Source organism: Ascaphus truei, chromosome 1, assembly GCF_040206685.1.
Source record: "Ascaphus truei isolate aAscTru1 chromosome 1, aAscTru1.hap1, whole genome shotgun sequence".
NCBI classification, from domain to species: domain Eukaryota; kingdom Metazoa; phylum Chordata; class Amphibia; order Anura; family Ascaphidae; genus Ascaphus; species Ascaphus truei.
In genome coordinates, this window is record NC_134483.1 from 193079152 (window position 1) to 193151240 (window position 72089).

The 72089-nt window shown below is 42.5% G+C and overlaps 1 protein-coding gene across 1 annotated transcript; it reads left to right on the forward strand.

The window, feature by feature from the left end:
• Positions 1-19744: 19744 nt before the first annotated feature.
• Positions 19745-28908, forward strand: NXNL2 (nucleoredoxin like 2). The gene is made up of 3 exons (XM_075599800.1): positions 19745-19866; positions 20139-20700; positions 24245-28908. The coding sequence occupies exons 2-3, from the start codon at positions 20402-20404 to the stop codon at positions 24414-24416; spliced, it is 471 nt and encodes a 156-aa protein (XP_075455915.1). The 5' UTR covers positions 19745-19866; positions 20139-20401; the 3' UTR covers positions 24417-28908.
• The last annotated feature ends 43181 nt before the right edge of the window (positions 28909-72089 follow it).

Sequence of the window (72089 nt, forward strand, 5' to 3'; positions counted from 1 at the left end):
CATGGTCACAGCTTTAAGCACAGCCAGGGTTAAGATGCATAGCCAGTAAACCCACCCACAGACAGCTGTTTCGACCTTAATGGGTCTCATCAGTGTGGGGTTGGTTACACTGGCTATGCAATCTGGTGTTGAGATTCTCTAAGATTTTGAGCGCCAAGACAGCAGTGGCAAATTTGAAATCACCAAAAGATGCTCTTAGAGAAATAGACACCAGCCGGCTTCAAAAATTTCAAGGCGAGAAATTTTCTTAGTCCCACTTTTTGGGGCAAAGTTCTCAGAATAGAACATAGCGGTCGCGGCTGGGATTGCTAGCCAAAAAGAGTACCAGGTGCTATCTCCCGGTCAAGGGATTTTGGTGTCTCCAGAGCAGATACAGTGGTTGCATCAGGAACTTTGATGATTTGAGTTCAAGGACAGTTCAGGCTAAGTCCCGGTCAACTACAAACTTTGTTTTATGGACTGTAGAAGCTAGGAAAGTCTAGATTTCCCCCAGATCCCCAGTAAGTGTGTCTCTCTCTTGTATTTTGTAATCCAATGTGTGTACGTCTGTTTCAATGGAATAAATGACAATTTGTTTTACTATTTGGTTTTGCTCCATGATATGATCCCGATATAAAGGTGTAAATGCCTGGTCTCCCATGACAGGCTTATTTACTGGTGGCAAAGGTGGGATCTTTGAGCCCTATGGGTAACATAAAGAGAAACTCGTAGATTGCGAGCTCTCAAAACCAGTGGTAACGTACACACGTTTTACAAAGCAAAGAAAGCACAGTTTCTTAGTTGTCACTTAGTTTAGTGCCACCGGGCAAACATGGACAGATGGTCAGGTCGGTACCGGTCATGGGACTTAACCAGACGTGTTGCCTGCTGTGAGAGCTATGGCTTACCTACTGACGGTCGGTCAAAGACATTGCTTAAGGAGGACATCGAGAATTATGAAGCCAGTGTTGCTTCACCGGAGGGGGATATACCCTCAGCTACAGTTGCTGTGGTCACTAGTCCACCCAGGGTGCAGGAGGTCATTCCATCCCCGGTGCAAGTGGAAGGACATGGGAGGGAGCGGGCCTCAACATGGACATTGTTGGGGGTCCAGTTATAGAGAGTCCAGCCATTGTAGCCCCAGTGGCTAATGGTCTCTCTAAGCCCGGAATTGCTGCACTTCTTGCTTCATGGGGAGAGAGGGCTACCCTTGCTGAAAGGATTCAGCAGCTTGTAACTGCACAAGGTTAACTAGCCCCACGCTCCCATTCTGATAATGGGGAGCAGTCCGCCCCCACCCCCACCCCCCCGAGTGGACCACCATAGCTGTAGCAAATTTATTGATGGCATGGATAAAATTGATGGGTACCTGAAGATTTTTGAAACACAATGTCACCGTGACTGGATTTTGCGTTTAACCCCGTTATTGTCTGGAGCTGCCCAGGAGACCCTCCAGGCTGTCCCCGCAACGAATGGCAATAACTACAGACATGTTAAAGCCCTGTTGCTCACACTATATGCCCTCACCCCAGAAGCTTACCAAGGCATGTTTAGGATGGAGGAGAGACGCCACCGGGAATCCTACATGCGGTTTGCGTCCCGCATGGCATTGCATGGGACAAAGTGGGTTGAGGGATGTGGTGCCACAAAGTGCCACTCTTTACTGGACTTGGTTTTTCAAGAACAGTTTTTGCAGCAGTGTCCACCGGATGTGAGAGAGTGGGTTTTTGACCGCAAGCCAAAGACGTATGTGGATGCTGCTAACATGGCTGATGAGTTTGTCACCAGTCAGGCACTGATGCGCAAGAAAGGGGCTACCCCAGAAATGGCCACTCTGGCCAAGGGAGCCAAAAGCACACCTCAGTGGAAAGGCATAACTGCAGAAGATGGAAGTGCATCCAAAGCTGCAGAATTTAAATACGAGTGGAGGTGCTACCAGTGCAACAAGGCTGGTCACATAAAGCCAGACTGTCAGACTATCACAAGTCCGGTACCCCTTCACAGAGGCAACATTCTCCAGCTGCAAAGCCAGTCGCCAGCATGTGAGGGGCACCCACAGAGGAGCGGAGTGTAACCATCCAACCAGCCCAGCGAAGGACTTTGAAGGAAGTTTCTACACCTGCACTCAGTGGAATGGCAGCAGAGACGGGAGGACATCAGATTGCGCCAGTCGGGTTGCAATCCAGCGATGTCAGGCAAAAACATTTGCGCACAGTGACCATCGGAGATCGCCAAGCAGCCGGCTTGCTCGACTCCGGTGCCACTGTACTCTGGTCCGACCTGATATGGTCTGACCAGAGGATCTGCTTCCGGGCACCGGGATGCAGGTGACCATGCCAGACGGAGGACAGCGGCCTATCCTTGTTGCATGGGTATTCCTTGTGCAACCAGGATTCCGTGTGCGGGACGTGGCATGAGGGAGGTGGGAGTATTGCTTGGGTTAGATACTGAGGTACTCCTCGGTAATGACCTGGGGCATGTTAAATGTGTTTTCACGGCAGAATTAGCTCCTGTTGCAGCGATTACTAGGAGCCAGAGCAAAGGAATTGCCCTGAGGATTTTGCCATCTCCCTGCATTTGGGACCAACAGTTCCAGGGGTCGCTCAGGAGACCAGCCAGGTATGCCAGACAGAGTCGCGACAAGGTTCTTACTTGCCTTCCCCTTTACCTGTCCTGTTCCCCCCAACTTAGAGGCTAAGAGTGGGTGACCAGAATTAGGGATACAGTTTAGGGAAGCGGTGAGGTCTGGTCCTGGCTTGGAGGGCATGAGACTCCGGACGTCCAAGTCTGCCTCAGACAGTGGGTCAGATCGGTTCTTATGGCACTGCAGGCTATTATATAGAGAGCAGGGTTATACAGTTACAGATAGTGTTTGGACAGGTAGAAGACTGAGGGAGTATAGGCAGCAACTGTTACAGGTAGCCCACTCCATACCCCTAGCGGGGCATCAGGGAGTCACTCGGACGAGAGCCCGGCTGTTGCAGCGTTACTACTGGCCGGGGGCAAGGGGGCAGTGGCAGAGTTCTGCCGCTCCTGTGATGCCTGCCAGCGAGTAGGTAAGGTGTGAAGGCACCCCTAAACCCACTACTGGTAATCAGGGAACCCATCCAGAGGGTAGCTATGGACATAGTGGGACACCTCATGATCCCCAGTTGGTCTGGTAAGTATTACATACTCACACTGGTGGACTTTGCCACCAGGTACCCTGTGGCTGTAGCACTAGCCACCATCGACGCTAGAGCAGTAGCAAAAGCATTGGTAGTTATTTCCACTGGAATAGGTTTCCCTAGTGAGATTCTAACTGATCAAGGGTCACAATTCATGTCAGAATTGTTACAGTGTCTCTGGGATGCATGCGGGGTGAAGCACCAGTGCACAACCCCTTACCACCCCCAGACAAACGGTTTATGTGAGAGGCTCAATGGTACCCTGAAGAAGATGCTTCGAGCTTTTACAGAAGCTGAACCAGGAGATTCAGGAGATTCACCTACAGCACTTGCTGTTTGCATACTGAGAGGTACCTCAAGAGTCTATCGGGTTCTCTCCCTTCGAGCTGCTATATGGTCGCAGGGTACTGGGACCCCTTGACCTATTCCATGAGGGATGGGAAGGGGAGACTACCAACACTGCTTCTGTGCTTCAGTATGTGGTAGATCTCAGGGACTGGTTAGAAATGCTTATGGGGTTGGCACAGGGTAATCTCAGGGAGGCTCAGACCAAGCAGAAGACTTGGTATGACCAGAATGCCCATAGCAGATCATTCATCCCAGGACAGCAAGTACTTGTTCTGAAGCCCACTCGGCAGAACAAATTAATGGCTGCCTGGTCTGGACCGTACACAGTTATCAGGAGGATGAATGAGTGCAACTATGTTGTGCAGTTAAATGGAGAGACAGGAAGAAATAGGAGAAATAGAAAAAGGGGTATTTCAAAAAGAGTGTGGCATCAGTGCTGGCTATTTGTTGCCCACTGATGGGGGACCGAGTGAGCAATGCTCTGCCTGACCTCCTAGGGGAATTTAGGCAGAGGGGCATAGTAGAGAAGGTTGCGATAGGGTCTCAGCTGAGTGCACAGCAGAGAGTGCAGGCAAAGGATATGCTAGGGCAGCATAGGATCTGTTCACGGACAAGCCGGGCAGAACACATATCACAGATGATCCAGTGCTTACTGGTTACATAGTTACATAGTTACATAGTTACATAGTAGATGAGGTTGAAAAAAAACTTCCGTCCATCAAGTTCAACCTATGCTAAATGTCGACAACAGATACTTTATCCTATATCTATACTTATTGATCCAGAGGAAGGCAAACAAAAAACCCCATTAAGGGGAAAAATTAATTCCTTCCTGACTCCAAGAATTGGCAATCGGATTAATCCCTGGATCAACATCCTTCCCATGTATACTTATTTGGTATATCCCTGTATACCTTTCCCATCTAAAAAGATGTCCAACCTTTTTTTGAACAAATCTATTGTATCTGCCATCACAGTCTCCAAGAGTAATGAATTCCACATTTTAACTGCCTTTACTGTAAAGAACCCTTTCCTTTGTTGCTGGTGAAATTTCCTTTCCTGCAACCTAAAGGGATGGCCCAGAGTCCTTTGTACTGCCCGTGGGATGAATAGTTCTTTTGAAAGCTCCTTGTATTGTCCCTGAATATATTTGTATATAGTTATCATATCCCCTCTTAGACGCCTCTTTTCTAATGTAAATAAATCTAATTTAGCTAGCCTCTTCTCATAAGTTAGAATGTCCATCCCATTTATTAATTTGGTGGCTCTTCTCTGCACTCTCTCTAGTTCCATAATGTCTTTTCTTAGGATTGGTGCCCAAAATTGTACTCCATATTCAAGGTGTGGTCTTACTAATGCTTTGTAAAGGGGCATAATTATGTTTACTTCCCTTCCATCCATTGCCCGTTTGATGCAAGATAAGATCTTGTTTGCCTTTGCAGCTACTGCATGACATTGGGCACTATTGCTAAGCCTGCTGTCTATAAGCACTCCTAAATCCTTCTCCATCAAGGATTCCCCAATATATCTCCATTTAATTTGTAAGTCGCCTTTTTATTCTTGTATCCCAAATGCATAACCTTATATTTATCTGTATTAAACCTCATCTGCCATTTAACTGCCCACGTTTCCAGTCTCTCCAAGTCCTTCTGAAGAGAAATTACATCCTGCTCTGATTCTATTACCTTACACAATTTAGTATCATCAGCAAAGATGGAGACTTTGCTCTCGATCTCAACCTCAAGGTTATTAATAAACAAGTTCAAAAGCAGGGGTCCCAGTACTGATCCCTGAGGTACTCCACTCACGACTTTAGCCCAACCTGAAAAAGTTCCATTTATGACAACCCTCTGTTGTCTGTCCTTTAACCAGTTTTCAATCCAGGTGCATATATTATTACTGAGTCCAACTTTCTTTATTTTGTACACCAACCTCTTGTGTGAAACCGTATCAAAAGCCTTTGCAAAATCTAAGTAGACCACATCAACGGCATTACCCTGGTCTAGATTCCTTCTTACCTCCTCAAAGAAACAAATAAGGTTAGTTTGGCAAGATCTATCCTTCATAAATCCATGCTGACTATTACTAATAATTTTGTTTTCCATTAGGTATTCCTGAATATTATCCCGTATTAAACCTTCAAGTAGTTTCCCTACTATTGAAGTCAGGCTTACTGGTCTGTAATTTCCCGGTTGTGATCTAGCTCCCTTTTTAAATATAGGCACCACATCTGCTTTACGCCAATCTTGTGGTACTGAGTCTGTGGAAATGGAGTCCTTAAATATTAAATATAATGGTTTTGCAATTACTTGAGAACTCTTGGATGTATGCCATCGGGGCCAGGTGCCTTATTAACTTTAATTTTTTCAAGTCGCTTATGAACTTCTTCCTCAGTTAACCAATTGTTCATTAATACAGGCATACCCCGGGTTAAGGATACTCACTTTAAGTACACTCGCGAGTAAGTACATATCGCCCAATAGGCAAACGGCAGCTCGCGCATGCGCCTGTCAGCACGTCCTGAACAGCAATACCAGCTCCCTACCTGTACCGAAGCTGTGTGCAAGCATGGAGACTATAGAGCCTGTTAGAAATGCGTTATTTACATCAGTTATGCACGTATATTATGATTGCAGTACAGTACATGCATCAATAAGTGGGAAAAAGGTAGTGCTTCACTTTAAGTACATTTTCGCTTTACATACATGCTCTGGTCCCATTGCGTACGTTAATGCGGGGTATGCCTGTATGGAGGTTGTGGCTTCCTCCTGCGTCCCTACTATTGAACTTGATTCTTCCCTGGTAAACACAGAGGCAAAGAATTTGTTTAATACCTCAGCTTTTTCTTTATCTCCAATAATCTGCCTACCCATCTCACACTGAAAGGGTCCTATATTTTCTTTTCTAATTTTTTGTTATTAAGGTACTTAAAGAATTTTTTAGGGTTGACCTTACTTTCTATTGCAATCCTTTTTTCATTATCCATTTTTGCTAATTTGATTGCCCTTTTGCAATTTTTGTTACATTCCTTAAAAATTCTGATACAATGTCTCTGTCCTTTCTGACTTAAATAATCTAAACGCCTTCCTCTTCTTGTCTATTTCCTCCCCTACCTATTTATTTAGCCACATTGGTTTTCACTTATTTCTTTTATACTTATTACCCAAGGGTATACACTGATAAGTGTGCTTTTCTAACAATGTTTTAAAGACTGCCCATTTATCTTCTACATTTTTCCCTGGTGATCAGAGACTTCTGCATAAGCATGCTTATAGAGTATCAGCAGAGGTAAAAATCAGCATAGAGAAGGAAGTGGAAGCGATGCTGGCCCTAGGGGTAATTGTACCATCTCAGAGCCCTTGGGCTTGTCCGGTAGTCCTGGTATCTAAGAAGAACGGAACCACTCGGTTCTGTGTGGACTACCGGCAGCTCAATGCTGAGACGGTGTCAGATGCTTATCCCATGCCCCGCATGGATGAGCTCTTAGATGAGCTTGCAGGGGCAAAGTATCTGACTACCATGGATTTGTCCAAAGGGTATTGGCAAATCCCTCTGACCCAGAAGGCTAGGGAGAAGACAGCATTCATTACTCCAAGTGGCCTCTATGAATTTTTGGTGATGCAATGTTTTGCAAGGGCATACCAAGATGACGTTGCTGTGTTCAGTAACTCATGGGACTCACATTTTGTGCATGTAGCTGCAGTGCAGAAAAGGATCAGGGAAGCAGGGCTGACACTGAAGCCTGCAAAGTGTCTAGTGGTTATGGCAGAAGTGTTGTACTTAGGGCACAAAGTGCGTGGAGGGCACCTTAAGCCAGAACCAGCTAAGGTGGAAGCTATAATGAGGTGGCCGGTACCTAGGAACAAAAATCAGGTCATGGCTTTTTTTAGGCACTGCAGGCCACTATAGCAAGTTTGTCCCTCAGTATAATGCCATTGCAAAACCCCTGACTGACTTGACACGAAACGACTCTCGGTTCTGGTAGCCTCGTCTCCTGCCTGTGAGAAGGCTTTCCAGGCATTGAAGACAGCACTGGATAGTACTCCTATTCTAGCTGCACCAGACTACTCCCAAAAGTTTTTTGTACAGACCGATGCCTCCGACCATGGTATCAGTGCTGTACTCAGCCAGGTGGGCGAGGAGGGGGGTGAGCATCCTGTGGTAGCTGTGGTGGAGCAGGAAACTGCTACCCAGAGAAGTGGCTTATGCCACAATTGAAAAGGAGTGATTGGCCATTGTTTGGGCTCTGCGGAAACTACAACCCTATTTGTATGGCAGGGCATTCACTGTGATCATGGACCACAACCCATTAAGTTGGCTACAAAAAGTGTTGGGGGAGAATGGCAAATTGCTTCGCTGGAGTCTTGCACTGCAAGAATTTGATTTCACAATTCAGCACGAGAAAGGCAGCGAGCACGGAAACGCTGATGGACTTTCACGACAGGACATTCCCTGTGAGCCAAAAGCCTCAAAAAGTGTCAGGCTGGTTGAGCCACCAGACATGGTGGCTGCAACTGAGCTTTCATCTTGTGGGGGGAGGTGTGACGGTGAGGGGGTAACCAGGCCATCAATAATGGTATTATGCCTGACTGGTTACCTCTGAGCCATATTTTGGGTTTTAGAGTGTCAGCTCTTGAACCTGGTTGTTGTACCTGAAATGCATATGATGGTATATATGGTACAATAAAGAATGTATGTGTGTTTTACCTTTCTAGGAGTGCTAACCAGTGGAGACTGAGAGGCTATGAGTTTCAATGAGGGAGGGGGGTTGCAGTAAAAGTGTTGTCAGATTGTGTCTAGGTAGCCAGGGTCCAGAGTTGCTGGCCGCCCCAAAAATCTATTGGGGAATCAGGTCAGATTACCGGGGACATATAGACACATCACCCCGGCAAAATCCTCCCTTGAAAACAGTTACGCGATTCACCGCCAGGTTTCCCTGCTTCGGCACAGTCCAGAAAGGTAAATGGGGGCATAGGCATATGTGTATCCCAGGTACAATCAAGGGTCCCTAAGTTAGTGAGGGTCCCCCAGTATATGCCCAGATCCCCAGAACCAGTATAGAGGTTCTCGGGGATACTCCAACCATATATGAGGTTGCGAGGGTTTTTAGAAAAAGTGCAAGTTTATTCCTACACTGCACCTGGACGGAGTCTCTGAACATACTGTGGGAACCTTCTCCACCCAGGAAGTCTTTTGACAGAACACTGGAAAACTGATGTATAAATAATCCCTTTGTTTTACTATACTCCTTCCAAACAGCAATAATAAATATTTGAGCCAAAGGCCACTTCAAGATAATACATTATTAATATCCCTGTGCTCTGTAGTATACACAGATATGCAGGGCACAGTAAATAATACCATTAAATTCATATTCATAATGTCACTTAACAGAATAAAAGTCTGGAGAAAAATATATTATAGGATACCAGCCTTCGTTATCTCTTCCTGGAACTCTCTAGAAATTGCTGCTTTTAGGAAAAACTCTCTTAGTGGTTTAATAAAAGCAATCTCAACCGATGCAAGCCATGAAATTCTTAAGATGACATTATAGGGAAGATTCAGTAAGCGCCAAAGCGAGTATTGCACACTGATTAAGCATTAACAGTCATTCAATGACACAACACTGAAATATATCACAATACTGGATATCGCCACTTAGTGAATCCTGGCCTATGGGCCCCCTGGTGTCCACATAAACATAAACACATAAACATAAACATAAACAAAATGTTGCTTACAGCCATCTCAATGCGGGCAAACTTGTAAGTGTCTCCAACTTGGTCCTTTAATTTCAGTATATTCAATGCATGCTGACCTTCAATACCTAAATCATTGACACTATTCACGGCCACTGCCAAATAATGTTTTTTAATTGGTTGGAGTTGGGAAAATAATGTTGTAGCGTGCGCAAGCTGATGTACTCAAGAATTAAGTCCTCACCAACAGATCATGCTGCTTGCCTTTTTCTCCTTGGTTGGAGATCCTTTTTTCCTATTTGCGTCCTTGAATTGAATTGAACAGGACATCCATATTTCTAGTTGTTTTCTTGTATTTTCAAGATTAAATACATGACCGGTTTGTCTTTTGTAACTTGTGGTTTAAGTGTTATGATGGTTAGGCTGACTGGGTATTGTGCTAATGGCCTTCAGCTGTAGTAGGAATGAATGTGGTAAGTGACATACAACCTGCAGTGCACTTGGGCAACTGATTGTGCATGTTGATGACATCTGGAGATGAAGATATCCATCAGAAAAGGATTGCGAAAGGGACATCGTGGTAGTAGTATTTAAAGTAATAAAAATCTGTAAAACAAAACTGCGCTTAAGAGGAAGTGATGAAAAAAAATCTAATTGGAATAGGGAAAGTACTATATATGAAAATGACTCTTAAATCTCAGAACTAAAAATTAAATGTGTGTTACAGTATATGTATATATGATCTGTGAATGTGTTTTTCCATACCACGCAGCCAAGAAGCAGGTGAGTCAGACATTTTTATAGCCACATGCTTACTTGATTTTATGGAAATCTTGCACAGGATAGGGGCTGTGCAATTGATATACAATTGGGCATTGTATAAATCACATTATTGCCTAAAAATAAGAGTTGTCATTCATTCTGAATTTATTTTCTCCGTCTCTTTTAAATAATGAAACCACATTTGCCGTACTCCCTAAAATACAGGTGTTGGAAAATGTTACCAAATAAAGGTCCTTTTATTGGAGTGAACATTTAAAGCAAACCTACTTTGTTTATACAAGCATTTAGTTATACTGTGGCTACTGTAATTATTTACGTACAGTATAACAAAATATTGCGCTTTGTCATGAAAACATCTATACAGTAGGCACCAAGGCCAATCCAACTCTTTCAATATTGTCGACAAATGCCACATGATGTCACTGGCAGAGAATTATGTTGGTAATAGGCATTGACCTCTTTTCTAGCACCACATATTCTCTCTCAAGGAAAAGTCATGGCTAAGTAGTAATTTAACTAGTCAATATTACAACGACTAGTAGTTCTTATTGTTGTCATTTAATGTCTATGATTCATTAATTAAATACTATGCAATTTGTCATAATACATATTAATTTCTATTATGAAAGATCGTGAGCACAACCTTGAAATAGAAAATAAAAAATAATGAAAATGTAATATGTAACGACGAGTCATTGATATTATCTTTGTCAGGGCAGACGATAGGTATCCGGGGACCCACTACATGGTTTCGACATGCATTCTCCCCCCCCACCCCATGTGTTGATGGTCTTGTGAGCCCATCCCGCATTTTGCACCTTGCAAGCCCCTACCTCTATTCCCCCTCTTCCCATGTATTCCTCTCCCCATCTCACTCTTATCCCTCTCTTCCTCACTCTCTCTTCCTCACAACCTTTCTTACACCCCCACTCTCCTCACTCTCCCCCTCCCCTCCATCAATCCATCAATTACCCCCATCTCACTCAAACCCGCTCCCTCAACTCCCTTTCCTCACATTCCTTCCTTCCCACCACCCCGGGCCACACATACAAACAATCTCCCACAATAATTATCCCCCGAAAATACATACAAGCCCCACCCCACCACTATATATATATATTTTTTTTAAAACACCCCCCAAATACATACAAACCCCCACCTCCCAAAAATATACAAAACCCCACCCCACCCTGAAAATACATACAAACCCACCCACACCCCAAATACATGTACACATCCCCACCTCTCAAATGCATACAAACCCCCCACCCTCCAAATACATACAACACCCACACCCCCAAATACATAACCTCCCCACCAAATGCATACAAACCCACACCTCCAAATACATATAAACATCCCCATCCCCCCAATACATAAAAACATACCCCTCAAATACATACAACCCCCCCTCACTTCCCAAATACATGAATTGTATACACTACATGCTCGTGGCTCATCTGGGCAGGCGACTGCTACCCCTGTTATGCCTGTGAGCTAGGGGAGAGGTCTGTAATGCCATGTGGGGAATCCTGGGGCTCACACCATGATATTCGAGAGGCACATCAGCATTCCTCTGCCTGACCTTCTCCAGAACTGGACTCCTCACTAAGCTCACTGAGGAGCCACCATTATCACCAACGTCATCATCATCTTCTCCAAATTCCATTGGGGTACCCCCTGAACGGACGGGACAGCCGTTACAACCGCACTGCTAGAAGGTCTCCCTGCTACCGTACCAACTCCTCCTTCCTGTGGTTCCGCCTCCTTAACCCCTACATCCACACCTGTGATGCCTCTAGTACAGAAGCTAGAGCGGCGAGTGCTGCCATAGAGGTCCTGGGTGCAGCAGGTGGTCAGCTGAAACCAGATCCAGGACCAGAGTGTCTAAACCAGTTATGGTAGTCCACAACACATTAGACATGGACCTTGTTATGGCAACCCCTTCACCTGTCTGACCTACAAACGTTACCAACATATCGGGATAAATCTGCTCCTTTCACCACTGTTCAAGCAACAGGTGGTCCTGTGTGCTGGAAGCCTCAACAATCTCTTACCCTGTCTGGAAGGAATCAGGTGAGGTTAATTATGACGAGGAAAAACAGGGGACAAAAGTGACACTGACATCTGAGTTTCAAACACAGAGTTCCCCCAAAAAACAAATCAATACTACTACCTGCAACCTGTTCCCCTGACACAAGCTGAACAGGCGCAGGAGCAGATGGTTCCTCAGGCATGCTTTCAATCAGGGTTGAAACTGGCCCAGTACTTCGCACAGACCAACGCCGGATACCAGCAGGAACAGTCACGGGTACATCAGCAGCTGCTAAGGCTATTCCGCCTGCACTCAAACAAAGCTTAAAACAGTTGACCTACTAAGTCTCACAGGAGGGGCATGGGCAGAGACCCTCCTGCCCGGGCTGCCACTGCCACCATTCATTATATATATGTAGGGGTGTCCTGGTTTCGCTCTCACCTTCGTGCACATGGCACCGCCATGTTGTGGGCATTGCGCAATAGTCAGGCGCGACGGCACGGAGCAGAGAGACAGTTTGCACATGCGCAGTGTAAAGCTCGCGAATGGCTGGCCAATCAGTAGGAGGCTCTGGGGTAAACTACAATTCCCAGGAGCCTCAGCAGAGCCATCTGACACCAGGGAACCAATAGGAGTGCAGGATTGATGGGAGGCAGGAAAGGGAAGCATGGGGGAGAGACCACACTAGCCAGAGGACACCGGAGGAGCAAGGGGAGAGGTTGTGTGTGGTGCAGGGGGTCAGTGACCCACCTGCGTAGGCCAGATTTCCCCTCAGGCCCAAGTGTTTACCCTGAGTCACCATAAGCTTGTGGTGCTGCAGGAACGCCCTATAGAGATAGACATCTATTCCCTTACTGTAGCAACAGATAGGGACACAGTGTCGCGGAGCTGCGGTGTGTGTGAACAGTGGTTTGGGCTCAAGCTGCTGGACATCACCAACTCGTGAGAGACTGCACTGGATCGGCGGATCCTTTTTGAAGTCTGTTGCCGGCTGCAGGAGTAGCCGGAAGGTATTTAATAAGTGCACCAACACGGTACCATCAGGCGCTGATCCCGCCTTGGGGGAGGACTCTTTGGGGACACTGGGTTGAGTGACCAAGGGGCTGCGCATATATATATATATATATATATTGGACACAGTGTGGGGTGTACGCGGTTGTGGGAAAGTGACATTACTCTATAGGAGAGTGGCCGAGTCACAGATATAAGTATTGCATGCCTGCCATTTATATACAGCGTTATATGTGTGTTACCCTTACTAGGTATAAGATAAGGTCCTGCCATTACGTATTGGTAAACGGTTATCAAGTTGAAGTGTGTTATCATTATTCTTGCCTAGGGGAATCTCATTTATTGGGGATCCTGGGTAAGTGGAGGCGCTGTCAAGAATCTAATATTACCCCAGGCTCCCAGTTAGCGGAGGCCCAGATCTCGCTGAGCCAACACGTACAGGCAGCACTAGTAGTCGCTCTAGATCAGCAGAAAAGAGGGCTACATACACACTATATATATATATATATATATATATATATATATATATATATATATATATTTGCAAATATAGCTGTATGCTCATCTGCATGTCTTAGGCAGGTCTGCAACCCCGCCTTTCCCCATTATCACCCAGCATACAGCACTTCCACTGCAGCAAGGGATTCTGGGAAATGACATGCAAATGAGCACACAGTGTCACCTTTTGCCTCAATAACCATTTTTAACATGGTTCCCTATAGGCTTAAGCTTGCTGCATGGTCACAGCTTTGAGCACAGCCAGGGTTAAGGTGCATACCCAGAAAACCACCCACAGACAGCTGTTTCGACCTTGATGGGTCTCATCAGTGTGGGGTTGATTTTACTGGGAATGCAAGAGAGGCTATGGGATAGGCTAAACCATAATACTGAGTTAAATTATGGTGAGTAAAAAAAGTGACAAAAACCCTCCACAGGAAAGCAAATATGCAAATATAGCTGTATGCTCATCTGCATGTCTTAGGCAGGTCTGCAACCCCGCCTTTCCCCATTATCACCCAGCATACAGCACTTCCACTGCAGCAAGGGATTCTGGGAAATGACATGCAAATGAGCACACAGTGTCACCTTTTGCCTCAATAACCATTTTTAACATGGTTCCCTATAGGCTTAAGCTTGCTGCATGGTCACAGCTTTGAGCACAGCCAGGGTTAAGGTGCATACCCAGAAAACCACCCACAGACAGCTGTTTCGACCTTGATGGGTCTCATTTTTTTTTTTTTTTTAAGTTTTATTCATATTCCAGTTTTATATACAAAAGTAACATTTTTGAAAATAATAAACCGTCCCAAACATTACAAAAAACCCATACATTTCATAATATCATCATTTCATCCTATCCTTACAAGTTACCACTTATCTAAAGAGAAAATAACATCTCAAAAAAACCTTACACCCTCCCTGCCTTTCCTAAAATTGCTTTTTTGTTTTTTTCTCATATTATCAAACACTTCTTCTGTTTTGTCCCTTTTCCAGTTCAGTATAGATTGTAAATCTTTCATCACTGATTCGGGCGACGCTCCTGGACTATTCTGCTTAATACTGGCAATCCAAAAATCTGACTCCCCCACTTTTTCCTCAACCTCAGCTATTTTCTGCCTTAAATCTCTTTCCCTTAGTGTTTCTTCCGGCCCACTAGGTCCTGCCCCTCCTCTTACCTTACTTTCTGATACTGCCCCCAATACCTTACTTTCTGATACTTTGACCTCAACTTCTGAGTCCTGGATTTGTTTTGGTTTTCTCTCTCCTAGTGCTGTCCTTGCCTCTATTTCTCCTTCGCTCTCACTTCTGCTTGTCCCCCCTACCATACGCTTTGGTGTTCCTGTCTTTTCTTTTGACTCCTTTTCCTTAACTCCACTAATTCCTGCATTCACCTCCTTCTCCCTCTTTTCTTTATCTATCACAACCACTTTCCGTTTGGGTACCTCCTCTGTTTCTTGCGCTTCCCTATCTAACTCCTTTTTTCCCTCTTTCCCTTTGCTCACGGTCAGTTCCTCTTCCCCACTCCGTCAAAACTGGCCGGATCCATCGCAGAAACCTTTGCCTTCACCCCCCTATCTTGCCGTTGCTCACTCTTCCCCTCCCCTTCACCTGTACAAACAATGTCACTTTGTAAACTGCGCTTTTGCACCCCTTTCTTGGGTCCAGTCGTATCCATTATTTCCACTTCCACCTCCCCCTCTATTGGGCCACTTTCTACCCTTTCTTCTCTTCTTAAATCCTCCTCATACATTGCTGTTATAGCAGGATCAAGCCCTCCCTCTTGGGAACTCTCCATCTCAAAAATTCCCAGACCCTCAACTGTCTCTTCCTCTTCTTCTAGCACACTGTCCCCTTTAGCTGTCTGGGCATATGTCCTTTTAGTGCACTGCCGTGCCAAGTGTCCGTCCTCTCCGCAAAGATGGCATCTCTTAGGGACACCACAGTTGGCTGCAGTATGTCCCTCTTCCCCGCAATTTCGGCACACAATTCCCGTTTTTGTGCAACCCTCCTTTGTATGTCCATAAGTGTGGCACTGCCTGCAATATAGAGGCTGTCCCGGGTAAAACAAAAATCCTCTGTCTCCTCTGATATTAAACATGGCCGGTGGATGTGTAACTCCTCCCACACATGATGGATCCCGTCTGAACCGTACCCAGAAACGTCTCTTCCCGTTGTACATGCCATACGGGTTTTTAAGTTCTTCACCTCCTCTGATCATTTCACCATACCGTTTCAAAAACGTCACAATCTCCTCTTTCCTTGCATACGGATTGTACATGTGAAGTACAAGTGGTCTCTCCTCTAGCATAAAACTTGGAATTACCTTGATGCCTTGTAAGATCGGGTCACCAGACTTCTCCTTGCACTTTTCAAAAGTGCACCAAACATCCGCTTCTTGAAAACAGGTCAGGTCATAAATCCCCTGCGCAGGGAAATCCTGAAGGCAGAAGATCCTCTCAGCGTCCAGACCAATCAATTGCTTCAGCACCTTCTCCACTATCCACTGCAGGTTCACTCGACATCTCTCTGTCTCCTCAATCAGGAACCGAATGGAATTGCGCATTCCAGCTTGCGACGTCATCTCTGCTCTCCCAAGCTTAGGTGCGACACCCCAAAAGCAGCAAGGGACTTAAGCCAGTAAAGGCGATGTCCCAGGGCAAAGGTGCCGGCCCCTCACTTCCGCATCTGCTCGCTCAGAACCGCTCGCTCAGGATCACTCCTCACAGCTCAGGATGGCGTGCCCCCCCAAAAGCAGCAAGTGGCTTAAGACTCCCGAAGGAGCCGATGCCACAGGGCCAAGGGGGCACAGTCCCAGCTACACAGCTGTTTCGACCTTGATGGGTCTCATCAGTGTGGGGTTGATTTTACTGGGAATGCAAGAGAGGCTATGGGATAGGCTAAACCATAATACTGAGTTAAGTTATGGTGAGTAAAAAAAGTGACAAAAACCCTCCACAGGAAAGCAAATATGCAAATATAGCTGTATGCTCATCTGCATGTCTTAGGCAGGTCTGCAACCCCGCCTTTCCCCATTATCACCCAGCATACAGCACTTCCACTGCACTGTTTTTTTTATATATATATATATATATATATAGCACACTTTTCCCACCCCTGAGAGATGTGTGACTATGGTGTGTGTGCATGCGAGCGCACAAACAAAATGGTAGCGCCCTTACTGGCTACCCGCCAGCAGCGGAGGTGAGGAAAACTAAAGGAACGACTGGGCTATCTATCTATATATATATACTGTCATTAAGGTTTGCTGCAGTGGAAGCACTGTATGCTGGGTGACAATGGGGAAAGACAGGGTTGCAGACCTGTCTAAGACATGCAAATGAACATACAGTAATATTTACAGTGGCTATATATATATATATATATATATATATATATATATATGTACAAAAAACCACAAAAGGCGCAAATCAGAGACACAGGTGCATGGATATACAACTGAAGGATAAATACGTGAACAAGTCCTATATTCAAATTCCACAACGAGATATACCTATAGATGAAAAAGATACCAATATGGTGAAGTACGTTTATGAATAAAATTATTGCGCAAGCAACAGAGGCTACTTACAATGTAGCAGAAATAACAGGCAGTGAAATCCTTTCAGATCGCTGCATCAAAGGGGCTGATAATCTCAGGAACCGCTCACTCCGTCTGTGTGCTCGGACGCAGAAGCTTCACTGCTCAGCTGTAATCAGCAGTCGCGCGGGTCCTCTGATGGTGACGTCACTCCCCTAAGCGGGGATTCCGCTGGCTCCGTTCACTCGGTGAGTAGCCACAGGGCTCAATTCCGAAATTGAAATAACAGTCCCATTAGCCTTTAAATAAGGCTTTGCAGCAAATAGAAAGACAGTTAAAAGTCCTGAATAAAACAGAAAATAGGGATATCTACTAAGAGACCCTCAACCTACTAGCAAATATATATAAAATGGAATAAATTAAAAAACGAAGAGAATAATATTAATAGAAAATAATATTTTACAAAAGTAAGTCTGTGTTACTGTCTCTCTCTGTCTCTCTGTCTCTCTCTCTCTCTGTCTCTCTCTCTCTCCCTCTCCCTGCTTGCTCCTGTGTCCTGTCTAACTCTCAAATCGGTGTTTAAAGCCACACATCAGAGCCTCATCGGGGGATTTTAACTAATCTGCACGGATTGAAGTTGGAACAATCCATCTGCGTATTTTACCCCACGGAACGGATTTGCAAGGGAAAGACCAGAATGGATTTGGGCTGGTTCGCCCATCACTAATTATATAGCCCTCAGTTTAATCTGAAATAAAGCCTTGTATCATTAGTGTCCAATGTTTACAAACTATGTACTCAGCAAACATACAATTCACTAGCATTACTTGAGAAAGTGACATACAGACGTAGTCAACATTATTGCTATCTGTGGCGTGATAATCCCGCCCCCCTGAAGAAGTGCACGTACTGTATGTGCATGAAACGTCGTTGGGAGATTATCCTGTTTTTAGAGCTGTTCGTTTGGTTGTGGAGGATATTGGCAGCAGTTGTGCAGGCTGTGGGGGGAAAGGAGAGGAAGAAGAGCAGCGATTTCGGTAACACCGCGGCGTGTGACGTCACATCCACCCGGAAGTTCCGGTTTTCGTGCAACTCAACATCCATCCCCCCCACACGAGGCAATCCCTAAGGAGCTCCAGTTATCATCAGAGAGGAGCACCTGAGCGATCTTCAGCCTTACTGCTTTTACCATCCACTGTCCTGTAAGTAGTGTTTTAATTTTACCCCTCTGGACTTAAGTGCTGTATCCTCCGGAACCCAGTATTTCTATGTTAATAAATAGCTTTTTGTTAGGATTATAGCCTTGCTAGTGTCTGTCTGTCATTGTGTGTTATGTTTGTCATGTGTGAGTTTTTAATGTTTGAATGTCAACCTTTTTGGTGTACTGCACCATTATCTGTTTGTTTTTTTTTTTTTTTTTACATATTGCACTACCATTTGGTGTGAGCCGTTCGTTGACCCCTTCACTGCCTATCTGTTTAAGGACACTTTTGGGACTTTTCATGAGACGGTTTGGTTTTTATTCGGAGTTATTATTATTTAAAGGACTGATTTGGCGCCGGCAATTCTTTCTTTTCTCTGTGATAATCCCGTCCACTTCTTGCAGGGCTGCCAGCAGAAATCATGGGGCCCAGAACAAATGAAAGGAGCAGGCCCCCCAATACTTAACTTTTACTTAACCCTCCAACACATATAAAAATACACCCCCACCCCCCAAATACATATAAACATATACCCCGCCCCCCAATACATATAAGAATACACCCCCACCCCTTCAACACATATAAAAATATACCCCCACCCCTCCAATACATATAAAAAATACACTCCCAATACAAATAAAAATCAGACTTACCTTGGGAATGGTCGCAGGTCAGGCCCGGTAGTTGCGGGGGGAGGGAGGGGGCGGCTAGTGGCTGCGGGAGGGCTGTTGCTGCGGGGAGGGTGGCAGGTGGCTGCGGGGGTGGTGGTGCTGCGGGTGGTCTGGTGGCTGGCGGTACTCGGGGGGGACCAGTGGCTGGCGGTGCTGCGGGAGGGGGGGGTCCGGTACTGGTGTGCTGCTGGGGGGGGGGGAGGGTTGGTCCGGTGGCTGGTGGTGGCTGGCTGTGCTGCGGGGAGCAGTGACTGCGGGGGGCCCAACAGCACGCCACAGGAGTTCCCGCCGACCCCGCCACACTGCAGGCAACTTGTCCACGCTGCTGCTCACGCACATGCCGGGCCTCCCTCTCGCGGTGGCGCACCGGAAGCTTGGCCCAGCTGTCTTCCGGCGCTGCCGTCAGAGAGACCCGGCACCGGGTGCAGCCACACTGCGTTTTTTTTTTTTAAATGCCCACGCAGGGGCCAGGGTGGCCTAGCCCCCTGACTCACATGGCCCGGGATGCCAACCCGACAGAACCCCCCTGTTGGCGGGCCTGACTTCTTGCGTGTGGCTAATTCAGAACATTGGCCGCTTCTCCTGCTGGTGCTTGTGTATGTCCTACTGCAACATACCACAGGTTGCAATAACGTAATGTCCACGAATTATGTTTGAAGATGTTTCCCTAACCTCATCACACATTTTTTTCCCCCCCTCGGCATGATAAAGTGTCGTTACTAAGGCCATTTTCACATTTTCCAGTAGATGGCAGTAATCGGTAATGTAATGTAATGTAAAAAAAAAAAAAAAAAACAATTTCCAAAGTGAAGGAGGAGCCCATCGTCAGAAATACTTTATCCAGAAACTCAGTCACCACAGGGAGTATGAATAGATGTTGCAGGTAGCAAGGGCGAACACACCACTCACAGACATCAGAGGCAACAACAACTGTAAGCATGGTGCAAAGATTGAATATGAAGAAGGACAAGTGCTGTTGACACTGACACTGTGCATTATTATTGCCTTTCCATGTTGTGTGTATATTTCAAAAGCTCTTCCCTCATACTCAGTATTAAACTGCAGTAGATCCAGATTAATACTTTATTTGTTAAAATCATGGTGTATCTGTTTTAGGTGGAAGATTTATCTTTACAGCAACTATTTCAGCTTTATTTCAACTTGTTACACAGTAATTAATAGCTAATGTCTTTTCACTTTGCAGTGTCCAGCTTCTTTTGAGGTTGAAGAACAGATGGCAACAGAGGAATCATGTGGAAGAAAGGCACATGGAGATGGGATTAAAGGGAATTAGAAGAAATTAGTGTTTGTGAATTATCAGTAAAACTTCTTCACCGCCGTAGGCATCACTCACTGATAAAGAACAGCCGTTCAAAATAAATAAACAAATCATTCTCTATGCTTTAAAGGGAAATACAAGTTACTGTACAATACCAACTGCATTCCCGCAAGACATTTGCAATTGAAATGGATATATTCTGTGGAAGGATCCTGGTCAATAAGGAGGGGGAAAAAGTGGACCCTGAAGAGGCTTTGCAGAACAAGATCGTTGGCTTGTATTTTTCAGCTGGATGGGGTTCACCCTGCAGGGATTTCACCCCGATACTGTGTGACTTTTTCACTGAGCTGGTGGAGGAATCATATCCACCGGCACAGTTTGAAATTGTATTTATATCATCAGATAAAAGCGCAGAGGACATGGTGGAATACATGCATGCCATGCATGGAGACTGGTTAGCCTTGCCCTGGCATGATCCATATAAGCAGTAAGTTCTGTACTATATATAAGGAATATCTGAGAGAGAGAGAGAGAGAGAGAGAGAGAGAGAGAGAGAGAGAGAGAGAGAGAGAGAGAGAGAGAGAGAGAGAGAGAGAGAGAGAGATATATATATATATATATATATATCTCTCTCTCTCTCTCTCTCTCTCTCTCTCTCTCTCTCTCTCTCTCTCTCTCTCTCTCTCTCTCTCTCTCTCTCTCTCTCAAGAATCTAGTAAGCAGCAACTGCATATGTTTGCCTAGTTTTTCAATGTTTTTTTGTTTTAGTGTAGACAGGGTTTTAATGTACTGCTAAAAATATGGTAATCCGTTTTGCAAAGGTCAGCAAAGAAAGGACGTGGTCACTCATTTAAAGCAGAAAAACATGTGAAATGTTATATGTTTTTTTTTAATAAATCAGTTTTGTAGTATTAAATAATACTCACTACATTTAAAAATATATATATATTATTCAACTCTTCATGCCATTTTGTAATGAGTTTTAAAGTTTCCTTTGATTTCTATAGCAGGTTTTAGCCCACCTGTTACGTAATAATATTTGCCAATGTTCCCAACAAATTGAGCTGGAAACTAAAAATAGATAATGTTAATTTAGATATGGAAGGATACATTGTAGCTGCTAAGGTACACTGACTGAAGCAGCCCTTATGTTAGTAACACCATAAGGATTTTTATAGATTTATAACAGGAGCACCAAAAACGATAGCCACTTTAAATAAGAATCTAGAATTATACATTGTCATATGCTTTACATATACAAATAAGAAAAGGAAAAAGGGGGAATGTAGTATTACTGCTTTAACTTTGGCAGCCATATAGTGAGTAAAGTATTCTATTCATACTCATGGAAATAAATAGAAAAAGTTGTAACTAACAGTAACACTGTTAGACCACAACACATTTAGTTGGTTGCTTATTTGGCTTTAAGTTTTGCAGGATTTATATTATACTATTCTATAATGACAATACATTTTCCTAAGTTGTATTAAATATTTCTAATGGGCATACTTTGTAAATCTAAATAAATAAATCTAAATAAAAATGTGGTCATGTCCGTCTGGTAAAATTGCTCTGAAACATGTTTATAAATGCAAAACTATGGATCCATTTATCCATACACTTGTTCCTTTTGGTTCATCATTAAATCTCAACACTGTAATCCTATGATACAGGAAATACAATTGTTTGCGAAGACAAATCATATGTATCCAAGATATAAATAGATATATTGTGAAATGTTCATTTGTTACTTGTTTATAAATCAATTTTTCAATGACCCCATACAATTTTTAACATTATGTTTTTTTCTGGTTCCTTTATTCATGGAAATCAGTATCGAGCGGTCCTGGTCCATGTCCTTGCACATGTATGGATGTTTATGTATTTGCATTAACTACACAAATGATGAGGTTTCTTTATTGTGCTTAACTACATATCCTAGAGAAATGTGTAGCGGCTCTGCTGGCACTTCGCCAGCTCTCAAACTGTTTCAAACTGATTGTGCATACCATGTCGGTGCCTAAAACAAGTGACATGCTACAGCAAGGGTGCGCAAACTTCCTGCGCTGCACCCCCCCCCCCCCCCCTCTGCTTTCCTCCTCGGTCACGCCCCTTTACCTGCAATGAAGCGTCAAATGCTGCTGCGGGGTCTTGTGACGTCACGTGATCCGCGGCGTCATTTGACGTCACGTCTCCATGGTAACCGGCGTCATTGGACGCCGCGTTGCCATGGAGACTCGTGTACTGAAGCCGGTAAGTAAATTTATAGAGGCCTTGTGCTCTCAGCGCGGGCCCTCTGCAACTGACACCCACCCCCCCCCCCCAATAAAGTCTCGCGCTGCCCCCAAGGGGGAATGTGCCCCCCCAGTTTGCGCACCGCTGTGCTATAGGATTCCCATGACGATTGTGCTATTGTGCATGTGCAGAGCCATGTTTTTATCATAAAAAGACAGACAATGCCAATATTTATCAAAAGGCAACAAAGGCGTTCTTATTTTATGGATCTGTGAAGGGCAAACAAAGGAATAACATATGTTCTCCCCTATATAATCCTTGGATGTCTCATAATGTTCTTAAAGCTATCAAAATATTCTACAGGTGAATATCCTTATTATGAAGGAACAGGTTTGTAGGATGTATAGTTTATAGAGTTTATAGCTACTGTATGCGGATAATGTAGCATTTGCTTTGTATTATTATTTATCTAAAAATTGAAGCAAACCAGTTCCATTTACATAATATACTTAGAATGATCAGTAATGCAATGAAAACTGATAGTGCTAAGTAATATCATTGCTTACATGCAGTATAAGGAAAAGCGTGACTACACAGCGGTATTGTAACTGAAATATGCATTCTGCTAAAAAAGGACTGGAATTCACTTTAGCATTGGAGAACAGAAGTTGCCTGGGCTCTAGTGTTATACATACAGTAATGTCAAATGAACACAACTTTATGCAGTTGTGGGAAGGAAACAATAGGGAATGTTAGTGCAGTGGAACTGATGTCTCAGTGAAAAAAAATTACTTGAAGCTCTTAAGCATTTATTGAGATAATGGGTTTATGGTGTTAAAGAGTTGTTAGTATATCTCTAAATTTCTAGCATAATAAAATACTTAAATTATTTTATTAGATGTAAATCTCCCCCAGAGCTCAGTGTGCGTATAAAAAGACTGAAATGTTGTTGGTGCTGAGTGAAGACGTCAGCTATTTTCCATGGAACTTGTGCCAATTTAGGATTTTCATAACCTACAGTATAATAGTCAACACAATTTCTTACATTGTGAAGAAAGTCAACCGTTTACATAGCCAGGCTAAGTTTTTCAGCAGTAAATTAATAACAATCATTAATATGTTCTGAAAATCCTCAACTCAGAGAGAGGTAACTTTATAGAATCAGATAAGGAGAGTAACCAACTAGGCCTTGCCTATGCCTATGATTTGTATAGGGCCAGGAGTAATGTGAGAGCCAATCCGAGAGAAAGATGCAACAAAAGGAGGAGATTTGTTCTAGATATAGTAGGCAAACAAGGTTTAAAGTTGTGCAAGATGGCAAAAAATAACCCTGAAGTCAGTGACTTGTAGAAAGTAAAGGTAACATCAAGCAATATTGCAAGATCCTTTTTTTTTTGGCTTTGGCTACATTTTGTAATGGTTTATTAGCAGATTGCACGTATCAAATTACTTCTTGCTAATGGGCTTTTGTGGAAACCAGCCATTAAACTTAACTTTTCAGTTACAACACTGTATCTCAATTGTTACAAACAAAAATCGACTGCTATTGAATTTGTAATGACAAACAAAACACATGAATATTGATCACGTGGAACCCCTTTAGATAAGTGACTTCAGAACTGTTAAAGTTATTATAAACTAAACCTGCTAATACGCAATACAAGTCTGCCTGGTGAAAAATTTGGAGATACTTGAGTAGAAATAGAACAAGTTGTCTGTTGTATGTTCTATAGTCTTTTTCTAATGAACACTTAAAACTAAGGTGCTACATTTTTTTTCCTCTGTTTCTTTTATAGTGAACTGAAGAATAAGTACAAAATAACAGCCATACCAAAACTGGTGATTGTGAAACAAAATGGAGAGGTGATTACTGACAAGGGAAGAAAACAGATAAGAGACAGAGGGCTGGCCTGCTTCAGAACATGGCTTGAAGTGGCAGATGTTTTTCAGAACTTCACTAGCAAATAGAAACACAAGAAATGATGCCAATATAGGTTCCTATCAAATCAAGGCAAAAGTAGAAAAAGTTATATATAACAAAATGACCACTACTTGCTAATATATCTAATATATATTATCACAGCCCCTAAAATTGGGGGTGATGCTCCTAAGCAGAAATTTACAAAAAACGATCACAGAGAAATCGCTTACTAGTGGAACTCAAGTAATGTATAAAAGATATAAATGTCATTACATATAATATTAAAAATAAAATATTATAGAAAAGCCTCTATAATTGATCAAGTATTGCTGCATTGCAAACACAGGACCTTTGCAAGGGTTTTAGGAACCCTAGAGGGATCTTAAGTCTTTTACTCCCCCCCCTCACACCCCCCCCACACACACAATGAACTTTCAAAAATGTATACTGTGCATTAGTATAAATAAAAATTCTTCATTTATAATTACAGATTTATTTTTTATTAAAAAGGAGAATATGATACAATTGTACATTCTAATTGTACTGGGGGTGGTGGTGGGGGGTACAGTTATGTGCTTGTAGGTGTGGGGGGTAGTTTTTTGGTCTGGGGGACTAGGGTAGTTTTAAGCCCTGTGGTTGGTGGTAGTTGTGAGTCCTTGGGGGGGGGGGGGGTGGAGGTTAGTTATGTGCCCGGGAGGATGCAGTGAGCCTGACAAATGGGGCCTGTATTGCAGAGGAATTTGACAGAGGGTGTCCGCAGAGATGCTAGTCAGTTCCACTGGCCTCCAGCGCCCTCCCCACCCCCCGAGAGGCACCTCTGTTGATCTGGCATCTGTTAGGGTCACCTAATTTTTTGATGCTCCAAAAAATGTTACCATTCTAGGCGACTGCTTGTCAAACCAGCCTTGGCCAAACAAACATGAGAAAGACTTAATGAGTCCATATTTAGCCAAAGTACACTCAAAAATCATTATCCCGGTGAATAATTAGTTGAGTTAAAGCAGCAATACTACCCCCCCCCCCCCGTTTCATTATTTGTTTAAGTAAATCATGGGACAATGTACAATTCTACATTCTTACCTAAACTGGTAATTGTTTGGTGCTCTTGTTATAAACCATTAAAAATTCTTATGGTATTACCAACATAATGTCTGCTTAAGTCAATGTAACTCAGCAGCTACAATGTTTCCTTATATCACTAAATTAACATCTATTGTTAGTTTACAGCTCAAACGACTGGGAACATTGGCAACAAATTATTACAAACAGGAAAGTGTTATAAAGATCTGGCACTTCTGGGGAGGTGCGCTAAAACCTGCTATAGAAATCAAAGGATACTTTTAAAGTCATTAAAATTGGCATTAAGCATTGAATAATAATTTTTAAACATACAATAAGTATCTAATACTACAGAACTGATTTATTTAAAAAAATAAAACAAACATATACAACATGTTTTGCTGCTTTAAGTGAGTGACCACATCCTTTCTTTCCTTTACGTTTGGTGCACCTCTTGTAAATCTGTAAAAATGTTTAACATAATGGCCACCTTTCAGTTTCAATCAATCATTCAGTCAGTGTAACTTAGCAGCTACAATGTATCCTTATATTACTAAGGTAACATTATCTATTTTTACAGTTTACAGCTCAAACTGCTGGGAATATTGGCAAAAAAATGATCAGAAACAGCAAAGTTTTATTAAGATCTTGCACTGCTGTGTACTAAAACCTGCTATAGAAATTAAACGATGCTTTAAAACGCAGTAAAATTGGCATTAACAGTTAAAAATAAAAATGCAGAACTGATATATATATATATATATATATATATATATATATATATATATATATATATATATATATATATATATCCACATATATGTGGAGGGTTTTTGTCACTTTTTTTACTCACATAACTTAACTAAGTATGGTAAAACCCATCCTGATTGCTTCAGCTTTGCATAGCCAGTTACCAACTCCACACTGATGAGACCCATTAAGGTCGAAACAGCTGTCTTTGGGTGGGTTTACTGGCTATGCATCTTAACCCTGGCTGTGCTTAAACCTGTGACCATGCAGCAAGCTTAAGCCTATAGGGAACCATGTTTAAAATGGTTTTGAAGCAAAAAGTGGCACTGTGTGCTCATTTGCATGTCATTTCCCAGAATCCCTTGCTACAGTGGAAGTGCTGTCCGCTGGGTGATAATGGTGAAAGGCGGGGTTGCAGACCTGCCTAAGACATGCAAATGAGCATACAGTTATATTTACATTTGCTATTGCTATATATATATATATATATATATATATATATATTTTATCACTTTGCTACAGTGTATTCCATCAAACACCTACTTGTGAGAAGAAGTGAATAGTTCACCAAAATATTCAAATGTGCATTAATATAGTTTTGGTTAATATCCATACAATGTCCAAAAATCAGTTCTGTTACCGTGTATTTATATAATTAGATATAGCCAGCTGCAACATGGATGTTGTAGTTTACTCAGCTTTTTCACAAGGTCGCCAATGTTTTAATGCTTTTTGGCTATATATATAGTGCAAGATATATGGACGGTAAGGGGGTTGCCAATGCAGCAATCCTTGATCGATTATAGAGGCTTTTTTATTTTTTAAATAATGATTGTTTTTTTTAACAGTTATATATTACAATGTATATTTTTTATATATTATTTGAGTGCCTATAGTAAGCGCTTTTCTCGATGATTTTTTTTAACTACTGTATGTTAAAGTAATGTATGCATCGTTTTTATATACATTTACTGTATATGTCTTTCTCTTCATTTCTTTTCATGCTTTCCTTCCTCATTTACAACACACACACACACACACACACACACACACACACACACACACACACACACACACACACACACACACACACACACACACACACACACACACACACACACACACACACACATATACATTTTGGGGCATTTATTAACTTCTGGGGATATATGTGCAGTATTTAATGCACCTTTACTGTTATTGTCTTAAAATGGTTTAATTAATATCAGCGCCAAAGGGCCCTTAGAAAATAACCAATTAACTAACCAAATAATTTATGTATTTTTGGGTACAATTAGCCTGCAAAACTAAGGGTGGGACTGGCTTTGGTATTATAATTTTTTTTGTTTTCTTTTTGCTGAAACTCAATTGGCTTTGGTTTTGGATTTTTTTCCCTTAAATGTGGAGAAAAAAACCCCTCAATATTCAGATTTTTTTCCTTTTTTTGGAAATTTTACTTTTTTCTTTTTAAGTGCAAAAGTTTTTTGGTTGTGAACCCAAACGTATGCCCAGGTTGTGATGTAATAAATGAAATTTATGGGAGGATAAGCCTTTTTTGGGGTTTGACTCACATTTCTAAATTTGTTCTGCAGAGTACACAAAGTTTAGATTTCAAACCCATGAAGCTGCCTATCCTTATGCAAAATCATATATAATTTAGGCATAGCAAATATTAGTCATGGAAATTAATTTTCTTGCGCCTCAGGGCTGATAATGAACAGTATGAATGTGATGGGGATAAAACTGATTTAATGTACCGCAAACAGCCACAAAAAATAATGTGTGGGAGTTATTTTTGAAGATACAATGGAAGAAGATTTTACCTTTACTATCAAACACATTTTACACAGATATTTAGAATTTCTTTAATCAAAGTATAGAATTGTTAATTAAATCTCCAACATTTGCCAATTTCAATAGATAGGAGTAGATTCAACGTTAAAATGGCATACATTGAAAGATAACAGTCAAAGTAGTCCAACTTTATCTTTTGACATAGTGCAAGAACTTTCTCTTGCATCAATATGCATTGGGATCTTGTATTAAACTTGTGATCTCTTAATAGATCTATTTGTTAATGCCACTTTAGACCACACAAATGTAATTGCTGCTAAGACAACAGAAGACAGAGAGAGTAACAGGCACAGCATTTGATGTATCACAATAATGCACTGAGAAACTCTCCAAACTGCAAGAGGAACAAGGTTCACACAGAGTAACGGCAGATATTGATGCAGAGGGATGCAACTTGAAACTATGTTAGTGTCAAATTAATGTCAACCCTAGATGCACACCCCCTATTGTGGAACGTCAGCTTTTATGAAATGTTAAATGTAGTTAAATAACTTCCTGTACGTCTTTGTGGTAACATTGCAATTTTCATAGTGGTTTGTTGATTAGCTCAGTTGTATTACAGTTTATTAAAAAATAGTTTAAAGTTAAGATTCCTGCATCACCACTAGTACCACCACGGACAGATCTATGCAAAATTGTACGACTATATATTCTTATATTTTCTTAAAGCTGTTATATTTCCTTTTTCTAGAGCTTTTTTTATTGACTAGAGCAATCTGTTGTCTAGGAACTCAATTTCAAATGCTATAAACAGCAATAACATGTTACAACTGCTAAAAACAAACAAACAAACAAACAAATAAATAAGACCACTGGGAAATTGCTGGCTACTCAATATTTTATGAAAAAGTTTCACAATAAAATGGTATGGTTTTATATCGCTTTATTGCTATCATTATTAATAATAGCCTCTTCACGTAAGGAACTGGTGTTCAGATATTCTGAACTAGCGTGGTTTTCCATTGAGAATATTTGTCAAAATCAGTGCTTGCAAAATGGGAGAAAAATGTACCTCATTGTGTATAAAAGGAAGAGGGAAACTGTCTATAAATAGATTTATATAGAAATGGAAACTTTCGATATATAAGCACAATTTACCACCTCCTCTCCTGTCTACTCAGCAGCTTCAGCAACTCAAAAAAAAGAAGAGAATTGTTCAAAAATTAAGATGCATTCTCCTCTTAATTCTGTATAGATACCCAAAGCAGCCCCGAAAACAAATGTAATATCCATGGTTCAGTCTTAAACAATGCACATTCGTCTACCTTTGTTCAAATGCTTGCAAAACTGCCAGCCACCACTATTTGCATATTCAATTCCAGAACGTCTGGACCCTGAAATATGGGAGGGAGGGAGATACTCCAATATACTCTATGGTAATAGCCAGGACTTCTCTTTCAGTATATACTTTCCCTGTAGTTATATGAAGACCGTGGTGTGAATATAACTTCCAAAATGAAAAAAAAAAATGGGAATTGACATCTCTAATTAGGCTCATTAACATTTCATTTAATAGAAAAAGGTTTTACAAGAATGCTCATTTTATACCAAGATTCTGTGTAGCTTTTTCCGGAATGTAAAGAGTTTAATTTGATTAAATCTATTATAGTTGATTACATTTCACTACACTCTTACAAAATTAGATCATTGATCATTGCTGGTTATTTTATAACACTTTAAAATGAACAGGCTGCATATATGTATTTTCGATCATCTAAAGCAGGGGTGCGCAAACTTTCCTGCCTGCTCTCCCCCCCCCCCCCGCTCACACCCCCCCTTACCTTTTCCCCGGTATGGCGGTGTCATTTGACATCACTGCGTTATGTGACTTCCCGTTGCCATTTGATGCCATGTTGTCATAGCGACGCAAAGCCTGAAGGAGATAAGAGACTTACAGAGGCCTTGTGCACTCCCCCGGCATTCAATGAAAATGTTGTGGGGAAGAGCGCACGGCTATTAAGCGCTACACCCCTCCATAAAAGTGCGAGCTACTGATATAAAGGTCAGAATGAATGCAACATAATATAGTCTCTTATATAGACCTAGATTCCTTAAAGGTCACAACATCTGCAACAATATTTGGTGGAAAAACATATTACGTTCAATATTTTTGTCAATTAAACAGCAAACACAACTAAACATAATGAAAACCACTTCAACAATATTTTTTAATAGTAAGCCCCAATTAGCCCAATTGGCCAGGTTGACAGTCATCCTTGGACTAGGATGGGGTTAATATGACAACATTTAATTTGTTTTGTGTAATGTAGATTTTATCACCTACTATACTAGTAGTGGTTGCCTAGTTTCAAATTGGCAATGCACCGTATATAGTGGCAATTACATTACATATACAGTATAATCAAGATAGGCCTATGCCAGTATGTGACGGTGAAAAAAAAATCAGCCATTTTTTTTTAACCAGTCTGGTATTGAACTTTAGAGAGTAGCATGTTAATAAGTAATTCGAAGTAATTCTCTTTAACGGAACATTTAACTTCTAAAAGGCTTTCTCTATATGTAGGGAAAATGATTGATCGAATCAGAATCACCTGAAATCTCCCAATGACCTGAATGAGAGTTTTCAGAGTTTATTGAATAATCCTCTAAGAATCTCTAAGACTTTGTAGGCAAATGTGAATTAATTGATACAGTACATTTTTCTAAAAAAAAAAAAAAAAAGGATGCCCTACTCTATTCACAAAATGCTTCAAGACAATCATTAACAATTCACAGTAACATAGTCTTCATTTTGTAAAAAAAAAAAAATCTAAAAATTCTATCAGAAACTGCTCGCAATCACAATCAGCAAGCAATCCGGACAGAAGCCTATGCATTTATATATACTGTACATTGTCAGTTTTTTTCTGTTTTTGAACTTTAGAAATGAGCTAGAACAGGATCAAACATCTCTACTGTTCAATTAAAATTCTGCAGTTTTATACTGCGTAGCTTCCAATGTCCTGCCCTAATTTGCATGGTTATGAGTGAGTATGGTTTTATCTTAATCCCTTTGAAAGTGAAAATATATATATATTTTAAGTTCATGTATTCAGAACTTTTGAACACTTCCAAGGTAAAATAGTCCTTGACAGTATTTTCAAACTATCGGGAATTGAAAATTCACTCCCCATGATTATTGTGAATATGCTTTGACACCAGAGACTCGGGCAGAGTTTTTCAACCTGGGTTCTTAGAAACCCTTGGTTTCCCTTGGAATCTCTACAATTTTCAGGTCATTTGAAAATTGTACCAAATACAGAAGAATTTTCAAAGCATCTGATCTCAGATGCGCTATTAGAGAGTGTTGGGGTTCCTTACAATGCATCTGATCTCAGATGCGCTATTAGAGGGGATGGTGGTTCCTTACAATGCATCTGATCTCAGGCACGCTTTCAGAGAGTTGGGGTTCCTCCGAATTTCACAATATAATTTTAGAGGCTTACAGCTAAGGGGTAGATCCTCAGAACTTCGTTAAATTTGGCCTACTAACGTGATGTTACTTAATTAGGTAACAGACGTTAATTTCTCTCCATTTAATGGGTATCCACAAAGCTAATTTCATGCCAAAATAATGTGTTAGACCACTCATTTGCATATGGCTAATGCAGTGTTATCCAGCTAACACGGTGTTAGCCAGCTATCGCCAGGATAAGCGCTTAACTGCTGCTAACTGGCTGTAATGCTGGCTCCCGTTAGCCATATGATAAGGAAAATACCTAGTATATATTGGCATCTTCTTCCAATAAAGAAAACCATTTAGATTAACCCCTTGGATGATATACAATGCGTAGTTAGGGTAGTTATGGTGTTTTTAGTAACCCTAATGCATGCCTTCATTGCCACTATGGTTTCTACCGTGTTAATACACAGGGATAAATTATTTGTGCTGGTCTGGGGTATTCACTTTGACTTCCTACAGTATATTCCTAAGGCGATATAGGAATCCAAAGTGGCCCACATCAGACCCTGGACATTGCCAAACAATTTTCAGCTACATTGTGTTATGTGTTTCCAGCTCCTAACGCAAGTTATATCCATGACATAAATGAACTTGTTAAAATATGTGCTATTTCCTCCATTAACTTTAATTGACTTCTGAAGATATGTATTGAGGGGGTCCCCACCTCTTTGGCATATCATAAACACAAATGTCCATTAAAGTTTAGGACAGGCCATCATTACTTTAACATGGCACTTAACGCATTGTTAATAAGCTTTGAAGATCCCCATTAGCAATTAACATTACGTTAACATCAGTTAACTTATAGTTAAGTATTTAACGGAGTTCTGAGTATCTACCTTTAAGAGCTTAAGTGCTGGGAGTGTCTGTTAAGAACGGTGTGGAAAGCAAAGCAGACAAGGCCGGCTGTTAAATAAACACTCTGGGCAAAAGGAACTACGTGTATGTCACAGGTGTAAGGCCGAAGGTGGGCAAGGGAAGAAAATGGGATGTGTGCATGTATGTGAGTGTATGTGAGTTTAAACTGATCTCATAGATTCATGATAGGTGGCTCAGGACCCCCCAAATAAAAAAATCCTCAAAAGCCTGGTAGGTTTGGAATTTCTCAAAACTAAACTGTCCAGGACACTCATGCTTTGGTTTAATCCATACTGCAAGCTTGGATCTACTGCCCCAAATGTAGAAATTACCCAAAACATGATTCTGCCTCAGAGTTGAAATATGCTCCCTTTTTCCATCCCTGACCAACCGATGCCTGCCATGTAGGGAGGGTTTTAAGGGTCAGGTGGGAGGAAGGGTCCTCCCCTTACAATATTGACCCCCAAACATTTTCCTTGGTCGGTTCCTATCTCATTCAGTGCAGTTGTAGCGCTTGCAGGGGTTAACTGCATCTCCGTTCGGGGCTTCATCTGTCTACTGCACTGGGCATCCAATCACACGAGTAGGCATGTCCTACAGGAGGCACCTGCAGCTGCAACAGAGGAGGTAAGACAGTCCTCCCCCATGTCATTGCCTTCCATGTCACTTTTTCCCTCACTAATGTAATTCTATCTCTGGCACCATGTCATTCTGTACTCCCCAGGTCACACTATTTCCCCCCATGTTACACTGTCCTGACAATGTAACTCTTTCTCCACCCACATTATTCTCTCCTCCCCATGTAATTCTCTCCCACCATGTCATACTTTTATCCCATGTAACCCTCTCCCCATGTCCCTCTCTCCAATCCCATGTCACTCTCCCTCATATGTCACTCTCTTCTGCCCCATGTTACTCTCTCTTTCTCATGTTAATATCTTCCCCATGTCACTTTCTCCCCCTCATGTCACTCTATCCCGCAATATCACTCTCTCTCTCCCATGTCGCTACTCCTATGTCATTCTTTCTCCACATTTCATTCTCTCTCCCATATCACTCTCTTCCCCCCTAAGTAATTTTTTTACATTTAGGAGGCCTTTGAATTTTTTGTGCTAAGGGGCCCAAAAACTGTAGTCACATCACTGAGTTCATTGGTCATTCAAATAGTGTTCACTTTTGTTGTAATAATGGCAGATCCACCTAAAAATGTCTCCTAACAGAGCCACTTAAAAATTGACAGTAGAAGATTATAGAGCAAACTACTTCACATCTTCATAAATCTCCAAACAGTCTATAAATTGTTATACAGTACTTCACTGCTGGGGTGACCTATATACGTCCCAATGCAACTTATTCACTTCAATATTTTACGCTGTTTCTTTTTCTTCCTATTTTTAAGCTGTGATAGAGAATTTACCCCACACTGAGGATAAGGTGACGTCATCCACTTTAGACAAGGTCCTAATCCACCTTCATCGTGACCCTGACATAATTCTCACACAAATTCTTCTTTGGATTGTCACGGGAGACCAGGTTATTTACACCTTTTTACCGGGATCATTCAATGAGCAAAACAAGGTAAATAAAATAAATTGTAATTTATTCACCATACATTTGCTTACACATAATGATACACAAAATACAGATAAAAAGACACACTTACTGTGGGACTGGGGTAGAAAACTAGTCTTTCCTAGGGTCAGGGAACTCTTTGGGTGAGTTTTACCCTGACCGGGACTTAGCCCGGAATCATCTGGAACCCAAATCGACATAAAGTTCCATACGCCACCACTACGTTCTCTTCTGAGAACTTGGTCCCTCCTGACCGCGAGTTACTCTAAATCTCCTGGAACTTCAATTGGCTTAAAATCCCAGCCGCGTCCACTACAATCGTTTCTGAGAACTTGGGCGGAAAAATCGTGACTTAGACTCTGGCAGGCTGGCTTTTCGGGCTTGAAATCGAAGCCGGTTGCTCTGTTATTTGCGCAGAAGCAGCTCTGAAAAGCCAGCCCGCGCTCTTACTACTGGAGACTATGAATCTGATTGGCTTACAGATTCTTATAGTATTCTGAGCTTCATTCACAAAACTCAGCAGCCAATCAACGCGTGGGGAAATTCCCAAGCAACCAATCAGAGCCAAGTCGACTAGAAAAGCTGGATCAGCAGGAAATCTGAAATAGCCAAGAGACATCTGCAAGCCTGCCACCTCTCTCCCTGGCTATCTCAATGCCCCCCGCTGGGCAGGCTCCACCATGTCTGGCAGAACAAGTGGCATCCCGGAGGACTGCCATTGATCTCCGGACCTGGTACTCCACCTTTCCCCACTGACCAAATGCTATTCACACCTTTGGGCATCCTCTGGCTACTTTGAACTCCAATGTCCAGCAGACTTACCGGCGCCTATGGGTTAGCTCGGGTAGCCTGTTTGGACATCTGTTCCGAATGTATAAAGCATATTACATTATTAAAGTATATTTCCCTACACTTCTGAGTCTTGGGGGAAAGGGCATACAGAACCCCTGTATGGTCATATTGAACCCCCAAAATAACCACAACGTATATATATATATATATGCATATAAGTGTCAAAGAGGAGTGCTACTGAGCATGGCAATATATATTTAAAATCAGAGACAAAACATGAAACACAGACAGAGCCCAGTGCTACATCCATTGACACAAATACACGGTACAGTGCCTATATATATAGATAAATATCTTTTGAATAAAATGGTCTTTTAGTTTAACTCTTTGTCCAAAGTGTCGTAAGCTAACTCTCTTGGACCCTTATACATGGATCAGGGGTAACCGAAACGGGCTTGACCTTTATTTGAGAGCCTGGTTACCCCCTCCTGTCACATGGCTACACTTGGAAATTGAGAATGCATTAATTCCACAGGTAGAAGCCTCTAGATCCCGCCAAATGAAACCAGTAAAGTTTGTCCATTGTGTAGTATGATGGCTTTTTGAAACAACATAGCAAAGCTTTTAAACACAACTTCAATCCTAATAAAAAAACATTAATAATGGTAAAGATGTTACATGTGTTCACTTCACTGGTTTTCCAATAAATATTAATACATGGAACAGGGACTTGGAGTACATTTTCTTTTTTGTAGACAAGAACAACATTTTCTGAAGTTCAGTGCAAGCTTTTGTCAGTTTATATGATGCCTGACATACCCATTGTCAATTAGATTGTAAGCTCTTCGGTGAAAGGAAGTGTCCCCTCCCTCCCAGGGTTTCCTAATGTTACGTTTATGTTAGAAACGCTTATTCCCATTATGTGCTATATTATTCTGTAACGTGTATTACTGCTGTGAAGAGCTAGGTACATGGCTGGCGCTATATAAATAAAGCACCATGAGCAGGTTAAGGTGTATGAACAATACAGTAACCTAGGGGTTAACATTAATTTAAAATGACCATTTGTCCCTGTCTCCTGTGGGGTATACAACAAAAGACAGGGGTGCCCAATGCTACATTCAATTGACAAAACATATATAGTAATAAGTATAAAGTTTAAATACTTCAATAATAATAATAATAATAATTACTTGGCTATTTAGTTAAACCCTTTGGCCAAAGCGTCGTAAGCCTGCATACCAAACGTCAAGGTACAACCAATAATGCTGGTCCAAACACTAAACTGTGAACCCTTCCTTTTACCTCTGTATGAGGGGATAACCTGAGTCATCATGGAGTCTGTGTTTATGGGCAATAAAACAATAAAAATAGGGCACCCTCTCTGACCAGCAGACAGAGTGACAGAAAGGACATTGTTCATATCCTTACAGAATTACAAAATGTATGATAATTAATATCTTGCACAAACCACAATAATGTATGATATACATTTGTGACAAGCAGAAATACATGGTGTCAACCCCTACGTACGTACCTGTGTTACAAATGTCATCTAATTTGTTTCCTTTTCAAAATTAGCTGTTGCGTTGGATGTCTATGCATGCATTACAATAATTTCAACTCAACGACGTGAGTAGCATTATTCTAGAAGTCTCACAACCTCTTGAGGAGTCCAATAGGTGGTAATGTATTAGACTTTCTGTTTTATATCATTTTATTTTATGAAACTGGTGGCATATACTGTATATTGTATGTTTTTGTAACATTTATTTTCTGTAATAGGACTGCACTTTCTGTTATATTAAATAAAAAATGGAATAAGTACAACAATGGTACATTCAATATGACAAATCATTTAGTACATTACTATGTATTTTATCATATTCTTTCTTCATAAATATGAGTCTTTTAGTTCAATACTTTGGTCAAAATATTTTAAGCCTGCAACCATGTCACAGTAAACCCAATTTAGTAGGGCCTACACTACTAATAATGTATGGCTATATGTAAATGTGACATGAGATATGTAGGAAGGACAATACCGATGTTTAAGCAATAGATTTATGAACATGTCCATGCAATAGGTAAAATAAATTTAGTTTATCCCACAGCAGTCCATGCATGGGAAGAACATGATGGACAAGATGATTGTTTTGAATTTATAGCTTTGGAGGAAGTTTCATGTGAAGAAAGAGGGGGCAATTGATTGAAGTAAATATCCTTTTGGACTGTAATATTAAAAACGCTTGACCCACACAGTTTGAATAAAGATTTGGAGCTCCATTTTGTAATCTTGGACTAGGTAATATATGTGATATTATTGAGAATTGTATAATTTGTATAGGTTTTAAGATGTTTTCTTTCTTGTATGGTGGGAAGAAAAGGTTAAGAAAATGTGTAATTGCCTCACTTCCAGGCGATGTATTTAAGGAAGTCAAAATTATTTTATGTATCACGGCTCTTGAGAAAGACCTCTGTGTTGGGAGAAACGTGTTGAGCTGTTTTGCCACTATATCTGCCAGATTTTTGATAATAAAGGAAATATTTATTTTATGCTAGAGTGCTGATTTTATTTGTTACATTTTTTTATGTTGTGCTACTTTGAGTGTATTTCCAGTTAGTGTTTTCTTGGAACCCATAGCACTCCTGAGGTGCTCCAAAATGATTTGTTTTTTTCTTTTGCTCATACTGTATGCTTCCCTTCTGCAACATTGCTCCTGTATCTGGGGAATAAAACAACATATCTAGCTTGGCTGACGTAGAAGGTGATGTGATTTTATAATCATGACAGTGCTATAATTGTCTCCTCTGAGATTTGCCACCTGACTGCAATTAAGTTGTTTGCATTTTACAAAGCACGTAAAATGAAATACAGAAACAAAAGAAGTGTGTCAGGCAGTTTTTTTTTCCAAAAACAAAAATGAATTTGCCAAATACATCGAAGGGCTCGGCTCACTCATTTATTTATTTTCCTCACAATATAAGTGCGAAGAGAATGCCTGTTGTATTTCTCTTATTGAAGTTGTCTGTTGGGAATACTTCATGGAAACTTCCAAAGCACATGAGCACCCTTAGCTAGTTTATAAAAATATCATTATTATTTTGATGTGTGGGTCCCTTTGTTGTCTGAAGTGGGAAGCTAAGAAATGTTACTTTGATCAACATGGTACATTTCTGTTATCTATTCACATTTTCTAGCCAATAAAAGACACAAAAAGCATACAAAATAGCACAAGTTTGGTATGAATATTAAAGTTATTAAAGTTACATTTCTCTAAACAAAAGACTGTTATCTTCTTTTTCAGCATTTACAATTATTTTTTTCAAATTGGCAAGAGAACTCAAAGTTGTTTAGCAATATGCATCAATTGTTCATACTGTACAAGTCAAGACAATGGTGTATCCAACATTAGCAGTCATTTCAGAACATTTAGAATGAATAGTAAATCATGAAACTCATGAAGCTTATTGCTCGTCATCAATCCCATTGCTAGTGATTGGCGCAGCAATCCAATTCTGTGAGGGGTTAACTTCTGCACAAGTCTACAACAGTGTACACTGAGTGGCAAGATGAACTCTGAGAAGTACTGTGCTATAAGATAGTGTTCATTTTTCTTCAGCCACAATCTGATTAACAACCACAATCCTCTTAGTGGATTTGCTTTCAAAGTCTATCAGCACATTTGACCTTTGTAAAAATAAGTATTTTTGAATTTCTTTGCAAGACGTCTTAACAAATATATTTTTATAGAACTTCTGTGTTCATTATTTGATTTTGATGTATGAAAACTTTAGATTAAAATGAGTATTATGTGCATTAAAGCAAGAAACAGCAGTTTTTATGTGAATATGGCCAAAGGGAGGCAGAGGAGAGAGAGAGAGAAGGGATGGGGAGAGAGAAGAGGTGGGGAGGAGAGAAAAAAGGGAGAGAGAGAAGGAGGGGAGGGAGAGGGGAGTGGAGTGTGAGAGAAAAGGGTAGTGTCAGAGAGGGGAGGTGTAACATACTGTATAGAGGGTGAAGAGTGAGAGGGGTGGAAGAGTGAGAGGGGCTGTTAGAGACAGAGAAGGGGGGAAGAGTGAGAGAGAGGGGGGAGGATTAAAAGAGAACCAGGGGGAGCGTGAAAGAAAGGGGGGAGAGTGAGAGAAAGGAGAGTGGGAGAGAGTGAGTGAGAGAAACGGAGGTGGAAAGTGATGAGGGGAGTGAGAAGAACATTGTATAGGGAAGAAGATGGAGAGGAGAATGTGGGGGTGAAGCAGGGTGAGGAGGGGAGCATGTTGGAGAGAAGCTGATGAGGAGGTGAACATGTGGGAGAGAAGATGGGAAGGAGGGGATCATGTGGGAGAGAAGCTGGTGAGGGGGGAAGCATTAAGTGTTTGGTGCGTAAAGCTTACCAAAGTTTGTGAAGAGGCCCTCAAGCCAAAATAATTGCCTACATCTGATATAAAGATGCAAATGTTCACAATGAAATCTAGAGCACACAGATTAGTTCACAATGCTCATGAAACAAAGGGATTAACACTGACATCTTGTCTCTGCTTTTCACCAGTTCAAGGCTACGGCCCCAGTCCTCCCTGTTGCACGTGAGCATGGCACCGCGTGCAGAGACAACAGCCGCAATTGGCGGTCTGTAGGGGAGCTCTAGGGGAGTGCGGAGGGGGGGGGCAGGCCATGAAGGGGTCGCGGTCATGATGGGGCATATCATCCCTGCCATTGGCTACGCACTGACCACATGACCACGTCGCGGCACGGGAAGACAAAATGCTTGTCTTCCCTGCTAGTGTTCGCATCACAGCACTTTGCGCGTGCACACACACACACAGCCACTGGCCCTGCCCCATAGAGGGCTGTGCTTTGGTGAGTGGCGCGCACTCTATAACGCGCGCCTCCGTCACCACCGGGGACTCAGCTTAAGACTTGCAATTTTTAGCTCTAGTAACATTTACTGAGTAGCACATCTTTGACTACTGAATAGTGCTTGAGGAGAGCCCACTGCTGGCTGAAACTGATCACATTGTTGGTTTACCTGAGCAAAAATTTGAATTGGGATATAAGTAGTTTAATCAAATGTATTTTTTATTTTTAATAGCATCAATGCTCCTACAATTCTGTATTGCGCATGTCTATGCATGTCTCTTGGAAGGCCAACAGCTAACCATTACTGCACCACTCAAATAAGTATTTTGATATCATTTACTGATTACCAACTAACAAAATATACACTATCATTAACAATAAAACACTCTATTAATATTTCCCACCTTGTTTTGATTGTAGTGTCAATGAAAAGGTTTGTACCTACTGTCACGGGAACTTGTGATAGGTTATAATAATACACACCAAAATATCTCTGGGGTGAATAGAACACGACTTAGATATGATAAATTAGAGTTTATTCCTTAAATAAGGTGAACACACAAGATATACAAATAACAGGCAAAATATACACTTACTTAGGGTTGGAATGGGGATGATGAAGTAATCAGGAAACAGGATTAGCAATTCATCAGGCATCAAATAGAGTTTAAACTTGAAGTCACGAAAACACAAACAACAGAGTATAGGCTGGACACTGGTTTATATGCAATTTCCAGTCTATACCTTATTATTGAGTGTATGTCATTGGAAAACAATTACCTGCACCCAATCTCTCCTTGCCACCTCACCTGAGGGGCACCTTAACACCCGCCCACTGGGTGGATATTATTTTAATCAGGGGGCTTAGTTCCTCAGCCCCCCTCCCACAAGCCTGGCGTCTTAAAGTCTAGCTTGGCCAGGATACCCTTTGTCCAAGGTGTGAATTACAACACTTAATCTCAAGTACCCATGTCCTGCATTCTGTTGTGCTTGCATACACAAGCAGGGTGGGGGAGTCTTTGATCAGGGGTTTATGATTGACCATTTGTCCCCCATCCTGATCATTAACATAACATATGGGCTCTGAGTTTTCATTCCAGACCCAAAATACAATTCATACTTTAATACCTTTACATATTAAAATAATCCGTTCTGCTGGGCCCAGGGGGCTGATTTTTGACAATCCCTCATGCCGGAGGGATTCTCCATGGTGGCCAAATTTCAGCTCTCTGCGACCCCCAGAACCGGAGATACACAAATGCAGTTTAAAACTCTTATTACTTTAACACAGGATTCTCCGCTTTGAAATGAATCTCTGCTTTTCACTCTTTTCCCATTGAAATCAACGGGCTCCGCTGTCATGGGCTTTCAATGGAGCAACTCCGCAGTTGAAGTCAATGGGTTCCGCCGCCATAGACTTTCAATGTGGCAACTCCGCCATTGACGTCTATGGGACTTCTCCGCCCTAGCCTGTCACTGGAGGAACGCCGCCGTTGACGACTATGGGGAAAATCACCAATCTTTACAGTTGCCCATACTCCGTCTGGTTGTTTGGAGAGGGCTGGAACTGGCCATGCAGTCATGCCGGAGCAGTGACTCCATGCGACCAAAATCCCAGCCCTCTGGTCCTCGCAGAACCGGAGATATGGACTTACACTTTTTGCAGTTTCGGACTTACCCGTTTTAACGCCACGCGGCTCTCTCCCATTGGAATCAATGGCCGGCGCCGCCATAGGAAATGCATGGGCGAGCGCCGCCATTAGATTCAATGGGACCTCCGCTCCGCCATTAGAGTCAATGGTGCGAACCTCTTGCTGAGCTCGACCCTTTACAGGGGTCCTCGATTCTCGGACCCGGTGCTGGTCGAGTGTGGGGAGGCCTAGGAGCTAGGGGCAAAAATAATTTTATTTCTAGGTGCCCTAGAACCTAATGTTCCCACGCCAATTGCAGTTGAACTGGACTCAGTGATAAAAAGCTCTTTTCAAAGACATTGTATCCGCTCTTGCGGTCTGCGGTTTGGATGGCTGCCAACCTCTTCCTGGAGGTCGGCGTCGAGGAATCCCATTGAAGTCAATGGCCCCATTGACTTACAATGGGAAACCGCCGCTCCTCCTCTCGGACGCCACCTGCTGGTCTTCGCTGGAAACAGGCCCAAAACCGCCAGATCTGCCATTGGAATGCATGGAGCTGCAATGGCGACCTATGGGAGGCTGCAAAATGGAGCCTGAAAAGGCGGGAAAAGGGAACAAAGGGCTATAACCACTGAATTAACATTAACCCATTCCCTCCCGCATCAACCCCAGTGTATGTGTTGGTGCAAACACTGGAATGAGAACAATACACATTTACAGGCACATATACGTTTACGTTTATAATGGGGTGTAACCCCTTTAATACCGGGCCAAACCCCCTCTCCCATGACACCTACTAAGAGTAATGAAATGTTGATACTTATATATGTTTGAACATCATATTTGTATTTAATTGTAATGCATTCAGTCTCACAAGTTAATTCTTATCCGTAGGCAAATGTATGTTTATCTTCTTTTCCACAGTTTTCATAATTAATTAATTGTGAATTTTTGTCACATTGGAAGTAGCTTTGGGCTTCTTTGTTTTTTGTTGTATACATTTAGCTACACCCACTAGCACTCCAATTGACACAAACACACACACACACACACACACACACACACACACACACACACACACACACACACACACACACACACACACACACACACACACACACACACACACACACACACACACACACACACACACACGTAAAAAAACAGCAAGCACTCCAATATAGATATCCAGAAAGGCCTCGTGCTAGTCCCATAAATAATGTAGAGAGTACGTTACCATCCAGCAGGGCAGCAGAACAACAAAGAGAGACAGCACTCAGAGGTAAGTCAGCAAAATAATGTATTGAAACAGACACAAAAATCCGACGTTTCGATCCTGTGAGGATTCGGGGATTGCGGTGCTCACAGCGCGACCCCTCCTCACCTCCTTTACCTCCTGCTGCTGCTGTGGTGCATCCCCCTCACCGGCGCCATCATTTCCCGCTGCCCTAGGGGTTCCTCGCTATCTCCGGCGCTCCGCCCCTGCTCCGCGGCCGCCTCTCTCTCATGCGGCTGCCATTTGTCCCGGGCGCGCGCGTAGACAGCGTGCGCTGGGTGAAGTTAAATTATTTACTGCACTAGCAGTGAAACCACGCCCCCAACTGACGTACAGGCTATTTCCCCAGACCAAACTTACCTGCCTGCCAATCAAGGGGACCTATCCAAGACAGCTATGGATATTGCCTGTCCTGCCACTCACTCATTGCTCGACATAGTCTCCGCTTGCAGATGTCTACTCTGGCACTTTCTCTCTTCATTCACTCAGGTCACAACTCGGCTTGGTGGATGGCAATCTCTGGCTCACGACCCCTACTTGGACACCGACCTTCCGGAATTCTCCTATCCCTGACCTTGGCTAACAGCAACGACTACGACTCTTCTTTACCGGAACCGGCAAGTATTGCTATAGCTATCACCACCTGGCCTGGCAACGCCTAAAACACCACACTCCGGACACGCTCCTTTTGCTGCGGGTGCGTGCTCATATACGTCCCCACCTCAGTAATAGGGATGGGTCTGGTCTGCGGGCAGCATCGGTGTAACAGATCCCCAGGAAGAAGATCCTACTGGGGATCGAAACATCGGATTTTTTTGTCTGTTTCAATACATTATTTTGCTGACTTACCTCTGAGTGCTGTCTCTCTTTGCTGTTCTGCTGCCCTGCTGGATGGTAACGTACTATATAAAAAAACAAAAAACAATATTACCATTCTTGCGTCCGGTAAGAAAAGACTGCACTCAGGTCCAGTATTCCAAAAAGATCTTTATTAGGCATACTGTTGCGGCCGAGTTTATTAGAAGCTTTACCCGGTCTCGGCCGCAACCGAAACCGGGCGCGCGCCGAGGTGTTCCGGGCGCGCGCCGGAGCCTCGGAGGATCGGTCCTCCGATCGGGGCTTCCCCCTCCCCTCTCCGGGTCCGCCGGGTCCCCCGGAGCCCCCACCGCAACCCCCACATTAGGAGCAACCCAGGGCTCCCTCGGGGAGCCCTGGGCACGCGCGCCGTGCGCGCACGCTCCCGATGAAGTGTGACCGTGCATCGATGACGCGCGGCACGCCGAGGGAAAGCAACGAGCAAGCCGGGACACCTCCCGGCTTGCGGCTCCAGCCCACTTCGAATAAAGTGTGCCGCCTCTGTATAGTACAGAAGTAAGCCGTCCAAACCGTTCCGGGACCGAAACGTTGGTTTGGGCGGCCTACTTCTGTACTATATGCCTTTTACAGATCTTTTTGGAATACTGGACCTGAGTGCAGTCTTTTCTAAGGCTGAAGCCCCAGTGCCTCCGCTGCATGCACGTCTGCGAGGCTGGCGGCGTGTGCAGCTGAATTCCCCGGTCTGCAGGGACCTGCAGGGGGAAAGACAGGGGGGGCATGATGGGGGCATGGCCATGATGTCACCCGGCAGGTTCTCCCTCATTGGCTGAACCGCCGGGGGGGTGTGGCCTAGCGCTCCTTCGCCCGTGTCCATTTTCAGGTGTACCTGAAAAACTCGGCGCGCGGCGCAGTGGCCCCACCTCACAGCGAGTCCAGCCCCATTGAGGGGAGTGCTCTTGTCCCTGCAGCGTCCGCCACAGCGGGCGCTGCAGTAGTCAGTGGGGACCTGGCCTTACCGGATACAAGAATGGTAATATTGTTTATATTATTTATTTAAGACTAGCACCTGCTTTATATTTTATTACTTTGAGTGCAAGCTATGGACTTTTTCATATATATATATATATATATATATATATATATATATATATATATATATATATATAAAATGTGGTCATTTTTAGGGTTCCTTAGAGCTTGTGTGTTTATTAACTTTGTCTAGCTGGTCTCAGCTGTTTTGTAGGTCAGTGGCCCCTCCCAGGGTTTAAGGTCGCCCTCCCGACTTTCCAAGTGAGCAGGTCATGAATGCAGCTGGTTGTGACAGATCCAATATGATCATTCTTCCTCTGATTATAGAGGTGAATACGAATTTTAATCAGTTAGTGTTAGGACCTGCTAATGGTCATGCCTTGATGCGGGTAGCAGGCTTATAACACTTTGGCCAAAGGATTTAACTAAATGACCCTTTTTCAAGAGATATATAAGTATTCACTGTGTATTTTTGTCATATTTGATGTAGCTTTGTGCTTCTTTGTTTTTTGTTGTTTCATAATGAATTGCAAAGAATTTTAAATCAACATACCTTTTTACAGTATGTTCTCAAATTATCTAAATGTAGGTAACTTGAAATGACTTCTTGCTGATCAAGAAATCACAATTTTATCCGAGCTACCTTAAAGGTGGATGTCTAGATATGTTTGAAAAATTAGTCCAAGATGATCTGGAAAAATTAGCTAAACAAAATAAGTATATCAAAAGAAATCTTAACCATAAACAGTACTCGGCAATAAAAGAGTTAAAAGAAGATACCACTATTGTCATAAAAGCATCTGACAAGGGTGGTTGATTGGTAATCCTTGATAGAGTGGATTATATTAAAGAATCTCCGAGACTGTTGGATGACACAAATACATATTTTAAACTCTGTGTTAATCCAACAGAAGACTTCCTGTGTGAATTGGAGAATCTCCTAGTTTTGGGACTAAAAAAGAAATTCATAACTAAAGAAGAATTAGATTTCATTTTCATTAAAAAAACCATATTACCCATTTTTTATTATTTACCTAAAATACATAAGGACCCATTAAACCCTCCCAGTAGACCTATAATTTCAGGTGTTCATTCAATTACCTCCAACTTGTCTGCATATTTGGACTTTTTTTTGCAAAACTTGGTCAAGAAACTCAAATCACATTTAAAGGACACAACTCACATTTTAAATATGTTACAAGATATTATTTGGATAGATCAGTATTGTTTAGTCACGTGTGATGTCACTTCACTATACACTGTTATTGATCATACACATGGGTGTTTAGAATGAAATATTTTTTGGAAAAGGAGGGTTTATACACTGAAGCACATATTGACTTTTAAGTTTCACTAATTAAATTCACATTAACACATAATTATTTCTGGTTTAATGAGGAGTTATTTTTACAAATTAAGGGCACCGCCATGGGTACCAAATTTGCGCCAAGCTACGCGAATCTCCTAATGGGGATGTGGGAGGATCAGTTCATCTGGTCACCCCATGAGTTCGGCGCAAATTTAATACTATGGACACGTTTTGTGGATGATATATTTTATATTTGGAAGGGTGATATTAACTCACTTTTATAATTTTTCGAATACATTAATCACAACACTTTTAATTTACACTTCACTTCAAAATATAGCACTAGTGAGATTGAGTTTCTTGGTCTACTTATCTATATAGAAAATGGTAACATCTGTACTAAAACTTACAATAAACCAGTAAGTTGCCTCAACTACATAGAGGCAGACAGTAACCATTTGAGTATTTGGCTCAATAATATCCCCCAAGGGGAATTAAGATGAGTTACACGGAATTGCACTAATAATAGTGTATATGAACAACAGGCCAAACTCATGCTTAATAAATTTAAATCTAAAAATTATAATAAAGCAATACTTGATCAAGCATACTCTAAAATAAATAATATGGATAGGAAAGATCTATTAAAATACAATAATAAAAAAGCTGAACGTGCAGACAACTTGGAGCAAATTGATGTTCCATTTATCACCCAATATAATCCACTAGCATCACAAATTAAAAAAGTTGTTAAAAAACATTGGCCTTTAGTTTTAAAGGACCCCATCTTACAATCTCATCTCCCATTAAATCCAAGGGTATCATTCACAAAAGCAGATACCCTTAAAAATCATGTTTCACCTAGCTATCTAAAACCATCATCATTAGTCAAATCTGGACTTTTTTTTGCAAAACTTGGTCAAGAAACTCAAATCACATTTAAAGGACACAACTCACATTTTAAATATGTTACAAGATATTATTTGGATAGATCAGTATTGTTTAGTCACGTGTGATGTCACTTCACTATACACTGTTATTGATCATACACATGGGTGTTTAGAATGAAATATTTTTTGGAAAAGGAGGGTTTATACACTGAAGCACATATTGACTTTTAAGTTTCACTAATTAAATTCACATTAACACATAATTATTTCTGGTTTAATGAGGAGTTATTTTTACAAATTAAGGGCACCGCCATGGGTACCAAATTTGCGCCAAGCTACGCGAATCTCCTACTGGGGATGTGGGAGGATCAGTTCATCTGGTCACCCCATGAGTTTGGCACAAATTTAGTACTATGGACACGTTTTGTGGATGATATCTTACTATATATTTCTGAAAGTGTCCTATGTGTCCGTGTCTGTATGTGTCTCCCTGTGTCCCTCCCCGTGTCCCTAGCGGCAATCTCATTGGACCTTGGGCCAGGCCAATGAGATTGCTCCCTTGGCCCGCCCGCCCCCGCACACCTCTCATTGGCCTGAGGCGGAGTGAAGGAGACACACACACACACACACACACACACACACACACACACACACACACACACACACACACACACACACACACACACACACACACACACACACACACACACACACACACACACACTAGGGGGGGGTGTTACATACATTAGCGGGGCTCACAGTGTTAGCAGCACAACTCCCGCTTTCTTACCTGCTGGTCCTGGAGGCTCCGCCTCTTACTCCGCCTCTCCCTGTTTCCCATGCTTTCACCCCCCCCGGCGCCGCTACAGTCAGCAGGGGAACGGAGCGAGCGCCCGGGACACAGCGGGGGAGCGGCCACAACACGCTGCCTCCCGCCTCAGATCCACGTGGGAGCTGCCGGACGGGTGAGGGAGCTGCCGGACGGGCGAGGGAGCTGCCGGACGGGTGAGGGAGCGGCCGGACGGGTGAGTGAGCAGCCTTCACCTCCCCCCACCCCCCTACAACTCCCCTCACACACTTCCCCTCCACCCCCCCACCCCCCGGTGCCGCTACAGTCAGTGGGGGAGCGTAGCAAGCGAGCGCGCGCCCGGGACACAGCGGGGGAGCGGCCACAACACGCTGCCTCCCGCCTCAGATCCACGTGGGAGCTGCCGGACGGGTGAGTGAGTGGCTGGATGGGTGAGTGAGCGGCCGGATGGGTGAGTGAGCGGCCTTCACCTCCCCTCACACTCTTTCACCTCCCCTCACCCCACTTCACCTCCCCTCACTCCACTTCCCCTCCCTTCCACATCCCCTCCACCTCCCCTCCACTTCCCCTCCACCCCCCCTCCTCCTCCCCCTCCTCCACCTCCCCCCCTTCACCTCCCCTCCACCCCCCCTTCACCTCCCCTCCACCCCCCCTTCACCTCCCCTCCACTTCACCTCCCATCCACCCCACTTCACCTCCCCTCCACCCCCCCTTCACCTCCCCTCCGCCCCCCCTTCACCTCCCCTCACCATCCCCCACCACCCACCCTTACCACCCATCCTCCTCACCTCCCCTCTGACCTCCCTTCCCCCCCTTCACCTCCCCTCACCACCCCCCACACCACCCCCAACCATCCCCCCTCACCACCCTTCCCCCCTCCCCTCCCCTCCTTCAACGCCTTTCGTCCGCCCTCCCGCCTCTGCCTTTCGCCCTCCCACACTTCTGCCTTTCACCCGCCCACCGCTCACACCCCTGCGCCACACAGCCGCCGCACGCACTCAACAGACACCCGCCACACTCGACACACACCCGCCGCCTGTCACCCACCCCACACACTCGACACACACCTGCCGCATCCTGCCCCTACGCAACAATATCACTGACCAGCTTTCACCCGCACTCGCCACACACCCGCCGCCTCACACCCTAGCAGGACCCCGACCCACAGCCAGCACTCACTACCCACGCGCCACCCATACTAAACACCCACCTGCCACCTCACACACGCTCACACCCTAGCAGGACACATGCCTCACATTTTCACATCACTTATGTCACCAAAATATACATTGTACTGTGGTGTGTTTACAATAAACCATTTTTATACAACATCGTATTACATTTTCTTCCATCTTTCTTTTCAACATTATTATCCAACCTTTACAACAAATAGTCACCTATTGTTCCACGATTTATAAATAATACTACCTATGACGGATTTACATCCCGGGCAACGCCGGGTATATCAGCTAGTATTTTATATTTGAAAGGGTGGTATTAACTCACTTTTATAATTTTTCGAATACATTAATCACAACACTTTTAATTTACACTTCACTTCAAAATATAGCACTAGTGAGATTGAGTTTCTTGATCTACTTATCTATATAGAAAATGGTAACATCTGTACTAAAACTTACAATAAACCAGTAAGTTGCCTCAACTACATAGAGGCAGACAGTAACCATTTGAGTATTTGGCTCAATAATATCCCCCAAGGGGAATTAAGATGAGTTACACGGAATTGCACTAATAATAGTGTATATGAACAACAGGCCAAACTCATGCTTAATAAATTTAAATCTAAAAATTATAATAAAGCAATACTTGATCAAGCATACTCTAAAATAAATAATATGGATATGAAAGATCTATTAAAATACAATAATAAAAAAGCTGAACGTGCAGACAACTTGGAGCAAATTGATGTTCCATTTATCACCCAATATAATCCACTAGCATCACAAATTAAAAAGTTGTTAAAAAACATTGGCCTTTAGTTTTAAAGGACCCCATCTTACAATCTCATCTCCCATTAAATCCAAGGGTATTATTCACAAAAGCAGATACCCGTAAAAATCATGTTTCACCTAGCTATCTAAAACCATCATCATTAGTCAAATCTGTAGGCACATTTTTAGAGGCTAAAGGTTTCTTCAGGTGCCTTAAATGCAAAATGTGTAAATTGGACCCTCATGGTTCTAAACAAATTAGGAGCTTCTCTTCAACTCATACAGGGTTAGAATATAATATAAGACACTTTATAAATTGTGTTTTATCAAATATTGTATACCTAGTACAGTGCCCCTGTCAAAAACAATATATAGGGCGCACCACTAGAAAGCTAAAACTTCGCTTTGCTGAGCACATTGTAAACATTCAAAAGGGTTTCTTACAACATACATTTTCATACAACATACATTATCTGGACATTTTGTTGAGAAACATAATTGTGATCCTGTAGTCATTCGTTTTATTGGGATCGATAGGCTATCTGCTAACTGGAGAGGAGGCGATAATATTAATGACATCTCCAAGCTTGAGACCAAGTGGATCCATACAATGAAAACGTTGGTTCCACTTGGTCTCAATACTGATATAGATCTAGGTGCATTTTTGCAATAATATCAGCCCATGTAAATTCACAGGTTAGCGTAATAACTCATGTATAGCCCTTCGGTCCCGAAGATAAGAATGCCTATAGCCAACCAAGTACAATAATACATTTTTTTTCTTTTTCTGTTCTTATTCTTTTTCGTTTATGTATGTTTTATATTTTAAATAATTTTGTATAATTTTAATATATATATGTTTTATGCAACTAGGAAGTTGAATTATAAAGTACAAAGTTTTTCCTGATAATAATAATGCTATACAAGATCTATGGTTGAAATAATATATACCTCTAAAACAGAGTTCTTGCATTCTTTATTTTAAAAGATTTTTTATTCTTATGTGTATTAAAAATGTTTATTTAATTGGTTAGAATATGTATATGTATAACTTTAAGGGTTCATTGTATTTGTATACTATTCAGCATATGTCTCTGTGCAGCTATAAGGCATTTGGGCGTTGGCTAGCCAATTAACCTATTAGGACTAGTACAGCCTTTAAATACACTTGCTAGCTACACAGATGCCTACCCCTGATGAAGTCTTTTTCAAGACGTTACGCGTAGGTGGAGGCTGGAATAGAATTTCCTTAAGGTCTTCCTGACTCTCTGAGTTATTAGCTCTATCTGGCAATATTGGTCTAGTATTAGCTGGACAGTGTATGCCGATTCCTCCCTTCAACGGATACAACAAAGCGCTGACGTCATACTCGCAATCCTGCGAGACTGGAGGGACAACACTGAGGCAGCTGCAGACACATCTGAGCCTGTGCGGAGTCTCTGCGTTCCAGGTGGAGGCAAAACCAACTAGCCGCCATACAGATCAGCAGTGAGGAGAGGATCTTGATATCCTACATGCCTGTTTTATCTGCTACTTTGTAAGTAGCCTTTTGTCTTTTGCGCATTCTGAAGAATACAAGCATACTTCACCATATTTTGCTTCTTTTTTATTAATTCAGATTCATCTTCATTGGTTTCGTCCATATGCTATTAATTCTTCCCTGATACTTTGCAAGTTTTCACTTATCACTATTTGCGCCTGTGTTTTTTCTCTCCTGTATATATATATATATAATGTGGTAATTTTTAGGGTTCCTTAGAGCTTGTGTGTTTATTAACTTTGTCAAGCTGGTCTCAGCTGTTTTGGAGGTCAGTGGCTCCTCCCAGGGTTTAAGCTCGCCCTCCCTACTTTGCAAGTGAGCAGGTCATGAATACAGCTGGTTGTGACAGATTCAATGTGATCATTCTTCCTCTAATTATAGAGGCGAATAAGAATTTTAATCAGTTAATGTTAGGACATGCTAATAGTCATGCCTTGATGTGGCTAGCAGGCTTATAACGCTTTGGCCAAAGGGTTTAACTAAATGACCCTTTTTCAAGAGATATATAAGTATTCACTGTGTATTTTTGTCATATTGGATGTAGCTTTGGGCTTCTTTGTTTTTTTGTTGTTTCATAATGAATTGCAAATAATTTTAAATCAACATACCTTTTTATGTTCTCCAATTATCTAAATGTAGGTAATTTGAAATGACTTCTTGCTGATCAAGAAATCTAGTGAAACTATAAAGAAGTTTGCTAAAGAATTAGGAATGGATTTATTCAATTCTAAGCACGACAACATGTTGAAATACAATGTTGCTGAAATGTTATGATCAACATATTTAAAACAATGAATAATGCTTTTTTTAATCCCTTATCTGACTTTGGTGCATAGCAGCAAAAAGGTAAAACTGAAACTATTAATAGTACAGTCAACATTTTGGCATAATTACTGTAATTGTTTAATTAATCCTTTGAGTGCCACATGACTTAGCCACTATGGCAAGTGGTCTGGCACTGCAGGGACCCAATAACGTAGTGGCTACGTCATAGAATATTTAAGATAATTTTCTAGGGAAACTCCTCCTCTTCCTTTTCCGTAATTAGTGGCACAGCAAATCACGTGATCTCTCTCAGGAGCGATCAGGTGTTCGGTATGTGCCAAGGTGGTTGGACAGTGGCACTCTGGTACCACAACCTTGACCTTACTCAAAGGCTTACCAAGCAATAACACTGCAAAAGAAAAAAAATGTAGAAACAGTTATTGAAAAGATGGGAACAATTCACAGTGAATTCAATATGTTAAGCATGCTTTCAAATCCAGTGGAGGAAGAATTTTGATCTATTCATTTAACAGAATTCCATATTGATACCAATTTTTCAATTTATGCAAATTTTGCTCCAACATTGCGTTGATACAGCATCCCTATGAACCACCTTAGACTTTGGAAAATATTTTCTGAGTCTGTCATAAATAGCTGTGGGGGGGTAGCCTTGAATCAGGCAGATAGCAGTAACACAGTTCAGGCTCAGGTTAGCCCAGTAGGCCTGTTGCCCACCAACCAAGGGAACCTCTACTTAGGGAGGAAGAAAGCAGACCAAGACAGGTGTTAGATTTTAATAATGAGCTTGATAAATGTATGGTACTTATTTCTCCAGTAGGTTCTGGCTCCTCGCTTGATAGACTTGCAGCTACAGGAAAGGAACAGCCCAGTGGGATTCAAATGCTGCAATGAAATGCAGAGGTTCATGAGGAGAAACACTCAGGAGTTGGGGATGCAGCAGCTACGCTAAAAGCAAATTAACTTGTTTTTTCCCCCTCAGGTCAGTCCGTAAGAAGGGGCAATAACTGAAGCGGTTTGACCAGCCCATGCTGATGCGTGTGCTGTAGAGAATATTCACAAGCACAAGCAGGGCCGCCAACAGAAATCATGGGGCCGAGGACAAATGAAAGGAGCAGAACTCCACCTACCAACCCATAGCGAACCTACCACAATTTTTTTATAGCGCGCTACTTTTACTTAACTGTTTTCTTCTTATTGTAATATGGACAAAAACATTACAATGCAATCTGTTTATTTTAATATTTTCAACAAAAGACAAAGATACCCAATGCTACATCCAATGTGACAAAAGGCCTGTGGGGGTTTCAGTATGGGCCTGGGGGGGGGGGGATCCAGTATGGGCCTGGGGGTTAAGTATGGGCCTGGGGGGGTTAAGCATGGGCCTGGGGGGGTTAAGTATGGGCCTGGGGGTAGGAGGCTGTCTGGGTGGGTGACTGACTGGGTGGGTGGGTGACTGACTGGGTGGGTGACTGCCTGGGTGGGTGACTGACTAGGTGGGTGGGTGAATGACTGGGTGGGTGCGTGACTGCCCGGGTGGGTGACTGACTGGGTGGGTGACTGACTGACTGCCTGGGTGGGTGACAGGCTGCCTGGGTGGGTGACTGGCTGCCTGGGCAGGTGACAGGCTGCCTGGGCGGGTGACTGGCTGCCTGGGTGGGTGACTGGCTGCCTGGGTGGGTGACTGCCTGGGTGGGTGACTGCTTGGGTGGGTGTCTTCCTGGGTGGGTGACTGCCTGGGTGGGTGGCTGGTGCGGGGGGAGCTTGATTGGTGTGTGCGGGCAGCATTTGTGTCGCTCTCCCCCCCTGCGCCTGTTCCCCGTGGCTGCTACCCAGGGCGAGAGGTAGGCGCGGGGGGGAACAAGGCTTGCGTGCACTCGCCAGTGCTTCTCCCCCTCCGGCCCACATTCCCTTCGGGTGCACATGAGGGCGGGGAGACAGGACCGGGGTGGAAGAGAGGAAGGGGTTAGGCGATTGGCTGTGGAAGCCCGCCAGACACGCGCCACTCATTTCATCCCTGGGCCCTGCAGGCCGAACACCCTGCTTGCCTGCGCATGTGCGCCGAGACTTTGCTCTGCACCTGCGCACGTGGGTTACCGTCAATTTCTTTTTCTTTTACACTGTTTTATTTATTTTAAAATGATGGAATTTGGAAAGGGGGGTTTGTGCCTATATTAACACTCCTTCCGGACAATGTTGAGCAATTTGACAAGGATTCCAGACAGTTTGCTCGCCCCTCCAGGCGGTCATTGCTAAAACATTTGGCAACTGGCTGCAGGGTTTTTCAATCCCTGCCAGGGTTATTGGGGGAACAGATCAGAGCAAATTTTTCTCGCTGTTAAAATACGTAGACACCATCTGGGAACCATGCTTGGGGCTCTTCATTGAGGGCGTATGATGAGGCATTTAGCTAAAGATTGTGGTTCAACCTCATGTAGATTGGGGACACAGAGACATGGAGCTTTTGCTCTAATTAATGACACCCCATCGCACATCCACTCCCTTTCCCCGGCAGGCTGGCAGGCAATACACTGGGCAGCCAGTGACCTGCCAAAAAGGTGTCTGATTGGCATTTAACAAGGGCACATGTAAGTGGGATGGGACATGTAGATTCCACCACGATACGGAAGTCACCCTGTCAAAATCTCCCGCGTCACGTGAACGGGACATTTAAACACACAGGAGATACCAGCAGCCCATTCCGGGGCCTTTAACTCGGGAAGCAGGTGGTCCCCGGGGTGAAATCAAAGCAGTTCTGCTCCGGAGACCCCCTGATACAATACTCTTTTTTTAAAATTGAAATTAAAACAGTGCAATCGCCTGTGAGCATTGCAGCTCTCTCTGTGCGGCTCCCTCCGTGCAGCTCTTACAGACTGCGGCCAGATCGCACAGGGGAGAACTTAGAAAAAGGTTGAGATAACATTGCTGCAATCCTGTACCATATTGGCATTTTCCTACTTCACAATGTTCTTTGTGGAGCACACCTGAGATACCTATGAGATATGCTAATAGCTAGATTAGCTACGTGTGCAGTGAGCAGCACAAAAATATGAACTGAAGTGACGGCGGAAGTGCTGTACTGCTCTGTCCACGGTAGCCAGGATCACTCGTATGGTACTGACTGCAGACTTGGATTCAACGAGTTTCGTCGATTAGACCTCCTCAGGAATCCTCCTGAGGATACAGCACTTCCGGTATGAACTGAAGTGAGGGCGGAAGTGACATATGCGGATGAGTACACACGCGGTGACTAAAATGCCAAGGAGATCGGGATTGTACAATTCCTTTTTTTTTTTAATGCAAAATGTGAGTGCATATTTTTATTCATGTTGCTGCTTCGGAATACAATATCCAGATATACTACACCATAAGAGTCTCTCTCTTTTGTATGTAATCGATTGGGGGAAGAATACTTCTTATCCGTGTGATTTACACGGTGATCTTTCCTGTGGTCTACAACTACTAATGCTCCATTCAGAGGGAGATAAAGTCCCTGAAAGACGTTTTGATTTGAACAAAGTGTAAGTTGAATTTCCCTATAGTCTCTTATACTCCACTTATCTGATGATTTGTTGCACTCCAATGTTGTGTCTTTTTATCTTTTACATGTAAATGCTGTGAACATCTTGCGCTCCCCTATAGACTACTATAGAGTCAAGAACAGTGTCCAAGTGTTTTGTCTGAGCTGCTTTTCAATTAATATACTATTCACATTTGGTCTTGTTGTTTATATATATCACGATTTGTATCACTATTAATTTAATATTAATTGTTCACTTAGTTCACTTTTATTATTTCACTTTATGATCATTGTATGCCTTGGCATTTTTGAGACAAGATTATCAATCACTTAGATTGCTTATAATGTACTCTATATTAGTATAATCATTTCCACTAGTTAAGAGGCCCGATTACACACACTTAGATTTTATATAACCAGGGAGACATATATATTGGGGAAAATAAACCTTGGCTTTTATTCAGCTCGTAGCTTTAAACAATACCGCTTTAAGGCAGCATACAAATAAACAGTCTCTATGTGCAGGGTGGGGAGGCTAGGCCTCTTGCCAACCTCCGACCCCAAAGTTCAAAGAGGCATGTGTTATCAGGGGCTCTTTCTTGCAGTTCAGAGTCTGGGTTGGTGTTCCATGGGTTATTCCTCTTGACAAGTTTGAGGGTCTGCTGCATCCTGCAATAGAGGGCCTTGTTCGTTGGGATCTCCCTGACAGCACCCACTTTCTTAGTGCTAGAGATATTTCCACTAGTTTAAGCAGGAGACTTTTCTACCTGTCTGATGAGCCAGGTGGAGACTGGCTAAATGTCTGTAGCTGCAATTAACCAGCTCCCTACTGGATTCTTCAGCCAGATACAGGCTTTCTATTAGGAGTCCTATTTAGAAAGGCGTTAAGGCCCTGTCACACCCTACTATACACAAGAAAGTAAAAACTTTTAATATTGCCTTATTCTATAGAAATTACCTATGCATATTTTTGGAGGAACATTAGTAATTTGCTTGAATGTATCAGTGAGAAGAAGGAATATATGTTCACATAATTTCTTTCCTGTCATCGAAAAGACCCATATGGCCTGGTTTCCAGCTATTGCTACATGGGATTTATAAACAGGGGAATTTGCTGAGGACGGTTGCATGAATACAAATTTAAATTTATGAAACTGTTCGGGACACTCACCTGTGGCCTAAACCGTGACTGCAGCTTCATGAACCACTACCCTGACACAGGAAAACTCTTGTATATACTGCGCTGTATTAATGCACACACACCTGTCTCTTACACATACAATTGTACTATGTAATTCTATCCCTATATACCAATAGGGACTACATAGTAGGCACACACATGAACAGAATTGCAACACCCACACATATACACATAATCACACACACACACACACACACACACACACACACACACACACACACACACACACACACACACACACACACACACACACACACACACACACACACACACACACACACACACACACACACACACACACACACTGTCACTCTGCGCTGACCACAAACATGTGTATGGAGCTCTCTCATTGCATAGTGTATGGATGGCATGTGTGTATGGTGTATGTATCTGGTTTGCGTGCATCTGTGTATGATGGGTGTTGGGTACATGTAGTGTGCTTGGATTTGCTCCCCGGACTAAAATGTTCCAGTCAGCCCCTGTCTCTCACTCTCTTTTTTTTCTCTCTCTCTCAAGCAAAAGCCATATTTCAGACTCTCGATGTGGTTTGAAAATAGATTATTTGGCAAAATGTATCATTTCGTTAAAGCTTTTCTGGATAAGTTCAATTTCACCCAGGCTTTTTTATTCTTTTGCCTAAAACCTCTGAATGAATGTTTCATCATTTCCCCCCCAAAAAAATTGAGTTAGAAAACAACATTGATAAATTTGCTCATCTCTACAACCAGATGAATTTGTCTTCATTTATGGTCAGTTTTAGATATTACCACAAGGGGGCAATAGATTTCTATGAGAGCTGCTATAATAGTTATTTATTAAGAATGTCACATTTCTTTATAGACAATTTACTAAACAGTGCTAAAATGTAAAATACAGCATGTTGATTTTATCTCTGACATGATATTTCTCTATAAATATACAATAATATTTGAAAGTAAATATTTTAAAATTTCTCATAAACATTTTTTTTGTTTTACATAACTTTTCCAAAACCTTTATATTTTTAAAGACTAATAAAGAAAAGCAAAATGTATATTTATACTGTATGTTACAGAAATAACAAATGAAATTCCTCATGAAAAATAGCAAAGGTGTCTGTAAAGTTTAAGTCAAACTTTTGTTTCCACACTTTTGAGATGCCTAAAAAATAGGAATAATGCTGAGCAAAATGAATAAGTATTTAAATCAGGAAAGGGTGCTTAGATGAGAACAGCAATAGCATTTTAGGCTTAAGCCAAGGGGGAAAGTATGTTGTTGAAATACTTTTCTGAATTAAAAAAAATAAATATACAAGCCAAAGCTAGTTTTAGGATGGCAGTAAAAAGATAAACATTCATGCCACCCAATGCCCAGATTGTGCCACTTTCCACAAGTGCATAACACATTTCAGAGCCTGGGCAACGTGATTCATAATGTGCACTGTACCGTTTTTCTTTTTTTGCTCCTCTCTCAGGCATTCACCCCACCCATTCTAAAGAAACTTTCTTTTGATCCAGACTCTCTCCTCTTAAATACCGCCATCCAGTACCTTTCTTCACAACTTTGCCTCCAAGCTACTTTAGCTGCTTGTATGCAACTGCTTAGCATCTATCTTGTAAGCTCTCACAAGCAGGGCCCTCATTACCTTTTTTTATTATTAACAGACATTGGAGCATTATTCAGAATGATCCTATTCTAGGCCCTAAGGTGCCAATACGAGCTCCAATTGTCTTTAAAAAAGCAAGGTGTCTGAAGACCATGATTGCCCCAAGTAGACTTAAGCCTATTATTGATTTACAATCTATAAGATCTATCAAGACTCCTACAAGGGGAAATTTCCCCTGTGGTAGGAATAGATGTACTGTATTACTTGTGGGCATATAAGTAAGATTCATTCCTTCAAATCCTTTTCTAATGGTTCTGTACATGAGATAAAACACTATATAAATTGTCTTAGTACCTACATTATATATCTCATTACTTGCCGTTGCGGTCTACAATATGTGGGCCGCATGTCAAGGACTGTTAGTACTCGAGCATCGTAGAAATGTGAAACATGGTCTTCAGTCACATTGCTTATCACGGCACTTTGATAGTGCACATAATAAGGATCCCTGCTCTCTGTCCATCTTTGGTATCGAGGCCATTCCACCTTCCCTTTCGGAGGGTGATAGGTTCAAGAAATTATGTGTCAGGGAGACCTACTGGATATATGTACTTGGTACGTTGTGTCCAGGGGGTCTCAATGACACAATAGACATTAGTACAGTAGTTTAATGACACCTTTCATGCCTGTGATGGGGTGCAGTGTTTTCACGGAGGTCTGGGTTGAGCGATGTAATTCGTTCCCTCCGTGGTGACATTCATACTATCGCATTGGTAGAGTTGATTGTTCCCTTTTTGACAATGGTTGAGATGTGGTATATCTATTATAAGATCTTACTGTGTATATAGCTGTATCAGCTTTGCTTGCGTGACCACCATTGATCCAAAATCCTTCTCCGTCCATTCTTCCATTTTTTCCATTCCCTCACTTCTTTTGCCTTCTCCCATTGTTTTCCTCCCTTATTCATCCCCCTTCCATTTTGTTTCCCCCCTCCCCCTCCCTCTCCCTTGTTCTTTCCCCTCCCCCCCCCTCATCACTCTGTTGTCTTTTGTCCTTTTTACTTTGGCCTCTTTGAATCTCTGTATCATTATCTCTGTATATGTATTATCTAGTAGAGACCCATTTATTTTAATCACTAGGATCAATGTTATTTCTCTACTAACATCTGTTTATTATATTATTATATAATTTGCGATGATGCAATATTATGTTGTATGATGTTATATTATATTTTGTAGTAGTATCTAAATGTATTTTAATTTACTTTGTTCAATTGTATGTTATCACATGTATCTGTTTATTTGGTCACTTTCTCTAGTATTGTTGGTCCATTTTGCCCATATGTGTTCTGGAACATATAGGGGTTAACATTACCCTTACATTGACCCTGTGTACCTGATTAGCAATTAGTAGTCTTCTTTGTCCTGATTGGTTCATCTTACTATAAAACTATGTTCCCTATCTATGCTGTTTTATCCTGATGAAGTCTCTTTGAGACGAAATGCGTAGAGAGTGTTGTGTGGTGGTGTACTGCCCAGTTTTATTATATTTCCACTCACTGGCTTGCTACAGTAATTTATTGTGTTTTTGGAAGTATTACTCTCAGCTGTCCACTCGTTGCATACATGGGAACTTTTTCCGGTCGAATCCACTGACGTCACTGAGTTCTCGCGGGATCTGGAGCTGAGTACTCACTGTGGGACGCCGGATTGAGAGGAAGGCGGCGTCCCTCGTGTTCCCCGGGCTCCGGAGGTGTTCACAGAGGCTGCTGCAGTGTACCTACACCGGACACTATACTAAAGTCATCCGCTACCGGGTTCCTGCGTCTGGCTGGCTGAGTTTTACTCAAAAATGCTTTTTATTAAGCTATGTTTGTGAGGGTGCATTTTTAAATCCTTGACTCCATAAATATATTGTTATACCTTTTACGCTATGAGTGCGCCTGTTTTTTCTGTGTTTTTATAGATATGTATATATATATATATATATATATATATATATATATATATATATATATATATATATATATATATATATATATATATATATATATATATATATATATACACTGTATATATCCTACTCAAATAATAATTATTCTATCAAAGATGTCCCTCTTTACGTAGCCTTAAAAAGGCTTTACTGATTGTTATTCATAATATGTAATTTACTTATTAGAGTGTCCCTATAACAAACAGTACACTGGAAGAACCAAAAGTAAATAGAAAACGAGAATAGCAGAACATGTAAAGAATATAGAAAAATGCTTTACACAGCGCAATGTATCGAAACACTTGAATGAATTCCATGGACAGGACCCAAGAGGACTCAAATTTATGGGGATTGAACAATTAAAAACTAGCTGGAGACAGGGAACAAAGTTAAAGACATTTCCAGACAATAAACTTTCTGGATTTATTGTCTCAAACCCTTTCTACTAAATGGCTAAACACAGACATAGACCGAGGGTCATTTTTTTATAGAATGAGAACCGGAAGGGTCCTGTCTCATGAGTCTCTATATTCTCTCTATCAATTTTAAGTCTCATCCTGAGTAGCTTTTTTCTCACAATATGTTTGTACACTAACAACTTGTACATGTTTGGCTTGATGTAATAAAAGTGGTGTGCACTCCTTTTCAAACTTGGTGTGATGCAAAAAAAACCTGAATAAGTTTGAGTATTTTAGATACTAGTGATCACTTAAAATCAATGACCCATGCTTTTATAAAAGTTGGGAATCCCCCAGGTAGATGTAAGGGTTCCGGTCCAGGGTTTTCCTTGAGCTTACCCTTAAGTGGCCGTTGCAGCCATCTTGGATCCTGGCAAACATGCTGTTTTTTTACCTGTTAGTTATCCATGTGAGCAAATAATCAAATACATTTATTTTTATGGGAGTTACCCCTTGATCGTGAATATTTTTACTATACTGGTTGTGCTCCACTTTTTCATTCAGATGACATTGATTCATGTGAAGAGCCTGATGCCGATACCCTTTGCTGATTTTATGGCATTGTAACAGGGACTTATCATTGTTGAGAAAAACTGTCTCTAAATCCAGCTGTGTGCTGGTTATTTGCACAGACAATCAACCAGACTCCACGTGGCTGATTAAGACTGTGTTAGAAAAGTCTGTTCTGAGAAACAGGAAGAAGATTTCCTTAGACCACAACTAGGGCTGACTAGAGGAAAAGATGTCTTGAGCTACAGAAGGACTATATACAGATACAAGACAAGGGGACCAGACTTCTATACCTGGACATAGACATTGCCATAGCACACATGGCACATTGCCATAGCTGACCCAGGAGAGCAGAGAGGCCTTCCCCTACAGCTACAACAAACAGATAAGAGACTTGCTTCTTGGACTGTTGTATATCTATATGTATATATGTTTGGGGGTGGTAACTAGCTTAGCTAACCACCCGGTTAGAAAGGGACGGAGTAAAGGTGTAGATATTCTACAAAGCCTAGTAGGCCTTTATTTTATTTATTTTTCATGAAGCACCTTATGGAGGAGACACTAATAACACGAAGAAAAGGCTCCAATCCCAGCAGGACTGAGGGTTTTCACCCTCCATCCACTCTCATTTGACCCGCAGAGATATCTCGAGTGAGAGTGGAAGGATGGGCTTTGGCTATGGTAAGCCCAAGCTTCCCACAAACAGGGGAGGTGTGTAACAGGGACTTATTACTGTTGAGAAAAACTGTCTCTAAATCCAGCAGTGTGTTGGTTAATTGCAAAGGCAATCAACCAGACTCTACCTGGCTGATTAACACTGTGTTAGAAAAAGCCACACAAGGATGCTGACCCCAGGAGAGCAGAGAGGCTTCCCCTACAGCTACAGCAAACAGATAAGAGAATTTCTTCTTGAACTGTTGTATATCTATATGTATATATGTTTGGGGGTAGTAACTAGCTTAGCTGCCCACACGGTTAGAAAGGGACGGAGTAAAGGTGTAGATATTCTCCAAAGCAGAGTAGGCCTTAATTTTGTTTATTTTTAATGTCTTTGCCATGTTAAAGGAACAGATGCAATAAATCCTCATTTTAGTTTCACCTTAAAACGGTCTCCATTGTGTACCTCTGCACACATCTCTTACAGGCACCTACTTCAAAGACAAATGCAACTCTTTTGGATTTCCCTTCAGTGACTGATGTACCCATTGCTGATTCCTATGCTCCCGCTGTGAAGACAAGTGCACTTCTTTCTGATTACCCATCACAACTGTATCTGATGCATCCTCTGCTGATTCTATGACCCACCCTACAAAGACAAGTTTTCTGCACACTGATTCTCTTACAAAGGCTGATGTATCTATGGCAGATTTCAAGGCTCCCATGTCAAAGACAATTTTACTGCTCACAGATTCCTTGGCAGCTGTATTGATGGATTCCGATACCCAGCTGACCAAGGGTGCTGGCCTCCTGCTGACAGCCAATCCAATGGCATAGAGCTACTTTGTCACCTTGACTTTCACAGGTAAGTGGCTATGTGCAACTGGACTAGACCTGGACAAGAGGATTTTATCCGTGCCTTTCATTGTGTCCCCTCACTCTCGGTCCATGCTCTCCTTTGACCGGATTAAACCTACAGTATGGCAGAACATTTTCATGAACTTTTACAAGCTGATCACACTAATATAATGACTCCACTAAAACTTTTGACTCATAATTCCGACCAAGCGTCTGTGCTTCTTACATCGAACTTTGGAACTACTACAGAGACATTCGCATCTATCTTGCTTCCTTCCGACGGCCTACTACAGCCGGTGCCTGAGTCCCCAGCTTTGCTACCACTCTGCATGTCCAAGTATTCTGGATCATCATGAACTGGTATCTTTGTATACGCAATTGGTTGACCAGCAAGTTTCTGCATTTGTTTTGACGATGCCTGTGACGTTACCCTAGTCTTCCTATGATGCATTCTGCATATCAAGTCTTACCGTGCCACTGCTTTCTGACTCTGAGATGTTACTCACTAAGAAACGGTCTTGCCTCAAATCTACTACCCCAAGGAGACAGTCTCATATCAAAGCTGCTACCTTGAGAAGACGGTCTCCTTTCAAGTCTGCCAACCGTCTGAGACGTGTCGCCAAGATCTCTGATCAAGCCAGCTTCTAATCACCCGGAGATCTTACCTGAAATGGTGGGGAGGGTGGTTCTGTAAGGGTTCCGGTCCAGGGTCTTCCTGGAACTTGCCCTTAGGTGGTCATTGTAGCCATCTTGGTTTCTGGCAAACTTCTTCCTGGTCAGTAATTTGCTGTACCTGTCCCATGGCTCTAAATAGCAGGCATCTATTTCCAGCCCCTGCCCAAGCATGGCTTTCTGTTCATGTGTTCCCGGACCTTGCCTGTTCCTGTTCCCTGTGACCTTTTCCTATGGATTCCCTGTTGCCTCTGACCCAGACCTTGCATCTCTGCCGTCTGCCATGACCACTGCCTAAATAAGCCATTGGCGAAACGTGTAGGGTGGGGCTGCTGACAGAGACTATGTCTTGGAGAAGGATGGGAGAAGCGCATGTCCGGGATATGAGTGATGTCATTGCGAGGGCAAAGCTTGGAACAGCACGATGAGGACAGCGTCTCTCACTGACAAGTCTATTGTAATTCTTAACGATTTACTTTTGTGAGCGCATTACTTTTAACCTTTGGGATTAGTAAAATTATGTTATACTCTTATGCCTATATCTCTCTCCTGTGAGGTATCTACAACTGAATAACTCATAAGAAGATAATGAGAAAGAGTATTGAGCACACAACACAGATGCTGCTAAAGTTTTTCCTAATATTTGTGTACATTAGTAACCTTCTCCTAGATTTCCTACATTTTTAGAATTGACCAAACTATATTTGTTTTCTTCTTTCTCTGTTTCTCTATATTTTTGCACCCAATGTGCATTGGATTTACTAATTATACATGTGCAAACTTTTCGCCTAAATTTGCGGACTAGGCAACATTTGCCCATCATCATTTGTGAAAAATGTTCCAAAATAAGAAGTTGTACCATAACCTCACCCTGAAATTGGGCTTTTGCTGGAAAGGAAGAGATAGAGAGAGATACCTTTGAAATATACTAATTTCAATAATTTGAACATATTTTGCATGTTTAAATTATCTTATTTACCAGGTATCCTCAAGAGTGGAGAATAGATTCCTCTATTTGGAGGTATGTAAGTGAATACACCCTCTACTAATAGGACTGACACTCTCTCTCTGTCTCTCCCTCAGTATTCGACAATTTTGTCAAAACCTGTAGCTAAAAAGTTTAATTAAACTGTGAATTTTGCTATATTTGCATATCTCAAATAATAAAATAACCCATTGTTATGTCATTTTATGCTGATTTTATTATCATTTTTTTCTAAATCTTATTTTTTTTCTGTGTTTTACTGGCATCAGCTGTTACCAAAAGTGCTCTATTATTTGGAGTGATTTATGTATCAAATATAGTTTTATGAACAAATATTGGTTCCACATTTGCTGATTAGGTCTTTAGTTTAATAGAAATAATTAACTTAAGAGAATGTATCATTTCAAATTTACATGCTGCTCATCTGTAATTTAAGTTACAAAAGCTTGCAGATCCTAGTTTCAATAAATATGTAATTATGTTCTATACGTTACTGTATGCAGAGTAAGAGGTTCCCACATTAAAAAAAAAAGGTAAAACCGGCGCCTCTGAAATATAAAAATCTAAACAAATATAAAGTCCAACACGAATGGAGAAGGGTCCTGGGAGAAGTCTTCAATGAAGTCTCAATTGGGACAAACAAACATTTAAGACAAAAACAGAAAAGACAAAAGAAAAAAGATCATAGTGTAACTCATAAACAAACAAAAAGCACTGTAATGATTGGCATAAAAATAATTACAAATTTAATGCAAATGTAAGAAATAAAAATAAAACAACATACACATGTAAGTGGGCTAGAGACGCTAATAAAGCTGTAACATCCAGTAGTAAAATTGGAATCCTACTTACAGCAATGCTGAAAAATGTAAGCCCGTAAGGAAACTGTCCTGGAATTCAGACCGGAGCCTCTGCAGAGATTGAAATCAGCAGCCTCCAGGGATCCACACTGCCGGAGCGACCACTGCTGAGCCACACACAGACCTTTGGAGTGAGTGGGGAGTAACACAGGGGAGAACCGGAGCTGCACGCTTGTTAGGGGGATCGCCTGACACCATACACACAGACCGTCAGGTCGCACGATGTGTAGGTGACGTCACACCACAGCGCGACGGCAGGGGGAACACCCAAGAAGGCAAGGAAGCTCAAAAGAGCTGCGGCAAAGTCTTCCCCGGCGACAACGCGGCTCCAGATCTTCAGAACGCCTGGCCCAACAGGAAACCACCAAAGCGACGCCAGGACCCTGAGGGGGGCGGAGGAGAGGTCGGGTGGACGGAGCTGCGGGGAGACCCGGCGGAGCCTAGCTACAGACGCAGAGACCCAATAACACTGGCTGAAGATCTCAGTGCAGCAGGGGATGGACAATGTGAGGGGGACACAGGAAAAGGGACTTAGAGGCTTCAGAGCCTATTCCTCAGTGTGTCCCCCCTCAGTGCCTGAGATGTGCACTTTATCCCATCCTCACTGTGTGTGTACTTCCTATGGAGGGTGGGGGGAGCCCCTGTGATCTCTCAGTCCTTCCCTGTGGGAGTGACCTGGATTCCCCCCTCAGGATGTGGGACAGTCTGTGCTCAGGGTCAGTGTTCCCACATTTAATACATGAGGAAATTAGTTGATATTCTAACAAAGTGCATATTCTATTAGATAATGTGGCACTCCCTCTTTATATGCTGGGATACTTACATCTCTATTCTTGTCTTGTATAATTATTTTCATGTGAAAGTCTGTTTGTGCAAATCCAAAATCCATAACTAATGCAATCATTTCAGTAGAAATTTATAGAAAGGTTTCTAAACATTGTGTTCGCCTCTGTTGTAAAATATTGCACCAAATGCTTGCCATACTGTATCTATACAGTACATACAAAAACAGAAAATGACTGTACTACTGATCATTCTGTATTTTCTCTCAAGTTACTGTTCATGTAGACCAGGGATGGGGAACGTCAGGCCCGAGGGCCGTATAAGGCCCTCAAAATCATTTGGTCTGGCCCTGTTAAGGCAACTGCTATAACCGTGGTTGCGCTCATTTTAAAAAAAATGGCCGCCGCGCGCCCGATCGGGAGGAGGGAGGAGGTGGTGTGAGGCGCCGGTAGCCCTACACGATCCCCAGCAGCCACCGTACTAGCCCCAGCAATCCCCCAGCAGCCACCGTACTTCCCCCGCACTTCCCCCATGCTTCTCCAGCAGTTCCCCCCGCACTTACCCCAGCATCTGCCCTACATGATCCCCCCAGCAGCAGCAGCAGCAGCAACTACCAGAGGTAGGGGGGCGGGGTTCTGTGTGCCTACATGCCTGCCGTGTGCCTTCCTGTCTGTGTCTGTATGGCCCGCGAACGATGTTATAAATATCCAAATGGCCCTTGGCAGAAAAAAGGTTCCCAACCCCTGATGTAGACCATCATCTATAAGACATTATGGGGGGCTGTTCATTAAAATGTGACAGTACTGATCTGGGCACTATCTACTCGTGCAATGGTGCCCTGATAAGAACTGTTGCAGTTTAATGAATAACCTCTATGACATAGAGTCCCATGATCTCTTCTGACATCCTGACAATCCAGAGTTCTTTTGTATTGACCAGCGAGAAAGGTAATACCAGCACTCCTATGATAAAGTGGTGTGGGGTAGGTGCACTAGGGGAGGATTAAATCAAGAAAGAGGACTGATATGTTCTGCTTCAGAGAGAGGGGCAGGATATCAGGGTGTCCCCAGATTGCATGCACACAGGGGACACCGTAATATCCTGCCTCTCTCTCTGAAGCAGAATCTATCAGCACTCTTTCTTTCGCATTGGTCTGAGTAAAATCATTTGTGTAAAATAATTTCACCAAATATGTTACATTTGTATTTACATTTTATTGAAGCACTTCAATTTCAGAAGGCCCTACATAAATATTACTATTCCCACAAATATGCTGTTACCATGGCTTAACAGTGACAGTGTCCTCTGTCATTCAAGCCTGCATCATAGGGACTATTTGAGCAAGTCAAACATTATCAACACCTTATTTATGAAAAAGAAAATGCCATTTAAATGAATTTGAGTTTTTGTGCAATTGTGCAGGAAAAAAACGGCACCGGAAACAAATAGGATTTTTTCTTTGAATAGTTTTGCCCCACTTTTTCCTTGATAAATGGATCCAAATTCAGAACAAGTCCAGTAACATTTTGAGTATGTCAAAATGTATCTCTTCACTTCAGAGTGATACATTTCCAATTATGTTCCCCTAATTCAACAATAATTACCTTTGCGAGTTTCTATGAACGTCTCATTTGGATATGCCAGAGATTAACAAATATCTCCAGAGGCAAGTTATCTAAAAAAAATTAAATAAATAAAAAACCACACATTAAATCTAACACACTAATTCGACCAACTATAAGAGGAGGATTGGCGGTACCTTGTTTGTTGTCGTATTTCAGAGCGGCCCAATTAGCCCAAGTAATCCAATGGCACATGCACCCAAATCTTCGCAGATGGGTTGAATTAGAAACACAGTGCTGTGCCCCTGTAAATCTACAGGACTTAATCTGGCTCCCGAACCGGGTATTTAAGACCATAGAGATACCGCTATCCGCAATGGGCTGTTCGTTGGCGGTATGGGAGGCTACCAGATACAGGTATGCCCCCACGACGCAGCATACCTTGATGACCCCGTTTGTAGGGAACCCTGATTTCGCTCCGGGTCTGCAGAGCAGAGATCTCACAACTACCTAACTACCCTGCCTGTGATGAAAAGGACTGGTATTTCTCGCTGGAAACCCCACCTGAAGAGGGCGTAAATAGAGGGTTCAGGGAAGTGCCAGAGATGAAGCAGTGGAAGTCCTCGCTTCCTCGTCGGTTCACAATGTCCATTCAAAATATCTCGCCTCACCCTATTCGGTTTGACGTCAGTCAAGTACTGGGCCGAAGATACCCAGTTGCTCAAGTAGAACCTCTGGTTCATGCGAATGCTGCTACCGTGCGTGAAGCCCCTCCCGGATTGCAATTCGACTTCAGAGAATCGTCCTTGCCACCTGAGTGCAAGAAGCGACTTAGTGACAAGCTGGCTGAGTGCAAAGTGGGGTTCTCCACCTGTGAAATGTACGTAGGCTGTAGCAAAAGTGCCCAACATATGATTTGATTGAACGATGCCACTCTGTTCTGAAAGCACTCCAGTCGCATCGCTCCCAGAGATGTGGACAATGTCAGGGACGTCTTGAAAGAGATGGAGACTGCTGGCATTGTGACTGATTCCCGCAGCCCCTATGCATCCCCTATCGTGGTGGTACAAAAGAAGAATGGCTCAGTGCGCCTATGTGTGGACTATCGCACACTGAATCGCCGTACAGTTCTTGATCAATAAACCTTACCTCAGAGTTAAGAGATTCTCAGCACCTTATCTGGCAGTCAGTGGTTCAGAGTGCTGGACCTGTGGTCTGGGTAATACCAGGTCCCCATGAGCCCTGAAGACAAGAGAAGACAGCGTTTGTCTGTCCCCTTGGTTTTTATCAGTTCACCTGGATGTCCCAAGGGATCTGTGGGGCACCACCTCTTTCCAGAGACTGGGGGATTAGACCATCTGAGACATGAATCCCAGAGAGTGTTTGGTCTAGCTAGACAATATCATCGTCTTTGGAAAGACGCTAGAAGAGCATGAAGAACGCCTCCTGAAGGTCTTGGATAGACTACAGAAAGAAGGTCTGAAGTTGTCCCTTGACAAATGCCAATTCTGCCACACCTCGGTCACCTATGTGGGCCATATCGTATACGTGGAAGGAGTGACAACGACCCAGCCAAAGTGGAAGCGGTAGTGAACTGGTCTAGACCAGAGAACGTGATGGAGCTACGTTCCTTCCTTTGATTCTGCAGATTCTACAGGAGATTCGTGGAGGGATATTCAAGGAAGGCCAAAGTTCTCAATAATCTGTTCAGAATATATCCGCAAAAAGCAGCAACCCCTCGATCGCTGTTCTTCCGCCTGTGAGAAGGCATTCCTGGAGGTGAAGAAGAGTCTTACCGAAGCTCCTGTCCTGGCCTATACAGATCCAGATCAACTTGCACGTGGATGCCAGCTTCTATGGGCTGGGAGAGGTACTACATCAAAAATACCTTGTGGGCCTCCGGCCAGTAGCCTGTTAGTCGCAGTCTGATGCAGAGCGAGCAGAACTATCCAGTCCATAAATTGTAATTCCTAGCGCTCAAGTGGGATGTTGTAGATAAGCTAAAGATGCAGCGTCCATTATTCAAACATTTACCGGGGAAAATTTTTCGTTGTACCACGTGTAGGTTGAGATATATTCACTAGTTTGCCGGGGCAGACATAATGGCCCATTGGATTAAAACAGCAGGGGTCCCTGCTGTGTGAGTCCTAACGGGATCTATCTGTCTGTAATAGACGTGCAGTAAGAAATAGGCTGAATCTGTCACTCTAACTGCGTGCCTCTCACAGGCGATCGCGGGGGATTTATTTAATTTTAAACATTACAGTAATGTAGCAGGGGGTCTCCGGAGCTGAACTGCATTGATTTCAGGTCCGGGGACCCGCTACTTCCTGAGATACAGGCCCCGTTATGGGGTGCCGGTATCTCCTATGCATTGAAATGTCCCGATCACGTGACGCAAGACATTTACATGCATAGGAGATACCGGCACCCCATAATGGGGCCTGTATTTCGGGAAGCAGGGGGTTCCCGAGACCTCATATAAACACGGTTCTGCTCCGGAGACACCCTGCTACAATACACTAGTAATAAAATTAAAATTAAAATATGTAATAACCACTAAAACACAACACAACCCAACCCCTGTACTCCCACATAAAACCATATTTTATTTTTTTACTCACAGGATTAATACCACAGGCTGGCCGGGGTCCCCGGGTGGTCCTGACTGGTGTCATCAGGCCCCATAGTGCATCCTGGGGGATACCCATAGGTATCAGGGGGGCCTTGTGTGTTCCCTGCCGGTCCCCGGGGACCCCACAGCTGTGGGGCCCCCAGTTCCTCTCCTCAAGTGGGGTCCCTGCCATGCTCCGTGGCCTCCAGGTGGTCCCACGAGTGTCTGTGGGCCACAATAGGTCCACAGGTGGTCCCCGTGTGTGTCTGGGGGTCCCCCGGGTCATACGTACCGGTGTCTGGTGGGCCCTTGGGTGGTTCCCACGGGTGTCTAAGGGCTTTTGTGTGGTCCCTGTGGGTCTCTTGGGCTCCCACAGCTGTGGGGCCCCCGGTTCCTCCATGCAGGTGTCCGTGGGTCCTCATGTGGTCTCCGTGGGCATCCATAGGTCCTTGGGTGGTCCTCGTGGGTCCCGGCTGGCCTGCGGTACCATTCCTGTATTTAAAAATAAATAAACATGGCCTACATTTCAATAAATACACCTCCCCCCATAAAACACATACAGTACAGTAATGGACAAAATAACTATTATACAGATATGGATAATAGATTATTTGCCCATTATTAAGCACCACATTAGCCAGCCAGCATAAATAAAGTAACTAAAAACAGTTCTACTTACCCCATGCAATTTGAATCGTGTCCCCAGCAGTATACTGTAGGTCCATGTCCTCCATTGCCAGAAAGCATACATATAGTAATAAATACATTCTAATGGCTCCTATTCACTTAATCACCTTAGTGGTTAATAACCTAACCATCCACCCCGGACCCACTATACCCACCCTGTACCCATTGAGTGGAATAGTAGTACATCATACCCATATAATATGTGCATGAGAAGCTACTATAGCAGTCAATGGTCACACTAATACAAAAGCCTAAATGTCCAAAATACACACTAATAAAACCTATACAACAAGCACCTAAACCCCCAAACTGTAAAATTAAAAGCAATAGGCAATCAATCAATTACCTAAATTAAACCACCAGCAACCAATCAATTAAAGATATAAAATCACTAGCCAATCAATTACCTAAATAAAACCACTAGCCAACCAATCTATTAAAGAAATAAAACCATTAGCCACTAATTTAATCAATTAAATTAATCACACCACTAGCCAAAAAAATAAGTAATAGCTAAAAGCACTAACCAACAGAGCAATGAATTAATACAACCACTAGACAACACCAATTTAAACCATTAGCCAACAAAATACATCATTAAATAAAACCGCAAAACATTTAAAAAAAAAAATCCAGCCATCACAATTCAAAACAATTTAATCTAAACAATAAAAATACAAAGAAAACATAACAGTCAAAAGAAGAAATACATTTCCTAAAAAAATGCATTGGCTATTACTGTATTCATCTGTACTCTAAACAGGTACAGATTAATACATTGAAATAGACAAACTTATCAATAGTGGCGCTCTAGGAATATCATATAAAATACAACCTGCCTAGAACACAATCTTACTGTGATAAACTTAATAATAAAAATGTGATACCAATACAGACAAATCATGGATGCCGCTATAACCCATTGGGGGATCCTTCTCTCGATCCCATGAGGAGTGAAGAGGTGTAGATCAGCAGGAAGCACAAACCATGTAAAACAGAAAAAATACTCTGATAGTGCAATAAACGTGATAAAAGTTGAAAAAATTATATTCAGGAATCTGTGTGCAAAATACTCACAAACATAGAGTGAGTGATGTTCACATAAAGGTATCTTTGAATAGCAGCCCGTCGAAGATGGTACTCTCAAGGGAATTAGTGACCTTAGTAAATAACAGAAGAAACGGACATAGTGCAGACTGTATAACAATTTATAAAAGGTAAGTGGTAAGTAATACACTCACATTGTGTTAAAAATATAAAAGCGTTTAGATCAAGCGAAATGGATCTCAGCAGTGAAAAGAGTGATTCCTCTGCCTCCCCTGTCTCTCAGCGTGCGTGTCACTGGTGCGTCTCACCCAAACCAGAAACCGGAACTGACGTCATCCGCTCACAGGGGCTCCAGTCGCTTGTGGATTTCACAGGTCAGCGTCACTCTACGCGTTTCACCGCACTCGGTTTCTTCAGGAGTGATTGCTGACTGATTCTATGTAACTTATATACACAATCTTGCAGTCCCATTGGTTAAAATTTGATAGT

What these genes read in the sequence shown, in the direction of transcription:
- NXNL2 (XM_075599800.1), top strand. Translation starts at nt 20,402, where the DNA reads ATGGATATATTCTGTGGAAGGATCCTGGTCAATAAGGAGGGGGAAAAA. An exon ending in TGGCATGATCCATATAAGCA is followed by an intron (nt 20,701 to 24,244) that starts GTAAGTTCTGTA and finishes TTTCTTTTATAG; the next exon opens with TGAACTGAAGAATAAGTACA.